The sequence below is a fragment of the Aquarana catesbeiana genome, linkage group LG07 (assembly GCF_042186555.1).
Source record: "Aquarana catesbeiana isolate 2022-GZ linkage group LG07, ASM4218655v1, whole genome shotgun sequence".
Classification (NCBI taxonomy): domain Eukaryota; kingdom Metazoa; phylum Chordata; class Amphibia; order Anura; family Ranidae; genus Aquarana; species Aquarana catesbeiana.
Window position 1 is genome coordinate 105438734 of NC_133330.1, and position 72089 is coordinate 105510822.

Genomic DNA, 72089 nt, shown 5'->3' on the forward strand with positions numbered 1-72089 from the left:
AATTGGAAGTATAAGCAAAGAATTTTTCGTAGAGATGTTATGTTTCAACTCTATTTATCATGTCTGTTACGTTGGGTGCATTAGCATCTTCCAGATTTAAGTAATGGTTAGACGTGCTGCTATGAGGACGTGAGTATATATCGGTGTTGTATGGGTATATCAACGATACCAAGGTTAAGTAGAGCTAGAGCGGTTTTGGAAGGGAGGATAATTCCTGTAACTGTTGCTAACAGGGAGAATACTGAGTTCCAGAAGCTCCTCACAGATTTACATTCCCACATTAAATGAAATAAAGTTCCCTTGGAACCACAGTCCCTCCAATATAGGCTAGAAGCATCCTCAAAAATGTGTGATATTCTTACAGGTGTTAAATAACTCCTGTGTAAGAGTTTCAGGGCTAGGTCCCAATGGTTTGTACAAGGGGAGTGTTTATAGATAGAGAATTGCCTTATTCCATTCAGACAGATCATACGTTTTATTGAGATCCTTTTCCCAATTTGACATACTAGAGGTTTTTGTAGGGCTATAATTATTTTGTAGTTTAAAACCATGAGAGGCCTTTAGGTTTGTGAAATGAAGTGGTCAAGTATTCCCATATGTCTGGTTGTAGAATGCAGTGGGAGTCTGGATTTTTGATATGGTAATGGTGTAGTTGAATTTCTACATAAGAAGAATAGTGGAACGTTTCAATAATACTGTAGCTGTTTATATGTGGTTTCTTTTGTTAAGGATCCTCTATTCACTTTTAAGGAGATAATAAGGTATTCATAAACTCCCAGTGTGAGGTCTTTCCTGTGTAAAGACTTACTTTGGTTAGTTTGTAAAGCTCCCCAAGCAGTTAACGTAGTGTCGATGAAAGGGAACTTAGGGTAGAATAATGGTCTTAGAGTTAATGCTGCTAGTAAACATGAGGGCAGATCTCTTTATGGGACTATTGCTCTTTCTATATGTACCCATAGTTTATCAGTCTCCTGGTCAAACCATGACTTTCCTGATCCAGAATGCTGTATGATAATATTTGCGTAAGCTAGGAAACCCTGCTCCCCCTCTTTGTTTAAGTAATATAGGGTATGAAAGCCTAGCTATTTTACCAGCCCATAAAAATTTCCTGGAACATTTTTTTCGACTGTGGTAAAAGAGGAGTCGAGCAAACATATGGGGATAGTACAGATATAGTGGCAATTCAGAAACAAATAAATCTATTCTTGAATATGATTTGTGAGGAACTGAATAATAAGTGAAATCTTTTTCACCAGAGTTGGCACAACGCCACATATCATATAGGTCAGAATAATGTAGAAAGGGCTGAAGTTCACTCAGTGCAGAACGATGGGGAGAAGAGCAGTCTTGGGGGGGCGCAAACAAACTGAAAAATTCTGAAAAAAACCCCATCAATTGCAGCCTCACTGTACCATCAATTGCAGCCACTGTGCCATCAAACACAGCCACTGTGCCATCAAACGCAGCCACTGTGCTCATCAATTGCCGCCACTGTGCCATCAAACACAGCCACTGTGCCCATCAAACGCAGCCACTGTGCCCATCAAACGCAGCCACTGTGCCATATCAAATGCTGCCACTGTGCCATCAAATGCTGCCACTGTGCCATCAAATACAGCTAATGTGCCCATCTTATGCAGCCACTGTGCCCATCTTATGCAGCCACTGTGCCCTATCAAATGCAGCCACTGTGCAGTATCAAATGCAGCCACTGTGCCCATCATATGCAAACTCACTGTGCCCCATCAAATGCAGCCTCACCATGCCCATCAAATGCAGCCTCACCGTGCCCATCAAATGCAGCCTCACTGTGCCCCATCAAATGCAGCCTCACTGTGCCCCATCAAATGTAGCCTCACTGTGCCCCATCAAATGCATCCTTACTGTGCCCCGTCAAATGCAACCTCACTGTGCCCATCAAATGCAGCCTCACTGAGTCTCATACTTACTTACCTTACAGGCAGCTCTGCTCGGGCCGTGCGTTCCACGGAGCTGCCTGTGTTACTTCCGGTTCATCACTAGCATATGGAAACCGGAAGTGAACTGTTAACTAGAAGAACAAAGCTGTTTGGCACATTAGAATGCGCCACAAAGCAGGTCAAAAGCCTGCAAAAGAAGCGCCTCATCTGCAATCTCATGATTGCATTGACATGGCGCTTCTCATAGTGCACTATGTCTGGCGTCCGAACACAGTGCACTTAAAGAACATTTTTTTCTATTTTTTTTTAAAGGGGCCTTTTTGAAAATATATTTTTTTTGCGACTGCTGGGTGGGGCGGGGCCCGTGCGCCCCCTATGGATGGGACACCACTGTTGGGTACACAGTTGAAGTCTCCGCAGTACAGCAGAAAGCCTTTCCTAAGCTTATCTACTTTTTTTTTTTAGGGAATGTAGAAAAGGTAACTGTCCATAACTGGGAGCATAAAGGTTAACCAAAGTATACATGACATTTTTCAGTTTGCAGAGAAGTATAATGTATCTCCCCGCTTTATCTTTGATAATGTCATGGAGGCGGAAAGGGACAGCGTGACTTATAGCGATTAACACTCCACATTTTTTCGTAGGGCCAGAGGCTGTAAATATCTGAGGGAATAGTTTATTTGTGCACAGGGGCTGCTTGTGCTGTGCAAAATGTGTCTCCTGTATGCACAAAACATCTCCTTTCAAGGATTTTGCCTCTTGCCACATGGCCCTTCTTTTGAATGGGCTGTTAAGACCATGAACACAAATTTAAGTACCATTTTCCAGTGAAAGGGAAATGCTGTGTAGGAGTAGCCTAAAGATTAGTGGTAGGTGTGCGTAAACATGGGTACCTGTAGGTGATGATATGAAGCTCTTAGGGTAGGTGCAAGAGAGTTCACGCAGTAGAGTACAGTGGTGGGTGGACTCCAGAGGGATGTCGTCAAGTCTTCCATCGTAGAATGTAGGTGGTGAAAAATAAAAAAATAAAACATTAACGTCATTAACAAAACAGCATAAGTAACTTAAAAAAGAGAAGAAATAAACCTCAGAGTGCGAATAATTTAGCATAGGAACAATAGGGGGTATAGCTCCAAACATCCAGCTTTAACCCTTGCAGGTGTTAAACAGTGTAGACCTTTATGGGTCATAAAACTTGAAGTTGAGAGCGTGGGCTCAGGTTGCGTCTACTTGTCTCCATTCTGGTGAGATATGCCCAGGATTATTGGTTATCCGGTCGGTCCCTTTGTCTTGTGGGAGTAAGCTCCATTTTTTGGTGAGTTGGAGTCCCTCTTCCAGAGATTTAATAGCATATGTGCAACCATCTTTAATAACAAGCAGCTTGGCGGGAACCCCTATGAATATGCAAGATGGTTGTTTCGCAGCAATTTAGTAAGTGGCACAAATTTTTTGTGCGCCATCATAGTGTATTGGTAAAGGTCAGCATATAAGGCAATTCCTGAATATGGAGTAGGTAGCGGAGAATGTTGTCTCGCAAACCGCATCAGATCGTCTTTCACGTGAAAAAATCTATGTGGGCTATGACGTCTCATGGGATTTTGTCTGGAAGATGTTGTGGCTTAGGCAATCTGTGGGCCTGATCTACGATAATTTCACCAGCCCATGTATAAGGAAGTAAGTCAATTATCAGTTGCTGCATGTATTGCCTAAGATCAGAAGGGGCACAGATTCCGCTACGCCACAGAGTTTGACGTTGTTTCTGCGGGACTTGTCCTCCAGGTTCCGCCATTTTGCTTTTCAGTAACTCCAATTTTTCATCTTTATCACTGTGCCCATCAAGTAGCTCATTGTGGACTGACACAAATTCTGCCATCTTGTTTTCAACATGACTCAATCGGTCCCCCACTTTAGCTATGTCACCTCTTTCATGGTGGTGTCACTAAGGGGTTGCCCAGTAGTGGGGAAATCTTGAATTTGCTCAAAGAATTCAGTTGTGCTATCCTGTGATATATCACCCCCCTTCCTGTCCCCTGCATAGGTGTGAGCTGAGAAGCATTTCGGTGCCGCTTTCTGTGGGCTATGCAGTGGGGTATTACTTAGGGAGGAACGGCTGCTATTGCTGGGGGAAAGGTAGGCAGGTTTGTTTCTGCTCCTTTCATCCCCTCGTGAGCTGCCTTGGGAGCCGTGCTGCTGTGTGGAGGTTGGGGCACCATCTTGGGATCTCGGTGTGCTGGCAGACACAAAAAAGTCAGTTAGTTTGCGGGGGCCGTCTTTGGGCTTTCGCTTACCCATGATGATCGGGTAGTCAGCGGGAGTCTCAGGGACCTGGGTAGGCTGTTAATGTCGCTCTGTTTCGCTGCTGACAGGCTGGGGTAGCATGGAGCTCTCTCCTTACGTGGCCATTTTCCTCGGCAGCCGGCCACGCCCCGCCCGTTGAAAGGATGTTTCACTCTGTGTGCTGGATGGAGAGGTCATTGCTGGGAAGGAAGCAAAGTCTATGAAAGCGGCGCTAAAATAGATGATGTTAAATTAGTGAGTCCGAGGTAAAGGGAGGAATGTTCCAGTCACCATTTAATGTGCATAGATGTAGAAGCACTCGTGGTAAAGTAATCTGCTTACCAGAAGGCAAAAAAAGCTGGGCATGTAATTTAATCCACGGCTCATCCAACATATCGGCCTCCACCATACACCCTCAAGGCTTGGAACAGCAGTGTCCACAATCTCACTCAATAAACTTCTACAGGGACTCACATCAAAATGCAGGCTCTCAGTAAAACGATCGGCAATACTCAATGAAGAAAACATAAGCGACCAATAGTGAAGTCCGTAATGACAATTAAACAGATTTATTGTAGTAACTTACAGTTAAAATTCAGGAATGCATGCATCAAAGGAAAGCAATAAGCTGCAGCGTTCAACGTGCTGGTGTCAACCTGCCTGACATGTTTCATTGCAAACGGAATTGTCATTACGGGCTTCACTATTGGCTTCACATTTATATAGAAAGGTCTCGCATTTATCTATGCAAGGTGAGGGATGAATTGACGGTAAGGTCTCCTCGTACAAATTAGAGGCTTTACTGCCAATTCAGATTCCTGAAGTACCGTTGACATGTCAAAATTGGAAAAGGCCATATTGAGCAAGCCTACCTAATCCCGACCCCTATCTACAGTAAAGAGTAATAGGAGGTTGGGAGCGGGATGTGTAATTTGATGGGTCACATATATACAGTGGGGACGGAAAGTATTCAGACCCCCTTAAATTTTTCACTCTTTGTTATATTGCAGCCATTTGCTAAAATCATTTAAGTTCATTTTTTCCTCATTAATGTACACACAGCACCCCATATTGACAGAAAAACACAAAATTGTTGACATTTTTGCAGATTTATTAAAAAAGAAAAACTGAAATATCACATGGTCCTAAGCATTCAGACCCTTTGCTCAGTATTTAGTAGAAGCACCCTTTTGATCTAATACAGCCATGAGTCATTTTGGGAAAGATGCAACAAGTTTTTCACAACTGGCTTTGGGGATCCTCTGCCATTCCTCCTTGCAGATCCTCTCCAGTTCTGTCAGGTTGGATGGTAAACGTTGGTGGACAGCCATTTTTAGGTCTCTCCAGAGATGCTCGATTGGGTTTAAGTCAGGGCCATTCAAGAACAGTCACGGAGTTGTTGTGAAGCCACTCCTTCGTTATTTTAGCTGTGTGCTTAGTGTCATTGTCTTGTTGGAAGGTAAACCTTCGGCCCAGTCTGAGGTCCTGAGCACTCTGGAGAAGGTTTTTCATTCAGGATATCCCTGTACTTGGCTGCATTCATCTTTCCCTCAATTGCAACCAGTCGTCCTGTCCCTGCAGCTGAAAAACACCCCACAGCATGATGCTGCCACCACCATGCTTCACTGTTGGGACTGTATTGGACAGGTGATAAGCAGTGCCTGGTTTTCCCCACACATACCACTTAAAATTAAGGCCAAAAAGTTCTATCTTGGTCTCATCAGACCAGAGAATCTTATTTCTCACCATCTTGGAGTCCTTCAGGTGTTTTTTAGCAAACTCCATGCAGGCTTTCATGTGTCTTGCACTGAGGAGAGGCTTCCGTCAGGCCACTCTGCCATAAAGCCCTGACTGGTGGAGGGCTACAGTGATGGTTGACTTTCTACAACTTTCTCCCATCTCCCGACTGTATCTCTGGAGCTCAGCCACAGTGATCTTTGGGTTCTTCTTTACCTTTCTCACTAAGGCTCTTCTCCCCCGATAGCTTAGTTTGGTCAGACGGCCAGCTCTAGGAAGCATTCTGGTCGTCCCAAATGTCTTCCATTTAAGGATTATGGAGGCCACGGTGCATTTAGGAACCTTAAGTGCAGCAGAAATTTTTTGTAACCTTGGCCAGATCTGTGCCTTGCCACAATTCTGTCTCTGGTCACTTCAGGCAGTTCCTTTGACCTCATGATTCTCATTTGCTCTGACATGCACTGTGAGCTGTAAGGTCTTATATAGACAGGTGTGTGGCTTTCCTAATCAAGTCCAATCAGTATAATCAAACACAGCTGGACTCAAATGAAGGTGTAGAACCATCTCAAGGATGATCAGAAGAAATGGACAGCACCTGAGTTAAATATATGAGCGCCACAGCAAAGGGTTTGAATACTTAGGACCATGTGATATTTCAGTTTTTCTTTTTTAATAAATCCGCAAAAATGTCAACAATTCTGTGTTTTTCTGTCAATATGGGGTGCAGTGTGTACATTAATTAGGAAAAAAAATGAACTTAAATGATTTTAGCAAATGGCTGCAATATAACAAAGAGTGAAAAATTTAAGGGGGTCTGAATACTTTCCGTCCCTACTGTATATGCATATATTTTGGTAAGGGGTTGATTTGTGTGATGGTATAGTGTGACATATGTGTATTTTAGGTTAGTAATATGGGTAAGGCCCTCCTCGAGGCTCTGTATCTGAAAGCTGGTTAATATGTTGCTCGGAGTGTGTGCTGGTGAATGGTGAGTGAATGGACACCCCTTGCCTGTATTGCACCCCGTCGTGAAGATACCGGAAAGGAGAAGACACAGAATGGTTACATGGAAGCTGTCGCTGAAGAATGATGGTGGTGTTTCACTCAGTGGCAAACCGGCACATGTTGGGAAGCACAACACATTAAGACCGTTATGGACTGTTCCATAGGAGCTGTTTCTGAAGCACATGTTGGCAAGCAGGAGTATGGGAACAAAAGCTTGGCTCTAGACCAACTGGTGTAATAAGATTGAAATCCTTGATTAACACTCAGCAAGCAAGCTTCAAAGATTGATGAAGTTGAGCTACAGAAGATCAAAGAGCCAGCTAACACTGAAGATGACCCAGGTCACATAGCGATGATTCATGGACGAATACTGCACCTGGAGGACAATACAGCAGGATGCCTAGAGGATGGACAGAGAACTGATATATTAAAAGGACTGCCTCTTGGCAATATCCCATTGGACAGGAGGCTAGTGGGGTGTGGTGTATGAGGGGGTCTGAATGCAGTTTAAAAGTGCACACAGAAGGGAATCGCTCTCTTGCTTCTATTAGCCTCATGGCTCTCTCTTGCCATTTTGAGCCCAGATGACGAGACAATATCTAGAGGACGACCTTACGTAACTTATTATTGATGTTTTTGTATTTCATATGCTCTGTAATATTTTCCTTTAGTGTTTTTATGTTAGCATTTCCTATTTTCTTGGGAAATAAATAAGACGTTGTTTTACTAAGCAGTGTGTTTGTTTTCATAGCTAACCTTATATCATTGTACTATCAACGGTAACATTATCAGAGTTTTAATAGACTAGCTAACTATAGGAATAGACAAGTTAATGTGTATATATATTTATTTTTGGGGATTTTATTTCAATATTTATTTCACCCTCTAACCTTTCTGCCTTTCAGGTATGAATCAAACATTTTTGTGGCATAAGCGATTGTCTAAATCATCAATACTATTGGAATTAGACATGTGCAGAACAAAAAAATAGTTTTGTTTAGTTTTGTTTCGATTCTGATATTTAACTATATATACATAAGTTCTGTAACCCTTAAAAAGTCCTTTGTGCTATATGTGGTGAAATATAATGAATAATACCATAATACCAAGGGATCACAACTTTATTTTATATTCATTTGTATTTTCTTTCTTTTTTTTTTTTTTTTTTATCCAAAGAAAAAGTTTAATAAAGGACATATATACATACACCGAAGCTACAAATACATTCCAGTACATATACAAATATCACACGCAATAATTTTGCACGGTCTGCAGATTTATCTAAACATTCCTTGACTACCTGGTCATGCCAAGTGCCATGTTCTATATTAAATTACCAGCACCCACAGATTTGAGCCAATGATCCAGGGTATTCCCCGTTCAGGTGCTAATACCCAGCAATCTGCCCATGACAAGATCCACCAGGGCTAGTCTCGTTACATTCAGCCATGGTCCCTATAGCTTCTCTCTGGGCGGAGCCCCTATGTTGAGAAATTGTTTTCAGAGCATGTCTCCCATTATGTTAATCCACTCCTTAAGAGTAGGAGGATCTTCCGATATCCAGTGAGCCATTATTAGCTTGCGTGCCTGAAATAGGGATCTAATGACTGCTACCCTAGTGCATTCCTCCCAGCCCAATTCATCCAGAACGTTGAGTAGGCAGTGCCTTGGATTTGTAGGCACCGAGACCTGAAACATCCTGTTTATGGTGTCCACCACCCCCTTCCGGTAGGGGTGGATTTTCGGGCACTTCAACAGTAAGTGGATCAGGTCTCCATGATCCCTCTTACATCTGGTGCAGAGTGGGGTAGGTAGCAGGCCCATAATAAACAATCTATGGGGAGTGTAATACACTCTGAGCAATAGATACAACTGTGACAATCTGTGTGATACATTCAAGGAGCATGTGCATACTGCCTGCAGGATCTCTTCCCATTGGTCTCCATCAATCGGGCCCACCTCCCCCTCCCACTTGTCCAACATTCGCAGCGGGTATTTATTAAAAAAGTTTTGTAATAGCATATTATAACATTGTGATATAAAGCCCTTAGTATTAGGCGCTCTTGCTATTAAATTAAACAATGGAGTTGGAGAGGGGACCCATTCCGAGGATCTACTTTAGGCCGTTATAGCATGCTTTAGTTGCATATAGTAAAATCTCATCGATTGCGGTAAACCAAAAAGGTCTTGCAAGTTTTCAAGCGTAAGCATTTTCCCATTGTGAAAGATCTGTCCAAGGTAGACCACCCCATATCTTTTCCATAATGTGCCGTGCTGTAGTTTAGCTAGTTCTGGGTATGAGTCATTAGCCCAGATAGGGCTATAGTCCGTGTACCCCATAACCCCTTGCAGATATCTAGTTTTGTTCCAAATTTTTTGGATAAGGTTATATGTCAGGAATAGTTTATTTGGTTTCCCAAATGCTGTCAACTCCAGGGCTGTTGATACCGAGTCCCTTCTCACTGTGTGTAACATTACTAATTCCGAAGAGTCACCAGTCCCCTTCTCTCTATCTGTGCTCGTGTGGATCATACCTATCAACTGTTGTAGCTGTGCAGCAATGTAGTATAACCAAGGATTTGGGAGGACGAGCCCTCCCTCATCTTTTGGTCTTTGAAGATGTTCAAGTTTAATTCTAGGTGTGTGGTTCTTCCATATAAGTGTACGAAACAAGGAGTTAACAATTCTAAATACCTTCAGAGTCACGACCGTCAGGGCATTGTGGAGTACGTAGAGTAATTGTGGCGTGAGGATCATTTTAATTAAATTCACTCTGCCTGTTACCGACAGGCAGAGCGAGTTACACGTATCGATCCGGTCTCTAAATCTTTGTAACAGCGGGGAGACATCCAGTCTTCAATAGTCACAAATGCTGGGCGTCACCTGAATACCCAAGTATCTAACTGAAGTAGTCAGTGGTACTGTTTTAGAGGTTGGGGGCATCCCCCCTTCGTCAATTAACATCAGAGACGAATTATTCCAGTTTATCTGAAGATCGTAGTACTTGCCGAATCCCCTATGGTAGCCATAGCTTCTGTAAGCGAGCCTTCTACGTCGCCAAGTAAGATCATAGTGTCATCTGTGTATAACATTATTTTCTCCTGTTTGTTCCCATACTTAAAGCCCACAATTCCTGGGATGGCTCTCACCTTTATCGCTAGGGGTTTGATGGCTAACGCGAAAAGCAGGGGTGACAAGGGACACCCCTGGCGCGTACCCCTACCCAATGTGAAAGTGCGTGACATAGCTCCGGTCGCCTGGATGGCTGCTTGAGAGCTGTGGTACAGCAGGCGCACCCAGGAGATATATGATTCTCCAAATCCGAAACGTCTGAGAATTTCCCACAGGTACTCCCATCCGATGCTATCGAAGGCCTTTATAGCGTCCAATGAGAGCAAGGCCCTCTGCCCTACGTTATCCGCCGGGGATTGCATGTTAAGGTATAGCCGTAAGTTCACAGCTGTCGACTTATTAGGCATAAAGCCAGCCTGATCGGGGTGAACGATCCCTGTGATGGCACCGTTTAGCCTCATTGCCAGAATTTTGGCCAAAAGCTTAATGTCGCTCTGTAGCAAAGATATGGGTCTGTATGAGCCCGGGTCTATAAGGTCCTTACCTGGTTTTAATATGAGGACAATGTTTGCCACGGCCATGGAAGAAGGCAAAGCCCGCCACTCCCTAGCCACGTTAAACACCACTAAAAGTTTGGGCAGGAGTATATCTGCATACTGCTTATATACCTATATGGGTTTCCCATCCTCCCCAGGGGCCTTACAATTGGGAAACGCTGCCAGTGCTGTCTGTAGCTCCTCCAAAGTAATAGGGGCATCCAGGGCCCTTCGTTGGTCATTTGTGTGGGAAAGCAATGCTCTGTAAATATTCTGTAAGCTCCGTCTGAGTATACTGTCCGGTCGGAAGATAGAGATTCTCATAGAATCTGGCCAATTCCACCAAGATTAAGTCAGGGGAGTTCACTATCCTGCCCTCTGTCATTTTGATAAAAAAACAAGAAAAAGGTTTAGCCAATGTCCACAGTGAACACTGAGACAAAATCAATTTATTCATTTCAAAATGTTATGTAACTGAGCGGTAACAACAATGATTGTGAGTTACCAGGCATAATAGCCAATGTACACAACACAGATGAACGTAAATATACAAAGATTTATTACAAATGTTATACATCAATGAGCAACAATAAAACTTGAAAATTGCTGGGTCAGTAAGTACACATACAAAATAAGATAAAATGTACATACATGTGGACAGGGAAGTATGTAAACATAATGCAGACATCAATAATACCCAGCATGTACCGGCATAAAATAAGCATCAATAAAGCCTTATGCATTTCGCGAGACCCTGCTCGCTCTTCAGGGGCGGATGCATGAATGTTGTATCTGCAATGTAAGTAATAAGATCAATAAATGTATGTGGTTGGTAAATGGGGGCAGATGGAATGGTTAGCAAGAGAGGCCTGATGCAGAGACCTCATACTTACCGGAGTCTGAGATGAATCGCCAAACGCTGGATATCGAGATGGCAGCAGTGTAATGCATCCAGCTCGGGAGCTGAGGAGGCGGAACAAAACAAGGCCACAATAGGGGAACATCCGGAGGATCAGCACGGACTGGATAGGGGTATTTCTCACTGCGGTCTCCACTTAGCCCCTTAACATTGTGTCTGGAAAATGTCTGCAAGGATGCATATATATCAGAGGGCATCATAACTGCAAAATGAACTTATTGTATAGGGTTCTAAGCTTTAATTTATATATACATAAAGATGTAAGTGAGTGAATTAAGGTTATAAGAGTATCTTGGTATGAACAAGCTAACTGAGATATGGAATATAGTAAATGCATGAATGCATGGTTATAAAGCTGGTATGGGCAGAGAGACTACGGGGCAATGTAGAATGATATAGTATTACATGTGTATAAAAACAATGTAACAAACCCAATGGGTGTCAGGAAAGTAAAAAAGTTGTACCTCAATAGGAGTGAAAAACATCCAATGGTTGTCAGTTTGTTCTTAGAGATGTGACCGCTCTATCCAATCGCCAAGTAATGAATCAGAGTCCCAACCGTGCTCAATGTCCAGATATACCCACAAGACCCCGAAGGCTACACCCCCAGCGTCATGTACTGGCGGTGACGCATGGGCATCCAAAAGACATCCACCATCAAAGGGGGGTGCACAGATGCAGCAACCACCCAACCGTCCGGGATGACCCACACAGCCCACACCTGAGTTACCTCAGGGAGACGTCAGTGTATGGGCGTGGAAAACATGGCGCCGATGTGCAGATGGCCACCCCCGTCACAGACAGGAGAGGACAGCAAGAGATCAAGAACAGAGCTCCCCTATGCACATCGCAGCCCCCGAGCTGGATGAAAACCACTGCCACAAAAGACCACCAGCGAAAGGGGAACAGCTCAGCCCAGCAAGGCCCCCTGGGAGCAGTATGCAAATATAACTGGCCAAAGAGTGATAACACACTAGATGTAATATGGACAAAGGCTAATGGTAACAACAGACCAGTGTGTGGGCTGAATGGGTGTCTTCCACCCGGGTTCAATCAAAAAAAGGAAGATTAAGGTCTGGTGTGACCCCTCTGACACCTCCATCCCTTTTTTTGATTGAACCCGGGTGGAAGACACCCATTCAGCCCACACACTGGTCTGTTGTTACCATTAGCCTTTGTCCATATTACATCTAGTGTGTTATCACTCTTTGGCCAGTTATATTTGCATACTGCTCCCAGGGGGCCTTGCTGGGCTGAGCTGTTCCCCTTTCGCTGGTGGTCTTTTGTGGCAGTGGTTTTCATCCAGCTTGGGGGCTGCGATGTGCATAGGGGAGCTCTGTTCTTGATCTCTTGCTGTCCTCTCCTGTCTGTGACGGGGGTGGCCATCTGCACATCGGCGCCATGTTTTCCACGCCCATACACTGACGTCTCCCTGAGGTAACTCAGGTGTGGGCTGTGTGGGTCATCCCGGACGGTTGGGTGGTTGCTGCATCTGTGCACCCCCCTTTGATGGTGGATGTCTTTTGGATGCCCATGCGGCACCGCCCGTACATGATGCTGGGGGTGTAGCCTTCGGGGTCTTGTGGGTATATCTGGACGTTCAGCACGGTTGGGACTCTGATTCATTACTTGGCGATTGGATAGAGCGGTCACATCTCTAAGAACAAACTGACAACCATTGGATGTTTTTCACTCCTATTGAGGTACAACTTTTTTACTTTCCTGACACCCATTGGGTTTGTTACATTGTTTTTATACACATGTAATACTATATCATTCTACATTGCCCCGTAGTCTCTCTGCCCATACCAGTTTTATAACCATGCATTCATGCATTTACTATATTCCATATCTCAGTTAGCTTGTTCATACCAAGATACTCTCATAACCTTAATTCACTCACTTACATCTTTATGTATATATAAATTAAAGCTTAGAACCCTATACAATAAGTTCATTTTGCAGTTATGATGCCCTCTGATATATATGCATCCTTGCAGACATTTTCCAGACACAATGTTAAGGGGCTAAGTGGAGACCGCAGTGAGAAATACCCCTATCCAGTCCGTGCTGATCCTCCGGATGTTCCCCTATTGTGGCCTTGTTTTGTTCCGCCTCCTCAGCTCCCGAGCTGGATGCATTACACTGCTGCCATCTCGATATCCAGCGTTTGGCGATTCATCTCAGACTCCGGTAAGTATGAGGTCTCTGCATCAGGCCTCTCTTGCTAACCATTCCATCTGCCCCCATTTACCAACCACATACATTTATTGATCTTATTACTTACATTGCAGATACAACATTCATGCATCCGCCCCTGAAGAGCGAGCAGGGTCTCGCGAAATGCATAGGGCTTTATTGATGCTTATTTTATGCCGGTACATGCTGGGTATTATTGATGTCTGCATTATGTTTACATACTTCCCTGTCCACATGTATGTACATTTTATCTTATTTTGTATGTGTACTTACTGACCCAGCAATTTTCAAGTTTTATTGTTGCTCATTGATGTATAACATTTGTAATAAATCTTTGTATATTTACGTTCATCTGTGTTGTGTACATTGGCTATTATGCCTGGTAACTCACAATCATTGTTGTTACCGCTCAGTTACATAACATTTTGAAATGAATAAATTGATTTTGTCTCAGTGTTCACTGTGGACATTGGCTAAACCTCTCTCACCTCATCTAAAGTCCCAGGGCTATTTTTCTTGTTTTTTTGTGCACTATTAGGGATGGAGGTGTCAGAGGGGTCACACCAGACCTTAATCTTCCTTTTTCTGTCATTTTGATAGCCCCGATAGTAGGGGAGTGTTGTTGGGAGTTAGCTATCCTGGCCAACATGCGCCCCATGCTCTCCCCCTTCTCATAGAAAGCTACCTTGGAGAAAAAAAGTTTTTTCTCTGCCGCGGAGGACAAAAGCCACTCAAAGGCTAATTGAGCCGACTGCCATGCCCAGGGCCGTTTTTAAGGCAGGGCAAAAAGGGCAGCTGCCCTGGGCCCTGTCATTGTTGTGGGGCCCAAAGCAGCAGCCTCATACTTGCCAACTATCCTGGTTTAAATTCCCTCCTCCCTTGAGGTTTTAGTCCTGTGCTGTGTCCCAATATCTAAGTGTGAAGTGCTGCTACTAATGTTGCCCAGCTCTGCCCTATTGTTGTGTAAAGATGACTCACCTGCAGACCCTGTGTTTACATGTAAATTACCGGCATTCGTATGTAAATAGTGTTGGGCTCCATATGTAAATAGGGGCGGCCGGCTGCATTGATATGTATATCATGCCCCCCTGAGGTCATATCCACAGTAATCTCTAGCAACCAATCAACAAGCAGAAATCATGTGCTGTAACCTCTAGCAACTAATCAGTGAGCCATAATGTGTGCTGTAACCTCTAGCAACCAGTCAGTGAGTGGTAATGATACTCTGTAACCTCTGGCAACCAATCGCAATAGCTGCCTGATCTGATTCAGTAAACTGATTTTGAGTCTAGCTGCTATTTATTGTACGTCTCAGAGCAGGTGGAGAGCAAAACTGCATGGAGGGGCCCCAAGAAAAGTTTTGCCCAGGGTCCAATCAATATTAAAGACGGCCCTGGCCATGCCTCCCTGGCCGAGTCTGTCAGGGTTTGTACATATGCCTCCTCTAGAGCAGCTACCTGTTTTTCAAGGTCCTCTCTGAGTCCAGAGTAGTTCTTTTTTACCTTATTAATTTCAGAGATAAGTAGCCCCCTCATATATGCCTTAAAAGTGTCCCACATTGTTGCCGGGGAGTCAGTGAAGTCCCATCCATCCAGAAATTCCCCCATGCTCCGCTCCATCTCATCGTGTGTCAGAAATAGTTTCAGCCAGAAGGCATTAAATTTCCACAGTGCTCTGGGGAGTGTGGATGGCGGGGATATAATCAAGTATATCACTACATGTGAGTGATCCGATACACTGCGGGGCTTATACATCACCTCTGATATGGATGGGAGCATGGCAGGGTTAGTACAGCCAGGTCAATTCTGGCCAGCGTCCCATGGGTTTTGGAGAAGCAGGAAAATTGTTTATCAACAGGGTGTTTAAACCTCCATATATCAATCCAACCCACTTTGTTTAGTAGTCTCAGCAATAGAGACTCCCTTGTTGCGGCAGGGACCCCCAAGTTCGGGTGTCTGCCCATGCAGGGACTCAGCCAGCAGTAAAAGTCACCCACTATTAGTAGCGGTAGTTCCGGTTTGCCTAAATACGTCGGAGTCGGAGTACCGCCACCGAAAACGGTGGGGGTATATATACACAAGCCAGAATACAATACACTTTTCCAACTCGGCAATGCAAGAAGATAAATCGACCCTCAGCATCAATACAGACATCAATTTCCTGAAAATCTACTGAGCCATGTATCATCACACTCACACCCCTGGAATAGGAGGTGTGAGTGGAATGGTAGGCCCTACCCACCCATGCATAGTTAAGGCAACATTTTGTTTCATTGGTTAAATGCGTTTCCTGCATACATAAAATCATAGGGTGATATTTCTTCATACTGGTAGATACCATCATGCGCTTAAGTGGGGAGCCTAAACCCCTCACGTTCCAAGAAACTACTGGTAATTCAGCCATCTGGAAGGGGCAGACATATCCTCAAAGAGGAATGTAGTATCAAACCAGTGTCTAGAGAATTGTGTGATAGATCTAAGTCTCCTTGGTCGGGTAGACTCAGGGGTCCCCCGTTCCACACGTGCAGTAAAGATAGTGGCCGCAAATATGGTCTCCAAGTGTGGGGCATAGTGTCAGGGTAGGTGGCAACCATTTCAGAACTGTCAGGAAATGCAGAACCATGCATCCAGAAAGCAGTAGCGTGCAGGTATAGCTTTCGGTATAAGTGAAAGAAATGCAAAAAAACAGAGAACCAGGCTGTCAACAGGACAAACCCGTGAATGTAAACTGAAAACAGAAACCAACTTGGTGATCCAGTTTTACCCCTTAAATAGGGGAAACACATTTTTTCTTGCCTACTTGACAAGATAGCTCACGATTCACATGGTAATATTATGTCTCCCAGCAGCATAAGACAGGGGAATTCCCCTGAAGTGCAAATTATTCTGTCGCTGTAAAAATATGTAAAAGGGGGAATAGGGGCATGTATATACATGAACAAAGGGGGAACCCCAGCAACATCCAAGGGGGAAATAAGTGAGCTGTAAACAACTTCCCTGTAATAATCTTGTGAAGATCTCTGGGGGAGGTCAGTGATGGTTGAGTCAGGCAGGTCTTTCTCCGTCTTCATCCCTAGCTCAGTGGCATAGGGCCTGTTCGTTGCAATCCAGCCACAAGGCCACCTCCTGAGCCGACTCAAAGAAATGGGACTGTCTATTTGCTGTAACTCTGAGTTTGGCTGGGTACAGCATGGCATAAGGTAGCTGCAAAGCTCTCAGGCGCCTCTTTACATCCGAGAATTTGGCTCTGGATTTCTGCACCTCCACCGAGAAGTTGGGGTAGAACGACACTCTGACCCAATTTACCTGTATATTGGCTTTTGCCCGTGCTTTTCTCAATACCACTTCTCTATCTCGATAATGCAGAAGCCAGACCAAAATAGGTCTAGGGGGAGCGCCTGGTTGCGGCGGCCGGCCTGGTGTGCAGTGTGCCTGTTCAACTGTAAAGAAAGGGGAAAAAGCTTCCTTCCCAAATATCTCGGTCAGCCAGGTCTCTACAAAGGTGGTGGTATCTCTCTCTTCCGTTCTGTCGGGCAATCCTACAATGTGGATATTGTTACGATGCAGGCGATTTTCCATATTGTCAGCTCTTTGGTTAGTGTCTTTGGCAAGTTGATAGGCAGCACGGGCCTCTCGAGCAACTGGCGGGAGTCTGTCTTCTACCTCACTCACCCTGCTTTCCACAGCAGTTGTGCGCTCTCTAATTTTTCGCAGGTCTTGCCTTAGCAGGGAGACATCCTCTCTCAGCCCTCCAAACTGCTCCTTAAGGGTGTGGGTGTTCACAGAGGCCGTGCAAGCATGTACAGCCCTAAGTATTTCAGCCAAAGTAGGTTGCACTGATTCATCAGCGTCAGTGTCAGCAAGGGGGAAGGGGGGTTGCTCTGCCCGAGTGTCTGTGTCTCCATATCCTTCAGCGTGCAGTGTGTTCTGCATTAATATCTCATGAGCTGCCACATGTGTCCGCTCAGCAGACGCCCCTGCGCCTTGGTCCTGGTGTCCCCCCAGCTTTTGGGCATAAAACAACATGTCCCTCGGTGTTTCCTTACCCTGGAGCTTCTGTGTCCCCTTGCTGAGCCCTCCTTTGAGCTTGTCACTGCCTTGCAGCGTGTGCTGTGCCAGGGTCGCGGCAGCGCTGTCTTGGAATTCGGAGGTCATGCTTTCCTCCCCTTTCCTTGCCTCCCCCTTGGGTGCAGAGAGCCAGCGGGTGATCCAGGAGGGTGAGGGGGTCGGGAACTAGCAGGGAAGCCGTTTTGTAGCCGTGGATCGCTGCTGGGAGAGGATCAATTACGATGCTGTTGCGGAGCTGTGAGATCCACGTCCTCTCACATGCCGGTTTTATTTTTTTTATGTCATTCAGAGTTCATTTACAGTGTGCACAGCTTGAACACTGAGCATGAGACGAGAAGGTGATAGTGGAAAAGCCATGACCACATTTAAAAAGGTTTGGTGGATTTTATTAAAATTGGCAGGATCCAAAGAATTACAAAGGATGGTGCTTGTTTTATTCAGGGTCATTTATCTGACTGCTTTTAGGTGTCAATGAGGAGACTAAATTTGGGGTTTTGTAGACATAATGCAGCCCCTTGAAGATGTAATACTTTTATTCAGCCCAGTGTTTCATTTGGTCTGCTCTACACCATAATGTTTAGTGCAAAAGTGTCAGGGCTGGGCTCAGCCCTTCCTTCTCTGAGCTGGCCGCTCAGCTGTCGGCTAATTGCCAGTTCCTTTCTCTCCACAGTGACTCAGCTGTTGATGATCTGCTCGTCAGTCCTGGCTACTTAAAGCCGTCCAGCTCACTTCATCTCTGCCTTCGCCTTTGGTCACATCTCAGAGACTTTCTCCTGCGTTCCTGTTGAAGACTTGCTCGGCTAACATCCTTCTGGCTCCTGATCCTTCTTGCTGTACTACTACGTTGATCTCTGGCTCTCTGACATTGGCTGACTACCCGATCTGTTTACTGAACTCTGGCTATGTATTGACTACGCTTACTCTGTTTACCTTTTTATTATTATTAGACAAGTGTGATTAACTATACTTCATGTCTGATTCATGGTTTCTGACAAAAAGGTTGAAAATGGAGGCTTGTGTTCTGTTTTCAGGCTTAATAATTTTGTAGCTATGTAGCTACTAATTGCTGATTCCTACAATATAGCCCACCAACCTGACATTATTCAGGAGAATATTTCATAGCCCTAATTAGGATGACTCCCCCCCCGGTGTACGATCAGCCAGCACAGCTTCTTCAGGGAAGAGGTAGGGGCGCTGACAATGGGTAGGTCACTGAGTCCTCTAAGTGATGTCACCGCTCAAGGCTTTACTAGCTATTCTCGAATGCTGTCCCCGATCCCCTGCTGCCGCCGCTGGCTGACACAGGGATCACGTGATCATACCAGAGCATTCACACATATCCCCTAGGATATGTTAGGTATTTTATGGTTCGGGTCTCAAATTTTGGGATGTTTAAGAGTTCTGGAGCAAACCGAACTGGGGGTGTTCGGCTAGTCTAGTCAGTTCAACTGTTTCCGCCTCTTAGTCCAACTCTAGTCAGGAGCATACCCCGGCATTTAGAGCTAAACATGTCTTTTTTTTTACACTAAAGTGACACTAATCTCTGATTTAGAAAGAGAAACATCTATTAAAGTATGTATTCTTAACTTAAAAAGTACCTTTTAAATCTCAGCCTCCTCCAAATCTCATTTTTTTTTATTTTTGCTGCTGTGATCTGATTTCCTGTTGGAGGGTGGCTACATTCCTTCTTCATGGTCCCACTTGATGTAGGAACAAAGCCATGCTCCCTTGCTTGCTCCTAAGATGGTCTATGGACATTGGACTATGGCAGCCTTTCTTAACTTTTTCAACACAGAGGAACCCTTGAAACATCTTTCCGGTGTCAGGGAACCCCTGGTAAAAATTACTATATCTATACATTAGTGTGATGGTCAGTGAGAAGAATGTTCCTTACACTTGTGGTCATTGGGAATAATTACACCCTTACAGATAGCTAAAAGATCAATGGTATCACTGGGAATGTATCTGAGAGGTAGAAATTTCTCATTGCTGAAGAAACGTCTAGCAATCTCTGGAGGAATCCTAGGGTTCCAAGGAACCCTGGTTGAGAAACCTTGAACTATGGGCTATGGGCTTTGTAATGTGGCTTTGTAGTGTGCATGGAGCAGTGCACATGACTGCAACTGATGTGCACAGCTCTGCACAGCTCAATCTAAACAAATGGAAGTGAGGGGTAAATGGGAAGACTTGGAATCTCAGAAAACATGTTACAAGAAGGCAGAAAAACACAGTAAGAAATAATTTCATGAAAAATAGATTACAGGGCCATTACGTAATGAATGTATATAAATTGTCTTTGGGAAATAAGGATATCGTTTAGCATCACTTTAACCCCATCACCATGGAATGTGTCAAACTAGATGTTGATTGTACATCAACATTTTGTCAGGTTTGAATGTTGCCTTGATTTATCTGGCTATTGTTACAATCAAAAATGAAATGTTGCTCCTTTCAACGCGTTTTGTCACAAGTCTGACGTTGTCCTGGGGCATGGGTGACGTACTGACTCAGCGCAATAAATAACACCAAAGCCCTGCCTCGGTCTGAGCCTCTGGAGGGCGCCGCAACATGCGCCATCTTAGAGAAGTGAACATTGCTAATAACACTGTCACTAACAGCCTCTTTTAAGAGATGTAAATAAAAATGAAAGTACCTGCCTTGACATAATCGAACCAGTGTACAATACAATCTATAGACTTAAGCATCTGGGGTAAAAAATGTAACAATAATGGATTAAAAAACGCAAAAAAAAAAGCAAATAAGCAAGACAAAAATGTAATTGACAAAAATACATAAAGTAGTACCACTATGCAGCAACCCCTAATGGTGACACTAAGAATTGCCTCAACTCCACATGATAAAAAAAAGACCCACCATGGGACCTACTTAAAGTGGGGTTCCACCCAAAAAAAAAACTACATGAAAAATCCTAAAAAAAAATCCAAAAAAACATTTGGATATTTTTTTTTTTACTCCCCTCTAAATGCCTGTTGCTAGGGGGTCCCTCGTAGTCTGCCTCTTTCAGTGCCTGAGCTGGTGACATCACTTCCGTCTCGGCACAGGAAGGGCTCAGCTCTGCTCCCTCCTTCCTGTCAATCATCTGGGACCCATTACAGGTCCCAGGTGACTGAGCGGCCAATCACAGCGCGCGGCGCCGCTTGCGCATGCGCAGTGGGTGCCAGGCTGTGAAGCCACAGCCCGGCGCCCACAGTTGCAATGCCGGCGCCGCTGAACGGAGGGGGAGACGAGCGGGGCTTCGTTCCCCCTGCATCGCTGGACCCTGGGACAGGTAAGTGTCCAATTAAAAGTCAGCAGCTGCAGTATTTGTAGCTGCTGACTTTTATTTTATTTTTTTTTGACTGGCCCTCCTCTTTAACTAGATAGCAAAAATATATAATGTCAAATTATACCAAAGACTCAGATCAAGTTCACAAAGCACTTTGAACACATACAGTATCAATTAGGAATTGTCAATAAATGCGTTGACGTCTACGTCAACGTTCAACCCATGTGCAACATACCATTTAATTCTATAAATCTAAGACATCTCAAGCTTAGAAATACTTCTAGTTAAGGAACTACCTCTTCAATGGGGACTATATTTGTCTATCTCCAAAAATATAGTGTTGGTAGGGTCTCTATTGTGTGCTGTTAAATAATGTTTAGAGACAGAATGTTTGGTGAAGCCCTTTCTAATATTATTAATATGCTCATTGAGCCGAACCTGTAGGGGGCGTTTGGTCCTGCTCACATACTGCAGTCCACAAGGGCACTGCAATAAGTAAACTACCCCCAAGGTAGAGCATATAATAAAGGGCTCTATCTTAAACTCAGCAGAAGAGCTACTGGAAACAAAGGTGTTTGTCCTCCTAATTTTACATTAATGTAGAGAACACACATGACATTTTCTGCACTGATAGTACCCAGTATGGTCATGAAAGAAACTAGGTCTCTTTAGTGGAGGGTTCAAAACATTAGGGGCCAATCTGTCTCTAAGGGAGGGAGCACCTCTAAATACCACCTGGGGTTTGGCAGGTAAAATGGTATTCAAAACCCTATCGTTGCCCAAAATGTGCCAATGTTTATGTATAATATGTTTGATATTTCGATGTTGAGTTGAAAAGCTAGCAATACCTAGTAAAATAAAAGTATTGAATTTTTCTAACAGCCATTTGTGCAAACAATACCCTCCTATATAAAGGACACTCAACATGTTATTAACCTGTTAAGCTGGTAAGCATGCACTTCATGTGGTGGTGGTTTTACACTTTTTTTTTTTGTTTAACCCTTTCATGACTAAGCCTATTTTTGAAATTTGGTGTTTACAAGTTAAAATCCATATTTTTTGCTAGAAAATTACTTAGAACCCCCAAACATTATATATATTTTTTTAGCAAAGAATCTAGAGAATAAAATGACGATTGTTGCAATATTTTTTATCACACGGTATTTGTGCAGCGGTGTTTTAAACGCAAATCTTTGGAAAAGTGACACTTTCATGAATTTTAAAAAATCCAAACAGTAAAGTTACCCCAATTTTTTTGTATAATGTGAAAGATGATGTTACGCCGAGTAAATAGATACCAAACATGTCACCCTTTATAATTGCACGCACTCGTGGAATGGCGACGAACTACGGTACCTTTGAATTTCCATAGGCGACGCTTTAAAAAAATTTTACGGTTACCAGGTTTGAGCTACAGAGGAGGTCTAGGGCTAGAATTATTGCTCTCGCTCTGACGATCGCGGCGATACCTCACATGTGTGGTTTGAACACCGTTTACATATGCGGGCGCGACTTCCGTATGCGTTTTCTTCGCTGCGCGAGCTCGCGGGGACAGGGGCACTTTAAAAAAATTTTTTTTTTTTTTTTTTATTTAATTTATTTATTTTTGTACTTTATAAATTGTGTTTAAATTTTTTTTTTTTTTTTTTTACTTTTATTGCTGTCACAAGCAATGTAAACATCCCTTGTGACAGTAATATGTGGTGACAGGTACTCTTTATGGAGGGATCGGGGGTCTAAAAGACCCCCCATCCCTCCTTTACACTTCAAAGTATTCAGATCGCCGAAAACGGCGATTCTGAATACTGTGTACTTTTTTAAATTCGGCGCCATTGGCAGCCGAGTAAACGGGAAGTGACGTCATGACGTCGCTTCCGCATTTACAAGAAGAAGGCTGGAACGAAGCCGCTCGCAGCTTCGTTCCAGTCCGCCCCCAGCCGCCGAAGGCAGCGGACCGGACACCGGGCCTCCCGATCGCACGGTAGGCCCGGTAACAGCGGCGGGAGGCGGCGGGAGGGGGGGGATGTCCCCTCCCGCTCCTCCGGTATAACAACCGAGCGGCTTTTAGCCGCATCGGTTGTTATATACGGGTAGCCGATCGCCCGCTGAAAACAACGGTACCGGGATGATGCCTGCAGCTGCGGGCATCATCCCGGTATAACCCCGGAAAGCCGAGGACGCATATATGCGTTCGGTCGGCGGGAAGGGGTTAAATCACATAATTTTTATTGAATTTTCTCATGTATAACAAAAACACATTACAACATAAGACATTTCCATCAAATACCCAAATTTAACAAAACAAAACCAAAAAAAAAAAATCAAGATATTTACCCACATTAGATATTTAAGTCGTCAGTCAAATCCCTCCATCACTTCAGAACCGTCAATCTCCTTTCAGCTTGACAGAATTATCAATATTATAAACCTGACCTAAATATTCCATTCAAATGATTACATTTTATCAGTATTTATTTACATTTGCAGTTATCCTCAACAGATATTCTATCTCATTATTAGCTTTCCTTATTATCTCTAATATGCTCAATTTACTGCTCTGACAGATCAGAGACTAGTCACCAATACCTGATTTTCACAATTTTTTGGGGGCATCTCCTATGTTTATATGTCAACTCCTGACATCTTCAATTAAGATTAATTCCTTTAATCCATTAATCTATTATTGGCGGGTGGTTTGATATCCATTTTTGTAGTATGAGTTTACGAGCCATATACATAGTTCTTAGCCACATCACCTGCATTACAGCTGGGAGAGTATCCTCAGGTACAATCCCTAACAATGATATCTTTGGATCAAAATGAACCTGTGTGGAGCATAAGGAATTCAAAGTGTCAAAAACTCCTTGCCAGTAACGATGCAATTTGGGACAACGCCACAACATATGTATGAGTGTACCAACATCAGTAGTACATCTTGGACAATTTAATGTAGTTGCTTTGCCCCAAGAGTGCAACTTCAAAGGATTATAATGAGCTCCATGAATAATAAACAGCTGTGTCAAACACTGAGGACGATAGGGATACCCCAAATAAGTTCTTCAGAGCTTGCTCCCATTCCTCATCACTGAGTGTCTCCAGATCTCTACGCCACCGTCTAGAGCTATCCGCTAGTAAATTTGTTCTAGTTTTCTCTTGTAGAGAAGAATACCATATTTATTGGCGTATAAAACTCACTTTCCCCCCCTTAAAATAGGGGGAAAATCGTGTGTGTCTGTTATACGCCGATATAGGCTGCCACCGAGGGGAAGGAGGGGATGAGCGCTGCCAAAATAGACAGAGCCGGATCTCCTGTGTACTCGGCTCTACTCGCAGTTATGCTCAGTCCTGCCCCCTGGACGGCTCCTAGCATTGACATCCCGGCATTGGACCGGCTTTATATCCATCATAGGATCCAGGCCAAGGGGCAAGACTAGGCGTGACACTGAGCAGAGTACACAGGAGATCCGGCTCTGTCAGCAAGGCTGCAGATGGACACTGATCAGGCTGCAGTGAAGAGCAATGCTGCAGATGGGCGCTGATCAGGCTGCAGTGAGAAGCAATGCTGCAGATGGACACTGATCAGGCTGCAGCGAGGAGCAATGCTGCAGATGGGCACTGATCAGGCTGCAGTTAGGAGAAATGCTGCAGATGGGCACTGATCAGGCTGCAGTGAGGAGCAATGCTGCAGATGGGCACTGATCAGGCTGCAGTGAGGAGCAAGGTTGCAGATATGCACTGATTAGGCTGCAGATGGGCACTGATTAGACTGCAGTGAGGAGCAAGGCTGCAAATGGACACTGATTAGGCTGCAGATGGGCACTGATTAAACTGCAGTGAGGAGCAAGGCTGCAGATGGGCACAGATCGGGCTGCAGATGGGCACAGATCGGGCTGCAGATGGGCACAGATCAGGCTGCAGATGGGCACAGATCAGGCTACATATGGGAACAGATCAGGCTGCACTGAAGCTGCAGATGGGCACAGATTAGCCTGCATTGAGGCTGCACTAATCAGGCTGCATTGATGCTTACTGATCATTATTTTGCTTCAAGTGGTTTATTTAAAAAAAATGTTTTTTTTTCCTGAAACTTCCCTCTTAAATTGGGGTGCATGTTATATGCCAGCGCATGTTATACGCCAATAAATATGGTATATGTTCCTGATGAGTCCCTGTTTAGATTGTCTTATAGTTACTGCCATTGCTAGAGTTGATCAAGGGTTATATTTTAATAAAAAATTATTTGCTTGACTCTGCAGAGCATGTCACAGCTGTAAATATTGAAAAAATGTCTTATTAGGCAAATAATATTTCTCTGCCAGTTTGTCAAATGGTTGCAAAACCTCATTAGCAAAATGTTGACAAAGAAGCAGAATACCTACTCTTTTCCATAAATCTAAATTTTCAAGTTTTGCTACCTCAGACAATCACGGATTATTCCATATGGGCATATATTGAGTATATCCCTCATAATGAGTATCTTGTTGAATAGTAGTCTAGATTTTATGAATTAAATAAAATGTGGGATAGTTACATTTACTATAAAAGTGGCGAGCTACTAATAACTGTACCGGTGGATTTATCGGTAATTGAGAAAATATAATTTGTTGTATGGGCTCCACACAGTCTATAATATTCCAACCATACAGTTGCTGAAATTGAGATGCCAGATAATACAATCTGGAATTAGGAACAGCCAGACCTCCCTCATCCTTAGACAACTGCAGAATTTCCAATCTAATCTGAGGATGTTTATACTTCCAAAATAGATGTTTAAACAAAGTATCTATTTGTTTAAAGAATTTCCAAGGAAGTCACACAGGACAATTATGTAACAAATATAACAATTGTGGCATCCATATAATCTTTATCAAATTAGCTCTACCTATTATCGTTAAAGGCAATTTACTCCAAATTTTCCCCTTTTGTTTAAACCGCTTAAGCAATGGGTCTAAATTTCTCTCCATATATGCATTTACTTGAGAAGTAACTTGTACACCCAAATATTTAAATGTAGATACTACCACTATTTGAGAGGCAGGAATTGGCAGGTTGGTCATTAGGGGGTCCACTGGTAAAAGAACTGACTTATCCCAGTTTATTGCAAAACCTGAGAAAAACCATATGTATTGATTAAAGACATTACTGCTTTTAAAGATGACGAAGTACCTCCCAAAAATAAAAGTGTATCGTCAGCATATAAAGCAATCTTGTCCTCTCCCAGAGATCTACGAAATCCGATAATATTTGATGATTGACGGACAAAAGCAGCCAAGGGTTTAAGGGCTAAAGTAAAAGTAAAGGTGATAGTGGACATCCCTGTCTTGTTCCACGTTGCATTGAAAAAGACTCCGATACATGTCCATTTACCTGTACCCATGCCGCTGGGGCAGCGTAAAGGAGTTGTATCCAACTTATAAAGTATGGACCAAAACCAAATTTTTCTAAGCAATGCCATAAAACATTCCATTCTATACTGTCAAAAGCTTTTGCCATGTCTACTGTCAGTATAGCTCTATTACCCAGATTTTCAGAGGGGACCTGCATATTAAGGAATAAGCGTCTCATATTCACTGCAGTTGATCTATTTGGGATAAAACCAGATTGATCTATATGCAGTATCTTAGATATTACTTTAGTCAATCTGATGGCTAACGCTTGTGCCAATAGCTTCATATCCGATGTAAGTAATGATATAAGGCAATATGATTGAGGATTACTTGGATCTTTATCAGGTTTTAACAAAACTATGGTAATTGCTTCATTCATAAAGGGTGGGAGATGACCACTTTCCAATGCTATATTAAATACCGCTAATAATTCTGGCAATAAATCAGTTCCTTAAACTTTGTAGACTTGTGGTAATAATTGGATCAGAAGAAGAACACCAGACAAGTGCTGGTGTTCTTCTTCTGATCCAATTATTACCACAAGCAGGCAGGTTGAAGTATTTACAGTTAGTGTACTGTGTACCCTGCACAGTTGCACCTATAGCTACCTGAAGACAAATGCTGTTGTTCTTTTTCTGATACTATTGATACCACAGACAGGCAGCTTGAAGTATTTACAGTTAGTGTACTGTGTACCCCTGCACAGTTGCACCTATAGCTACCTGAAGACAAGTGCTGGTGTTCTTCTTCTAATCCTATTAATACCACAGGCAGGCAGCTTGAAGTATTTACAGTTAGTGTACTGTGTACCCTGCACAGTTGCACCTATAGCTACCTGAAGACAAGTGCTGGTGTTCTTCTTCTGATCCTATTAATACCACAGGCAGGCAGCTTGAAGTATTTACAGTTACTGTACTGTGTACCCTGCACAGTTGCACCTATAGCTACCTGAAGACAAGTGCTGTTGTTCTTTTTCTGATCCTATTAATAATACAGGCAGGTAGCTTGAAGTATTTACAGTTAGTGTACTGTGTACCCTGCACAGTTGCACCTATAGCTACTTTAAGACAAGTGCTGTTGTGCTTCTTCTGATCCTATTAATACCACAGGCAGGCAGCTTGAAGTATTTACAGTTAGTGTACTGTGTACCCTGCACAGTTGCACCTATAGCTACCTGAAGACAAGTGCTGGTGTGTTTCTTCTGATCCTATTAATACCATAGGCAGGCATTCTGCTAGCTGCAGTATAATCAGTATATATATATAAATACATCCCAGTTTTGTGCAGCTACATCTCACTGCAGGCCATTAGTATGTCTGGAAGGCCAACAAGGAGAGGCAGACAGTCACAAGCCAATAAAAGAGGGCAAGCAGGCTCTGTGTCTAGAGGCAACAGTGCTGGTCGTGGACACGGTGCATCCCCATCAGCACATGGCCGTGGGACACGCTTGTCCTTTTTTTCGGCAGATGGCCGTGTTGAGCAGCAACATGTGGAAGACTTGGTAGAGTGGATGACCAAGCCGTCCTCATCCTCCTCATCCTCTCTCACCCAGGCTCAGGGTACTTTGTCTGGCAAAGCAGCTGCCAATGTGGCCTCTTCCCTCGGCTCAATGGCATCAGTCACTCCTTCCCTAGCCCCACCATGTCCTCCTGAGGAGTCCCCCGAACTGTTTGACCACAGTGTTGGGTACATGCTCCAGGAGGATGCCCAGCATTTTGAAGGCTCCGATGATGGTAATCAGCTAGAAGAAGGCATTAACGTGAGCCCAGACAGAGGGGGTGCTCAAGAAGGACAGCAATCTGGCAGTCATGTTCCCCCAGCTACAGCATACTGTCAGGTTTGCTCCAGTGATGAGGAGGGAGGGGATGATGTGGTAACTGACTCCACGTGGGTGCCTGATAGGTGAGAGGAGGAGGAGGCACATCACCAACGAGGCAGGATGCCCTCCAGGGGCCAGCTTATGGGCAGCACACTGACTGCATCACACCGCAGAGCTCCGCATGTGCAGGGCGCTGCTGTCTCTGCGTGTTATTCCAAAAGTTCTTTGGTGTGGGCCTTTTGGCCAAAACATCACCCGCTTGGGCACCACATGCTTGACCAGATATATGTTGACCTGCCATGCAGCTCGTTGGCAAGCGTACCTAAAAGACCCACACCAAAGAACAAAGAGGACCTCTCCTTGCTCCTCATCAGCTGGGATCTCCAACCCCACTATACCTTCAGTCCTCTCTGAGACCTGCACTGAGAGGAATGAAGGTGTAGAATTAGGTGTGTCACAACCAAGTACTTGCGGGCAATCTGCTATCGGTACACTGACGTCAGATTGTACCAGGCAAATTTCCCTGCCCCAGCTGCTGCACCTCCAAAAGAAGTTTGCTCCCAGTCATCCTCATGTCCAGTGGCTGAATGCTAGCTTGGCTAAATTGCTAGCACTTCAACTGCTGCCTTTTCAGTTGGTAGACTCTGCCCCCTTCCGTGAGTTTGTGGAATGTGCGGTTCCTCAGTGGCAGGTTCCCAAACGCCACTTTTTCTCCGGCTCTCTACCGGCATGTGGAAGGCAATGTCTTGGCCTCGCTGGGACGACGGGATGGTCAGCGGTAAGGTGCATATTACCGCTGAGTCATGGTCCAGCAGGCATGGACAGGGATGTTACCTATCTTTCATGGCGCATTGGGTGACTCTGCAGGCAGCTGGGAAGGATGCAGGACAAGGTGCAGTAGTGTTGGAGGTTGTTCCGCCACCATGCCTCCAAAATGCTACTACTGGTGATTCTGACACACCTCTCAGCTTCACACGCAGCAGAGGGCCATAAATGAGTACCTGTGCGACTATGGCACCAGGACAGGGTCAGGGAAGCTTGTTTTTTTTCCCCACACCAGTGGGCCATGATCAGGGATGCATGCACTGTCCTGTCACCATTTGAGGAGGCCACAAGGATGGTGAGCAGTGACAGTGCATGCATCAGTGACACTGTCCCCCTTGTCCACCTGTTGGAGCACACGCTGCATGGAATAATGGACAGGGCACTTGAGGCAGAACAGAGGCAGGAATAGGAGGACTTCCTTAGCTCTCAAGGCCCCCTTTATCCAGACAGTATTCCTGCGTGCCCGCCGATCACACAGGAAGAGGACAAGAAGGAGGAGGAGGATTGTGTCAGCATGGAGGTGGAACCTGGCACTCAGCATTAGCAGCAGTCTTTAAGGGATCATTTACAGTCTCAAGAAACCCATGGACTTGTACGTGGCTGGGAGGAGGTGGCTGCGGATCATGTCGTCCTTAGTGACCCCTATACTGATGCTAAGTGACTATCCTGTTGATCCTATCAATGATCATGCTGATAGCTTGTAAGAATATTTCTGGTTCTGGGTACCAGTGGCTAAGGCCCAATTTTTCAGCCCCAGTTTAACAGGGGCGTGCAATTACAATTTTTGATGTAATATTTTGCAAGGAGGGTTCGTTGCTGCGCTCAACTACAGTATCTGTGAGGGGTTGCAGTGTTGTGGCACCAGCACCAGTGCATAAGGCCCAATTTTTCAGCCCGTGTTTAACAGGGGCGTGTAATTACAATTTTTGATGCAATATTTTGCAGGAGGGCTCATTCCTGCGCTCCAACTAGAGTATCTGTGAGGGGTTGCAGTGTTGTGGCACCAGTGACTAAGGCCCAATTTTTCTGCCCCTGTTCAACAGGGACATGTAATTACAATTCTTGATCTAATATTTCACAGCAGGGCCCGTTTCTGCGCCCACCAAGAGTAACTGTGAGGACTTACAGTGTTGTGGCACCAGCACCGCCACCACCAAAGGCCCAATTTTTCTGCCCCTGTTCAACAGGTGCATGTAATTACAATTCTTGATCTAATATTTCACAGCAGGGCCAGTTCCAGCGCTCACCAAAAGTAACTGTGAGGACTTACAGTGTTGTGGCAACACCACCACCACCACCACCAAAGGCCCAATTTTTCTGCCCCTGTTCAACAGGTGCATGTATTTACAATTCTTAATTTAATATTTCACAGCAGGGCCCGTTTCTGCGTCCACCAAGAGTAAATGTGAGGACTTACAGTGTTGTGGCACCAGCACCATCACCACCACCAAAGGCCCAATTTTTCTGCCCCTGTTCAACAGGTGCATGTAATTACAATTCTTGATCTAATATTTCTCAGCAGGACCCATTCCAGCGCCCACCAAGAGTAACTGTGAGGACTTACAGTGTTGTGGCAACACCACCACCGCCACCATCACCAAAGGCCCGTTTTTTCTGCCCCTGTTCAACAGGTGCATGTATTTACAATTCTTGATCTAATATTTCACAGCAGGGCCCGTTTCTGCGCCCACCAAGAGTAACTGTGAGGACTTACAGTGTTGTGGCACCAGCACCATCACCGCCACCAAAGGCCCAATTTTTCTGACCCTGTTCAACAGGGGCATGTAATTACAAGTCTTGATCTAATATTTCACAGCAGGGCCCGTTCCTGCGCCCACCAAGAGTAACTGTGAGGGCTTACAGTGTTGTGGCAACACCAACACCTAAGGCCCCAATTTCTGCAGAGTGTATAGGGCAGGCCCCTACTTTCAAACATCCAACTTACAAAATACTCCTACTTGCAAACGGAAGGAGACAACAGGAAGTGAGATGAAATCTATCCCTAGTAAGGGAAATTCTCTCCTGTAAGAGTTAATATGGGAAAAACGTGTCTCTTCTCCACTGATGTTTTATCATCAATCCTTGTTTCACTAAAAACCCCAAATTTTCAAAAAATATTTGTCATCGGGACAGAAAGTGAGGTGAAATCTTCTGAAGAGTTGCACAGACAGCAAAACAAATGTCACAGGGGTGATAACCCTTCCCTATGTTTTTCAAAAAGCTTAAAATAGATTTTTTGGCTGGAGCTACACTTTAAAAATGTACCCGTTCAAAATTGCAAACAGATTCTATTTAACAACAAACCTACAGTCCCTGTCTTGTTTGCACCGCCTGTATACTGCTGTTCAGAGTATATAGGGCCTGGGGGCCCCACGCCTTTCCTTTTTTCAATTTGGGTGCGGGGTTCCCCTTAATATCCATACAAGACCCAAAGGGCCTGGTAATGGACTGGGGGGATAACCATGCCATTTGTCTCACTGATTTTCATCCATATTGCCGGGACCCGACATTACATTAAAGCCGCAAGCAGTTTTAAATTACTTTTATTCCTTTAAAAATGTAATGTTGTGCAGGGACTGTTCTAAGTATGGGAATCATGCGTCACTTTACAGGCATACTATAGACACCCCCCAGGTACGATATTTAAAGGAATATTTCATTTTTTTTTCACTTTAAGCATCATTAACCACCTGACATCCGGCCATAGCCGAATGACGGCTACAGCGCGGATCTCAATTCCCGGGAGGCCGTCATATGACGGCCTCCCCTTTCCTCGCTCCCCGTGCACGCTCACGAGCGCGCATCGGGGAAATTCTGTGTTGGTCATGTCCCTTGGACACAGCCAATCACAGATCGCTGTAAATGGCCAATCACAGCAGCCATTAACAGCGCGATCGCCATGGGCCAATGAGCGATGATCTCAAATGTAAACATTTGAGATCATCGCTCATTGCCGGTTCTCTCTCCTCACACAGAGACAGCGTTTGAGGAGAGAGAAACTGTCAGCGATCTGTGAGTGTTAGAAAAACGTTTTTCAGTGCCTACAGTGCCCCATCAGTACAGTGCCCCATCAGTACAGTGCCCACCTGTGCCAATCGGTGCCCGCCTGTCTGCCCAGCGGTGATCAGTGTCCATCTGCACAATCAGTGCCCACCTGTGCCACCTCATCAGTGCCCACCTGTGCCACCTCATTAGTGCCCACCTGTGCCAATCGGTGCCCATCTGTGCTGCCTCAGTGCACATCAGTGCAATCAGTGCCCATCTGTGCCACCTCATCAGTGCCCATCTGTGCCGCTCCATCTGTGCCGCCCCATCTGTGCCACCCCATCTGTGCCGCCTCATCAGTGCCCAGCTGTGTCACCTCATCAGTGCACATCTGTGCTACCTCATCAGTGCACATCTGTGCCATCTCAGTGCACATCTGTTCCACCTCATCAGTGCCCACCTGTGCCGCCTCATCAGTGCCCACCTGTGCCACCTCATCAGTGCCCACCTGTGCCACCTCATCAGTACCCATCTGTGCTGCCTAAGTGCACATCTGTGCAATTAATCAGTGCACATCTGTGCCGCCTAATCAGTGCCCATCTGTGCCACCTCATCAGTGCCCATCTGTGCTGCTCCATCTGTGCCGCCCCATCTGTGCCGCCTCATCAGTGCCCAGCTGTGTCACCTCATCAGTGCACATCTGTGCCACCTCATCAGTGCACATCTGTGCCGCCTCATCAGTGCCCACCTGTGCCGCCTCATCAGTGCCCACCTGTGCCGCCTCATCAGTGCCCACCTGTGCCTCCTCATCAGTGCCCACCTGTGCCACCTCATCAGTGCACATCAGTGCACATCTGTTCCACCTCATCAGTGCACATCTGTTCCACCTCATCAGTGCCCCTCTGTGCCACCTCAGTGCCCATCTGTGCTCATCAGTGCCGCCTCATCAGTGCCCATCAGTGCAGGCTTAGCAACCATGTCCAAAAGAAGCTTTTCCGCCAAGGAGGCGTACCAAATACTGTCCCAGGCCGACGAGAGCAACGGGGAGCTCTCTTTTTCGGATTCCTTTTCCGATTCTGATTCGGACATAAATTATGAGCCAGTCCTCAGTAGTGGAACACTGAGTGACTCAGAGGAGGAAGATATTCGGCCCGCCAAACGAAGGCGTTCTGGTGAGGAGGCAGTGGCATCTACCAGCACTGCAGTGCCATCCACCAGCGCCGCAGTGCCATCCACCAGCACTGCAGTGCCATCCACCAGCACCGCAGTGCCATCCACCAGTCCTGCAGTGCCTCGGCAAGATGCCAGCCTCCCCTATGCCCTGCAGAACCCCTTGTGGCTTCCTCCTAATTCAGGAGAAGCCAATATTCCCCCTTTCACTGCCCAGCCAGGAGTCCAGGTGGACACGGAGAATTTTTCCCCAGCAGATTTTTTTAATTTAATTTTTACCGAGGACATGCTATCAAATATTGTGGCCCAGTGCAACCTTTATTCACAGCAATTTATTTTGAATAATCCAACGTCCTACTATGCACGTCCCTATGAGTGGAGAGACCTAACGGTGGAGGAGTTAAAGGTTTTTTTAGGGCTCACATTTAATATGGGACTCACAAAAAAAACACTTTGATGTCCTATTGGTCAACCCACCCCCTCCACCACATGCCAATATTCTCCAAGGTAATGCCCAGAAACAGATACCTCATGATAATGAGGTTTCTTCATTTCAACGACAATACCCAGTGCCCTCCCCGAAATGACCCAAATTATGACAGGCTTTTCAAAATTCGGCCACTTTTAAATTATTTTTCTGCAGTATTCCCCCAGCTGTTTACCCCGGACCAAAACATATGTGTGGATGAGTCCCTTGTTAAGTTTAGTGGCAGGCTTAAAATAAAACAATATATTCCCAGTAAAAGGGCCCGCTATGGGGTGAAGGTATACAAATTATGTGACCGAGTCACAGGTTACATGTATGCCTTCAAAGTGTACGAAGGGAAGGACACCCAGCTGCAACCCCCTAATTGCCCAGACTACTTGGGATCAAGCGGGAAAATTGGGACCTCATATACCCCCTACTGGAGAAAGGCTACCACCTGAATGTAGACAACTTCTACACATCTCTGCCCCTGTTCCACAACCTTCACCGGAAGAAGACGCCTCCATGTGGTGCCGTAAAAAAGAACCGGAAGGGCTTTCTTCAAAGTCTGGTCGATAATAAATTGAGAAAAGGAGAAACGGAAAGTCTACGAAACAACGAGATTTTGGCAGTGAAGTGGAGGGACAAAAGAGATGTCTACATGTTGTCTTCAATCCACAATGATACCTTCATGGAAATCCCCAGAAGAAATGGCCCCATACAAAAACCTAAATGCATCTATGATTATAATTTGTTTATGGGGGGAGTCGACTTGAATGACCAGATGCTGGAACCGTACCTTGCAACAAGACGGACATACCATTGGTATAAAAAAGTCGCAATTTATTTTTTTCATTTGGCCATCTACAATTCATATGTAATTTATCGTAACTCCACCCAAAACCCCAAACGCTTCCTTGGCTACCAGGAGGAAGTTTTCACTGCCCTTACATTCCCGAACGGCCCACCAGAAAATATCTGATCAGATGTTCTAAGTCGACTCTCCGAACGCCACTTTCCCGATAAAATCCCTCCCAAACCAACAGGCCAACGATGGCAAAAAAAATGTAAGGTGTGTACTAGAGCAGGATTCAGAAGAGACACATCTTTTTTTGTGCACAATGTCCTTCTGAACCAGGCCTCTGCATAGGTGATTGTTTTCGCCGTTACCATACTTCAGTAAATTATTAGTGAAGTATGGTAAATGTAAGCCTCCGTTCCTGCAATTTACCCTCACACCCCTTATGCCACTGCCTGCTCTGTAACTGACCCTGGCTTGTTATTTGACCACGCTTCTGCCTAACGATTCTGTACATACATCTGCCTGATCTGGAACTGACCTTGGACTGTTTGACCATGATATCTGCCTGCCTCTTGGACTGATCTTGTACACTGCTACTGGACTAGTGGGATTCAACACAGGGGTCTCACATATGTGAGGGGCTCCAGAATTGTTTTTCTGGATGAAGAAAACTATTTTTTTTTGTTTTCTCAATCCTAGATTAGGGTCTGGAGACTCGGAGGCTTCAAAGAGATTTGGGTGGGAGAAGCCTCTACCCCTGTCCCCATTCTGTCCTGAACGAGGCCCTACTTCTGCCTGTAGGACTTACTGCCATCATGCCTCTGCCTGTCACACTGACCACACCACATGGACCTGTCTACTACCAGGACCAATATTTTTGTCACTGCTGACAATATCTCTGCCTGCACTGACCCTGGACTTTATATGGACAGTAACCCTGCCTGATGCCTGGACAATTGTGTTCACCGCTGCTTACCAAGTCCCTGCCTGCTGCCTGGACCAGTGCTATCCTCCTGTGTATAACTGCGATACTACAACCACAGGTAATCTTTTGTTTACGCTTTGCTCAGCATAATGTATTTTGGAGTGTAATTCTTGGTATGTGCATGCTATATGTCCCTGGAACACCTGACGGTGTTCCTTGCATGTTGGATCTCTGTATGTGGCCAGGCTGTGTAGAAGTCTCACACACTTTTTTTGTGGGTGTTTCCATTGTCCCGGTGCTCCAGGGCCTTCAAAAGTGTAAAAGGTGGTTGAGAAATGTGATGTGTAATTTATGCTCCTAGAACACCTGATGGTGCTCCCTGCATGTTGGGCCTCTGTATGTGGCCAGGCAGTGAAAAAGCCCACACATGTGGTATTGTAATACTCAGGAGGAGTAGCAGAATGTATTTTGGGGTGTCATTTTTGCTATCTAAATGCTATGTGTTGGAAATATCTTATAAATGGACAACTTTGTGTAAAAAAATGCGTTTTCATTTTTTTCCACATTTTCCAAAAACTTCTGGAAACAAATAAACCATTCAAAAGACTAATTATGCCTCCTAGATTATACGTTGGGGTGTTAGCTTTCCAAAATGGGGTCATTTTGTGGGTGATTCCATTGTCCCGGTGCTCCAGGGCCTTCAAAAGTGTAATAGGTGGTTGAGAAATGTGATCTGTAATTTATGCTCCTAGAACACCTGATGGTGCTCCATGCATGTTGGGCCTCTGTATGTGGCCAGGCAGTGAAAAAGTTCCACACATGTGGTATCGTAATACTCAGGAGGAGTAGCAGAATGTATTTTGGGGTGTCATTTTTGCTATCTAAATGCTATGTGTTGGAAATATCTTATAAACTGACAACTTTGTGTAAAAAAAATGCGTTTTCATTTTTTTCCACATTTTCCAAAAACTTCTGGAAACAAATGAACCTTTCAAAAGACTCATTATGCCTCATAGATTATACGTTGGGGTGTAAGCTTTCCAAAATGGGGTCATTTATGGGTGTTTCCATTGTCCTGGTGCTCCAGGGCCTTCAAAAGTGTAACAGGTGGGTGAGAAATGAGATGTGTAATTTATGCTCCTAGAACACCTGATGGTGCTCCCTGCATGTTGGGCCTCTGTATGTGGCCAGGCAGGGAAAAAGTCACACACGTGGTATTGTAATACTCAGGAGGAGTAGCAGAATGTATTTTGGGGTGTCATTTGTGGTATACACATGCCATGTGAGAGAAATAAGCTATTACAATCTCAATTTTGCAAAGAATTGTGGGAGAAAAATACAACTTCAAATAACTCACCATGCCTCTAACTAAATACTTCGAAATGTCTTCTTTCCAAAAAGGGGTTATTTAGGGGGGCATTTGTACTTTCCTGGCTTGTTAGGGTCTCAGGAAATGAGATAGGCCACCAGTACATCAGATGTGATAATTTTTTTATGATTTGCACCATAGCTTGTAGACTCTAAAACTTTCACGCAGAGCAAATCATTAGCACAAATTTTTGGTTATTTTTACCAAAGATATGTAGCAGTATAAATTGTGGCCAAAATTTATGAAGAAAAATTACTCATTTGCAAAATTTTATCACAGAAATTGAGAAAAATTCGTTGTTTTTTTCAAAATTTTCGGTCTTTTTTCATTTATAGCGCAAAAAAAATAAAAAACCCAGAGGTGATAAAATACCACCAAAATAAAGCTCTATTAGTATGAAAAAAAGGACAAAAAAATCATTTAGGTACAGTGTTGCATGACTGAGTAATTGTCATTCAAAGTGTGAGAGCACTGAAAGCTGAAAATTGGTCTGGATAGGAGGGGGGTTTAAGTGCCTAGTAAGCAAGTGGTTAAAATCACTGCTCCCAAAAAACGGCCATTTTTAAAACTTTGTTTTGCATTGATACAAGTCCTCTGGGGCAGGACCCGGGTCCCCAAGCCCTTTTTAGGACAATATCATGCAAATTAGCCTTTAAAATTAGCACTTTTGATTTCGAACATTGGAATCCCATAGACTTCAATGGGGTTCTAAAGTTCGCTCGAATTTTTGGTCTGTTCGCAGGTTCTGGTGCGAACCGAACCGGGGGGTGTTCGGCTCATCCCTAGTAATTGGTTTCTGAGCTTTCGCTATTGTTGCCAAAAGATAACCCGTATTTTCTCCATCCTTAAAATAAGGTTTCTGAAGAAAAAAATGTTTCTGCTCTGCTTTTTTTACGAGAAATATCAACATATATCTATTGTTTTTCTATCCACTTCTGTTGTGTTTCTATAGTAGGATTTGCTATGTAAAGAAGTTCTGCCTTTAAAACATCTTCAGTCACTAAACGTTCCCAGGCCCTAGATCTTTTTTTTTATCCTTAGAATTTAAGAGATAAACAAACCTCTCATATAGACTTTTAAAGAGTCCCAATATATCTGCAAAGATACAGAGGGTTTGTTTACGTGATGTACTGTTCATCAGCACTATTCTTGTAGGATTCAGCTGTCCAAGTTCATATCATAGTTACATAGTTACATAGTAGGTGAGGTTGAAAAAAGACACAAGGGAGGGCAGGAGGCGGAGCCTAACAGAGCAGACATGCATTGTTAGAGCTCCACTCCGCTGAGGAGAGAAGAGAAGGACAAAGCGGAGCCTGCAGGCTCAAAAGGTATCCATTTGAACCTTTTTGCCCCAGGGAACAAACTGTGAAAGTTTGGGCAGGAAATATGGTACTGGGAGGAAGCCTTGGCAGAAATAAAAATCACCTCACAAAGAGCTCACAGACACTCACTGCAGCTGAAGCAGCTCCAGTCACCTCACAAGATACAGCATCAGGGCACTCTCACAGACAGAAAATGTCACAGCAAGACTCTCCATTTGAGTCAGATACAGAACAAATCCTCTCACAAACTTCTCCACAAGTCTCCTCAGTATCCCCAGTAATATTACAATTTGAAAAGATGCTTCATAAGGCTTTAAAACAAACCTCAGACCAAATAACAAAAAGCCTAACCAAAGAAATAAGAGAACTGGGAAACCGCACCGCAGCCTTAGAAATAAAAATGGATGAAATTGAAATTACAACCCAAGAAAATATAACAGAATTGGAACAATTAAAAAAAGAGAATTTAATACTTCAAACTAAGCTTGAAGATTACGAAAATAGAGCCAGACGTTCAAACTTGCGCATAAGGGGAATACCTGAAACTGTGACAGACCTACAATCTACTATTACTGCTCTATTACAAGAACTAAAGCCAGATATCCCTATTGAACGTTTAGAACTGGACAGAGTACACAGAGCCCTCACAGCCAAAAAGAAAGATGGACCCCCACGTGATATAATCACAAAATTTCATTATTACAGAACGAAAGAATAAATACTAATTGCTGTAAGAGAAAAAACGGAACTTAATTTTCAAGGACACAATTATCAAATTTTTGCTGACCTATCCCAACTTACTATTACTAAAAGACGATCCATGAAACCCCAACTAATGGAACTGCAACGCCACAACATTATGTATCAATGGGGCTTCCCCTTTTCAGTCAGATTTAACTACCAAGGTACAATTTACAGAAGCAGATCAGTAGATGAACTACAACAAACCCTTTTAAAATTAAATCTGACAGAACCCACAAGCAGCAACTCTCCCACACGCAGAAGAATGGCGTCATCTTCACCTTCAGGCAGCACCCAGAAAATTTCAGAACAAAATGGGAATCATCATTCTCACAAAAGAGGCCGTTATGCCACATCATCCATGGACCAAGAAGATTCAATGGACTGACATCCTAATTCCTGATATCTCTTCATTTATTATACTAAGAGATGGTTCTCTATAAAAAACCTATATTTATAACTGAATGTAACTGCATTCTGATAGTCACACACTGTGTGGGATCATGTTACATTCCAGTTATATTTCATATTACTTCTGATTCATATAGCCTTAGAATATATAAGTGAAATAAGGAAATTCTTGTTCAGTTATATATTATCAGGTAATAACAATAGATTTATTACTTTTTAGGACAAATATGTTCAATAATCCAGAAGTAATGGAAGCTTTTTCTTTCTTTTCTTAAAACAAATATATTATTACCTAACTAGTTCCTAGAATTATGTTTTTGTTTATTCTAATCTGAAGCAATACAACCTCAATTTTATGAGTTAACATATCTAAACAGTTACATATGAATAAAGTATGTAATTGTTTACTCTAAAAGGGTTAAAATCCCAAAATAATTCAAACTATCTTCATCAATACCAAAGTTATTAACAGTACCTTTCAAACTGAATTATTTAGCCTAGGGCAACACTAACCATATACAACCACGCTGGAATAAATAATTTCAACAAAAACTATATTCTGCACTCCAATTAATGAAACATCATTTTGATGTCTTTTGACATAGCACTTCTCTCCTGTAAGCGGAAGATCCCTGTACCCCCATTAGCCCTCCTCATTCTCCCAACCATATTATGTGGGAGTGTGACGAAGGCACTTATTCCCCTGAGAGAGATATTTATTCTCTTTCACGGGTAAATTGTGATTACTTGCAAAAAATAATTTATACAATGTATCATCTAATCTCATATGTTTTTTGTTTACTCTTTACTCCAGAATTCACTGGTTTCTTTTCTATCTATTCATCTCTTCAGTCCACACAGGTTGATCTGCGCAGTCAGCTCTGCAAAACAAAAAGTAAGTCAAAACTATTTGATCTATTGCCATGGCACCACTGAATATACTTTCCCTGAATGTTCAGGGAATAAATGTCCCTCAAAAAAGGACCAAAGCCTTCCGTACTTTCCATAACAAGAAGGCTCACATAGTATGCCTCCAAGAAACACACTTCACCAAAGATTCTACTCCAAAATATATTTCTCCTTTTTATCAACAAATTTACACGGCTTCTGCCTGTACCAAGCAAAGGGGAACTCTAATTGCATTTCACCTATCCACACCATTCACCTTATCATCAGAAATTAAAGACCCAGAAGGTAGATACCTGATACTCATGGATTATATAATGGATACAGCAATCACGGTGATTTCCTACTACGCTCCTAACAAACAACCTACACCATTCCTCTCACATATATTACAAGTGATTAATACACACAAAATAGGAACAGTGATAATGTGTGGGGATTCGAACCAGGTCCTCCTCCCATTTCTAGATAAATCACCTTTTACACCATCCAAAATAACCTCTAGATTACCTTTTTCTCAACTTCTTTCCAAATACAATCTGGTAGATTCGTGGAGAGAAAGTAACCCAATGAAAAAGAAATTCACTTATTTCTCGCACCCTCATCAAACCTTCACCAGAATAGATCATATTTTTCTAACAATAGGAATGATACCAGAAATTATTGCATCAGATATAATTCCGATTCCGTGGTCTGACCATAATGCAGTATACACTACTATAGCCTCAGCCATACCAAAAGCGCAGGACCCAACGTGGTACTTACCGGACATAATGCTCAAACACCCACGACATCAGATGGCCATTGAACAAGCTTTAAAGGAATACATATCAATTAATAATACAACAGACATCTCCCCAATAACACTGTGGGAAGCTCATAAGCCTGTCTTGCGTGGTACAATACAAAGACAAATGGCACTATTTAAACGGGAACGCAAACATTTAGCAAAAAAACTAGAACTCAATTTTAATGCAGCCTACATATCATTTCAAGATAATCCATCTCAGAGTACAAAATCTCATCTGGAAAAATCTAGATTGGAATACGATCTATTTCTCACTGAGTCAGTTGATAAATCCCTCAAACGCTCCAAACACAATTTCTACATGAATACAAACAAACCAGGTACATATTTGGCTCGGGCATTAAATTCAACTAACAAATCTTTCAAACCAATATGTTTGAAATTATCAAAAAATGTTTACACTTGTAATCCAGTTAAAATAGTCCATAAATTTCACTCACATCTCTCAACTTTATACAAGACAAACAATGAATTTAATCCTACAGAAGCTGAATCCTTCTTCTCAAAAATAACCTTACCTGAGTTATCTCAGAATCAAAAAAGCAGTTTGGATGAGCCTATAACTATAGATGAAGTTGCTAACGCCATAAAAGACCTAAAACTTAACAAAAGACCAGGCCCAGACGGCTACTCGGCTTTATACTATAAAACATTCTCAGAAATACTCTCTCCCATTCTCACTGAAACTTTTAACAAACTTCTAGATGGACATTCTTTTCGGCAAGAAACACTAATGGCAATTGTTTGTATGATCCCAAAACCCCTTTCTGATGATACTTCCTGTGTGAATTATCGGCCTATCTCTCTGTTAAACCTCGATATTAAATTATTAGCAAAAATAATAGCAAAACGCCTCAATAGCATTATAGGAAAATTAATACATAGAGATCAAGTAGGCTTCATGCCAAATAGACAGGCAGGCGATAATATACGCAGGGCAGTGTTATTGGCACATATTGCTAAAAAACGGAAAATCCCTTTATGTTTTCTATCTCTCGATATTAAGAGGGCATTTGACACAGTATCCTGGCAATATATGCAATATTCATTACAAAAATGGGGTTTTGGACCCCACTTTTTAACATGGATCAAGGCATTATATAATAAACCCAAAGCCTATATAAAATATGCTGGATACAAATCTGAAGCCTTTAATATCGAAAGAGGTACCCGACAGGGTTGCCCATTATCTCCCTTATTATTTGCCCTTATACTCGAACCCATGGCCCAATACATCAGAACAAACCAAACTATAACTGGCATTGAAGTAGGAGGTATTACACACAAATTATGTATATTTGCAGACGATATATTACTTTTTCTATCATCACCACAGGTCTCTGGTCCTAACTTAATACCAGCTCTTGATGGATTTGCAGCCCTATCCGGCCTTATGATTAATCCTAAGAAATGCCTAGTGCTTAATATTTCACTCACAAACATGGAATTGATCCCGGCTAGGGCTGCACTCCCATTCACATGGGCAGAAAAATCAATCCCATATCTTGGAATTCATTTAACAGCATCTCATTCTGACTTATTCTCAACCAATTATCCTCCTGTATTAAGACAGATCACAAATCTAATAAAACAATGGTCGCAACTTCCTTTATCCTGGATAGGGAAGATTAATGCAATCAGAATGACTATTCTACCCAAATTGCTTTATCTATTCAGAGTCCTCCCTATTCCAATTCCTTCCTATTTTTTGAGAATAGTACAAAAAAGAGCAACTTCGTTTTATATGGGGCTCTTCTAAACCACGTATACCTATACACACACTACATCTTCCCAAAAATAAAGGAGGCCTGGGATACCCTAATTTTACTAACTACTACAGAGCAGCACATTTGGCCAGTCTGTCCAAATACCATGCAAAACAGGAAATCCCATTATGGGTATTTATAGAGGCTTCAGAAAATGATCCTCTATTAATATCAAATTTATTATGGCTTGATCCTAAAGACCGCTTTAAAATTCATAATCCCATAACTAAACACTTCTTATCTCTCTGGGATAAACTAAAAACCAAATATCAGTTACAATCTCCACACAATCCTCTCCTTTCTTTTATCAGAAATCCGGCCTTTTATCCGGCATGGATCTACCCAAATTCTTTTAAAGCTTGGACAACATCAGGCATTCAGACACTAAATGACTTCATAGCATCTAAATCATTCCTTTCATTCCCATCGCTTAGAGAAAAATATGATCTACCAAACTCTGAGATATTTAGATATCTCCAAATCAAAAATTTCTATACACCATTCCTAAAGGGGGATACACCATTATCCCAATTATCCATTTTTGAATCAATCTGTACAAAAGATCCATTTGCTAAAGGTATAATTTCATCACTTTATAATCAATTATATGGAGTAGCAAATCTTAATAGACCCTCTTACGTTCAGAGGTGGGAGGAGGACCTGGGACGAACTTTAGAAGACACGGACTGGTCTAACATATGGCTCACATCTAAGTCATCTTCACCCAACATCTTAGCACTGGAGACAAATTATAAAGTCCTAACTCGTTGGTACCTTGTACCCGCTAGAGTGGCAAAATATTCACCTAATACCTCAACTCTTTGTTTTCGAGGATGCCCAGAAATAGGCACATATTTACACATATGGTGGACGTGCCCAGTAATCCAAACCTTCTGGAAGGAAGTCTTCGTGATTGCATCTAAAATATTTAAAAAAATAATACAACCAGATCCATATTTAACTTTACTTAATCTAAAACCTGAATGGTTAACACTCTCTCAATTCAAACTTATGATCCAACTAATAACGGCTGCAAAACAAACAGTGGCCAAGGCATGGAAATCTCCTACATTGGTACTAGCAGAAACAATTCACAGAATGAATAATACAATGTCCCATGCTAAGATGGTAGCCATCGATCAAAATCAAATTCCAAAATTTGAAAAACTTTGGCATCCTTGGATAAAACAACAGTTCCTGTCAAACTTCAATGACTCTGTCCTGTTGCCATGGTAACAGATTAAATGACTTACAGAGACACCCATTCTAAGGCTTCAAAGAGAACTAAAAAGAATAATAAACTGACGAGCGGGACAACCTTGTGGACCATACCTCTACCTTTCAACCCTTTTTCTTCTTTCTCTTTCCTTTTCTCCACCTTACGATTAAAGCTCATTATCAGAATTTATTTGACCTATATACACTCTACTTGTAAACAATATGTATAGTAGGTATAAATCATTTAAATACCTACAAAAGTAACTAAGGAAATGATATATATCTTTAATTTAGGTTTACGTGAACCCAATGTTTAATATTTGAAATTTCATGATATTTACCTATATAAACCCTACTGTAAAACAATGAGCTTACTTTATAGATCCTTGTAAACTTACTTTATGTATCTTTATAACATTGTATACTCAATAAACTTCTTTTGACAAGGAAAAAAGACACAAGTACATCAAGTCCAACATATGTGTGATTATATGTCAGTGTTACATTATATATCCCTGTATGTTGCAGTCGTTCAGGTGCTTATCTAATAGTTTTTTTAAACTATCGATGCTCCACACTGAGACCACCGCCTGTGGAAGGGAAATCCACATTCTTGCCGCTCTAATGCCGCGTACACACGGTCGGATTTTCCGATGGAAAATGTTCGATGGGAGTTTGTTGGAAAAAACAAAATTTGAGATCTGAATGTCAAATTTTCTGACAACAAAATCCGTTCTCGTAAATTCCGAGCATGTATACACAATTCCGACGCACAAATTTCCACGCCTGCTCTGAATCAATTACGAGACGGTCTGGTAAAACTAGCGTTCGTAATGGAGATAGCACATTTGTCACGCTGCAAATTTTTAAATCTTTTAATGCATCGCATTCTCTTCTTCTTTATAATGCTAGAATAATGAAGTTGTTTTGCTGCTGATATTCACACAGAGTTCTGAAAAACTTCTTTATTATTTCTCGTGATGTCCTGAATAATATTAGTTATTTTTTTCGTCAGATCTCCATAATAATGTTTTGCATTTATTTTTATAGTGAATTTTTTTTTTTTTATCAAGATCTCCTGTTTTTTTTTTTTTTCTAGTGATCTCCATAATTTTATTTTTCGTTCTGTGTGTCAAGTTACCACAACAGCATTATTATCTTGTTTTTTTTTTTTGTATAATCTTTATTCAATTTTGTAAAGAGACATATAACAGGACATGTCCAACATTTTGCATAGGGTGAAATTATTGACCCAACAGGGTCTTACATGTGTTAACAGTATGGATGAACAAGATGGACAGAGAAACATGTACAACAACAAAAGCAATGTTTATGGGTATTGCGTGAGAAGATCTTGAGGCCTACTCCGATTAGTAGGTTATGGAAGGTGTCTTGGAGGTGGTAATATGAAAGCTGTGGAGGTGTGAAGGGTAGGTGGGGTATATCAGCCTTCCTGAATGACAACCCTTCCCCTGGAGATGAGCCGGGGGGGGGGGCTGTCCATAACAATGTAGTGAAAGCATGGTCCCATGACCTGCAGCCAGGGCAGAGGGGAAGGCCCAGCAGCCTCCATCAAATCACCCTCTACCCCCTCCATGCACCAAAAAGCACCTGTATACGCACAGACAAGACGCCCAGTGCCCCCCATAAATCAGGGACCCTGTCAGGAAAGGTATTCTCCGTTGGTAATATCGATCATTTGCATGCAGTATTGAGGTCCACCAGCAGGTGTCTCCTGGCAGTTCGGAGCTGCTCTTTCCTGCAAGTATTCTGTCACCTTTGGTCCGCAGTACTGGCGTCCACCAGCGGAGGAATCCTGGCAGTATGGAGCAGGTATTCCCCTCTGCAGACAGGTATCACCTGATCTTAATTAGCAGAGCTGCAGTATAAATACCCAGCAATTGCAGACTTATGTTGCCCTTGTATTGTCCTTGAGCCCTGACCTGTATCCTGTTACCCTGATTCCTGATCCTGTAGCCTGAACCTGAAGCCTGATTCCTGGAACCTGTTGATCCTGTTTCCTGTCTGTTACCTGAACCCCGGACTCTGGACCCTGAGCCTTGTACCTGACCCGTCCCTCCTGTGATCCATCCTCTCTCATCCTGTTTATCTCCCTTCCCAGCTACTAATTCCCTGTTTATGACCCCGGCCTGGCTTGACTATGATTCTGGTACTCCCTCTTGCTACATATGCTGGTTGCTTTTATATCACTAATTGTTTGGTTGTTCACTCTGTATTGGTGGTGTGTTCACATATGCATTTTCCTTAATAAACTTACTTTCACCTATTTATGTCTGGTTCACTCTGTCGCAGTCACACAGTTCTGGTCCTATCTGGTTTATGACAGACCCGTCTCGTGAGCGTAAAGGCTCTATGCAATTATGTCCACCAGCAGTATGTCGTTTAGACATTTAACCTGCATCCATATAGTAAAAGAAGCGTATAACCTTCAAGGCGTACAGAAAAAAGAAGAAAAGGGGGGGAAAAGAGAAGGGAAAAGGGGAAGGAGGGGGAGGGAGCGATCCGAGCGTACCTGCATTCTTGTAGGAAGCCTTATCCATGGCCACACTGAGCACACCACCTCCGAACAGGGCCATCGGTTTAGATAAATTCTAGTAGCTGTTGTCCGTCAGGGGGTTGGATCCCCTTCTTCTAAGTTTTTGACTGCCTGTAGGTTTTAAGGGATGGTTCTGCCAGCTCCAGCAAAGCTGTGTCTAGGCTAGAGGGTACGTATCTAGAGTCTGTGAAATATTCCGTCCAGGGTGCCCAGATACCGACAAACCAGTCCCAGGAGCCCCGGAAGGTTGCTATCCAGTCCTCTGCCTCTTGGACTGCACTCACTTTGCTGATCCACTCCTCCCTAGTAGGGACTCTAGGCTGTTTCCAATAAATTGGAAGTAAGCGTCTTGCTGCATTCAGCAGGTGGGGCAGCACGCTTTTTTTGTATTGGCTGAGTGAGGTCAGAGTGATGTGCAGGAGGAAGTGCACTGGAGAGAAGGGGACGTCTATCCCCGTTATATTTTTTATTTGGTCCTTAACGTCTTCCCAGAAGGGTATGATTAGGGGGCATTCCCACATATGTGAATTAATGTACCTCTGTGCCCACAACCGCGCCAGCATAGTTCTGACTCGGAAGGATATATACGTGCCATGTCCGCCAGTACGCGGTACCAGTGGGACATAACCCTTTAGTTTGTTTCCTGGGTTTTGGAGTCTATAGAGGATGAGTGGGTAAGGCGGTATAAGTGGGTTAGTTGTGTGTCTGTGAACTCTTGCCCTAATGCCCCGTACACATGGTCGGACTTTGTTCGGACATTCCGACAACAAAATCCTAGGATTTTTTCTGACGGATGTTGGCTCAAACTTGTTTTGCATACACACGGTCGCACAAAGTTGTCGGAATTTCCGATCGCCAACAACCCGGTGACATCAACCACGTACGACGAGACTAGAAAAGGCCAGTTCAGAACTAAGCACGGCACCCTTTGAGCTCATTTTGCTAATCTCGTGTTAGTAAAAGTTTGAGAGACGATTCGCGCTTTTTCAGACTCGTGGTTTTCAGATCGTTTTCTGCTGTTCAGTTTGTGCTTGTGGGTTTATATCTGCTCTTCAGTGCGTGCAAGCAAGCTACGCTTCACTTGTCATTGTGTTCTTGTTCGTTCGTTACTGTTTTTCAGGTCGCTCTTCACAGGCCTTGCAGTTCTTCAGTGTGTTCTGTTACTTCGTTCTGCTAGTCGCTACCCTGTGGTACTTGGCGACAGGGAGAAGCCTGCAGGACTTGAAGTTCTCGACAGGCATCTCCCCCCAGGCTCTGGGGATCATTATCCCAGAGACCTGTTCTGCCATCATCCAGGTCCTGCAGAAGGAGTATATGAGGGTAAGATTTTTATCCTTTAATATCACATTTTATTGTATTGAATGTTTGCTAATATAATGTATTTCTTTCCTCATTCCCTAATTACCATGATTGTAATATGCTGTGAATGTCCCCTTTTGTTCTCATGCATGCTGGATTTTTATGTAATTATTTTTTTAGTCCTTCATACAGATTAGCCTTCAATAACCTCCCCAGCATGCTTTCCTGCCCTATATTCATCTCATGTAGTCACTTAACAATGTATTTTATCAGCTCCATAGTAGTGCTTTACCCCAAACACCCCCTAAAATGTTTAGAAATGTGATTTGTGCTTTAAATTCTGGCAGAGTGGCAGAGGCTTTTTTTTTTGTGGTGTCCCCAAATCATTTTTAGTAACCCTCCCTCCCCCAACTGCTAAGTCAGCTGATCCCAATTCTCTATCTATCCTCAATCATCTATCTGCTGACTTTGCCAAACCCATACACACTATACTCACCTCTTTAGTGCTCAGATGTATGGATGAATTCCCCAAAGCATGTAGTGCAAGGGCCTGCCTGTATACTTTCATATGGTACTGTTTAAAGTTTTTGTATCCTATTATTATCTTGATAGGTAATAGCAGAATGTCCAAATGTGCTCAAATGTGTACAGTGTGTATTTATATCTTTGTATTATGACACTTCTTACCTGTCCAGTGGGCTGCCAATAGTGTAACTAAGGAGGGGCTGTTCCAAGTCATACCCTGTATTTAGGCATTCATCTCTCAATGAAGTGGAGAGGGTTACCTGTCCAAGATTCACCCCCCTATAATGTTAGAAATGGCCCATGAGAGGGGGGGAGGGGGAATATGATAGGTGTACCTTATACTTTGGCGTTGTTCAATTCCCCTTAGCAAATGCTATCTGGAGGTTGGCCAAGAATGTTTGTGTCTAATCTGTTTGCCATGTTTATGTGCAAAAATACTAATTTATTTTTGTTTTCCTCAACAGTTTCCTTCCACGCCACAGGGATGGCAGACTGTGGCCTCCCACTTTGCCCAGCGGTGGGACTTTCCTAACTGCGGAGGGGCAATTGATGGGAAACACATGCACATCGTCCCACCACCCAACTCAGGGTCGTACTATTTCAACTATAAGGGGTTCAATAGTATTGTAAAGTTGGCGGTGGTGTCGGCTAATTACGACTTCTTGTATGTGGACGTGGGGAAGAATGGCCAGATGTCCGATGGTGGAGTCATCACCCAGATGGAGTTCTACAGGCGTCTCCAGAATGGCAGCTTGGACTTGCCACCTCCAGAGGACAATGTGGAAGGACTCTCATTCGTCTTCGTTGCGGATGAAGCATTTGCGCTGGGGGACCATCTCATGCGGCCATTCCCGATGAGGACCCTCACCCCGGAACAGAGGGTTTTTAATTACCGGCTGGCCAGAGCCAGAAGAGTGGTGGAGAACACATTTGGAATCATGGCCAGCCGGTTCCGCCTATTTCTGACACCCATCCATATGGCGGAGTATAAACTGAATCATATAATCCTGGCGTGCTGTGTTCTACATAACTTTTTACGCCAACATTCTGCCAACTATGCTGGCTCAGTTGGGCCTGAGGCCGGAATTCTACATGATACAACCCTGACGGTGCTTGAAAGTGGCCGTCCTGGCTTGCCCTCCCTGAGTGCCCGTGATGTCCGGTTATGATACCTTGAGTTCTTTGCGGGTAGGGGGGCCATCAATATGCCAGACAATTTGTGAAGCATTTATCAAAAAAACAAAAAAAACAAGCTAATCTTTGGTGACATTTACTGCTTGTGTTTGTTTTAGCTGACCCTGAAGCAATGTGGGGAGTCCTGAAAATGGCGTGATTGTGTAACCTTTTATACAAAAGCACTGTTGGGTGTTATTTAAAAGGTGTAGACACTTTGCACTACCAGTGCACTTGAAACTGCACTGAAACTGCACTTGTAGTGCAAAGAGGTTTTGCCCTTAGGAAATAACCCCCATTTTCACAGAAAACAGCAATTACATCACCACAAAAGTGTTGTAGCGTTGAAACAATAATCCACACATTCTTGATTAACAAACTTTTTAATACCTGCACAATCACATGTGCATTTAGAAAAGGCTTTTAAAACAAACCAACATGTTTGTATAACAATTTTTGGGGTGGCATTATCAAAAATAGAAATGTCAATTTACGATAAAACAGGCATGTGTAAAACCAACAAGAAAGACAAAAAAATTGAACTTACAAAGTGTATGTACACATGTGCTAGCTGCCATCACGGGGGATCAAGGGACGTGTTTTGGGGGAGCAACCCCTTCCTCACCGCTACTTTATTATTGAGGAAGGGGTTGCACCCCCAAAACGTGTCCATTGATCTCCCGTGATGGCAGATAGCACATGTTGGCACACTGTGTGCATCCTCCAAATTTGGCTTTTCGAAACATCGCTAAAAAATTTTTCAGATTGTAGCACACAAAAAAAGAAAGTGATTTTGTGGGGTTTTAAATTCGCCCCAAAACATCAATTATGTTATTATTTTTGAGGTTTTCCAATTCTAAATTACACCCCATGATCTCCCCGATCAGGATCTGGGCACTTTCTGATGTGAAAGGATCTCGACCAACAACATCACGATCACCTAAAAAGAGAGAAACCAAACAAAAACAGGTATCAAAAATCTGCCGGCATCCATCTCTTACTTGAGCCTGTGGTCGCAGACACTCACCTGTTGTGGTGACTAGTTCAACCACGTCTTCTTCCTCCTCCTGCTCAGCTTGTGTTGGGGGTATTTCCCCTTCTTCCAGAGGTGGGGGTCTCTGGTCTCCTCGGATGAAGGGTGTCCTCAGAGTCTTTTCTCCCCTATGTAAAACAAAAATGGTATAATTAGCACACAGATATTTGATAGCCGAAATATAAAGATGAAACATTGCTTGGAAGTGGGGTACAATTGTCTATTTGGACAGAGTTCCAAGATGTAGCATTATAATTGTCCTTTGTCAAGCTGCAATACTTTACCTGTCTTGTACAAGCTTCACAGATGGAGACACCCCTATAGTATACATTGGAGCACCTGTGTGGGCCCCCTAATAAAAAGGGTGTTCTTGTGTCCCACACTAGTGCTCCAGCGTCCAGATGTGTAAACACATGCTGAATGTCCTCTCCTTACACAGAATTTAGTTTGCATTTCATTCTAGTAACAAACCCATCTACACAACCAAATATTTTTCATACAAGTAGGCCCTAAAAAATGTAGGAATATGCATATGGCCTAAACAATGGTGTTTTAGAGGCCGAAAGAAAAATGTTTGATACGAACGAATAATGGGCCCATGAACATTAAAGTTGCCATTTTAAACTGTACAACAATTCCGAAAAGCTTATGGAGCAGCACAAACGTACTAAAGACATAAAGAATAGGAACACAGCACAACTACTTACTTTTTTGCAGCACTCTCTGGATCTTTCGGCACTGTTTGGGCTCTCTTAATTTCAGGTCCGACTACCGCTTCCTGAGCTGATCTTTCGATCGTCGTACCCCGAAATTCCAGTGCAGACTTTTGACCACTTTCGCAATGATCTTGGCCTTTCTGATATTGGGGTTGGGGTAAGGTCCATACTTTCCATCATAGTCGGCCTTCTTCAGGATGTCCACCATCTCCAACATCTCCCCAAAGGACATATTTGTGGCCTTAAATCTCCTTCTGGATCGGGACGTGTCCGGATCCGGGCTTTCCTCCTCCTCGTTCCTGTAATTAGCATGCACCTGCTGTGTATCCGCCATGTGCTCTTCCCCCACTGTGCAGATTGAAAAGGGCTGGGAATAGACTAGAAAGAACGTCAGGGGCGGGTGGAGTTACACGCATGCGCAGTGTGTATAAAACGTACCACACGTGTGTATTACGTACGATCTGTGAGCGGAGGAAGGAGCATTGGAGGCGCCGATCGTAAGAACGAAGGTAAGAGACATGCTTGTGCCTATACTGCTTCTACATTGAGGCCTATATTGTAACAAGATTAGGAGAGTTTGGCCTGACATTAGGGTTTGTCTTGTGTTGTGTCTTGCAGTGAAAATGGATATCTTTCAAGATAGTGACTTCATGGCAATATTCATTGACATGTTCAGGGAGCTGCCTTGTCTGTGGGAGATCAACCACCCACATTATAGGAACCAAACAAAGAGGAAGGCAGCGCTGGATCAATTGTTGGAAATTGTGAAGCAGGTGATCCCCACGGCAGACATCACATATTTGAAGATCCTAATTGGTGGCCTGAGGAGCACAAGGGAGCGCCAGAAAGTCCAGGATTCGCAGAGACTTGGAGCAGCAGATGACATCTATGTCCCCAGGATGTGGTACTATGACAGGCTGCATTTTCTGGCAGGTCAGACTGAACCCGGGTCATAACTCTCCAGTCTTCCTTCTACGCTTCCTTCCCCTCCAGCTGAGGCTTCTGATGCCCAACCTGCCTTCCAGGCAGCAACATGTGGAGGAGCCCAGCTTGAGCCAGGTATAGCATTCCTCTAAATATTTCTGCTTGTCCAATCAATGATGTTAACTAGATGTTAGTTTGGAGTACTAATTTAGGATTGTTATTGATGATGCAAAAACTAAAACCATGTCCCTTTTTCATACACAGGGAAGTCTCAGCCAGGAGGTGGCCGGGCCGAGCAGGCTGGCTGATCTGCAGGTCCCTCCCCTACACCTGGAACGAGAAAGTGGCAGGAGGAGGAGTGCCCTAGAGGAGGCTGCCATAGGCCTCTTTTGGAAGGCTACAGAGGCCCTGGGAGCACCACACACCATGGAGGATGACTTCGCTGCCATCATTGCCTATAAAATGCAGAGGATGGAGGAGGGACAACAACTCATGTGTGAGTCCTTAATGTTGGAGGCTCTTAATAAGGGGTTGAGGGCCCAAATAACATCTGATACACACCTTTGTGAACTCACACATGGTCCTCCTTCTCCTCCAGGTCCTCCTAGTCATCCTCCTCCTCCAGGTCCTACTCCTCCTCCTGCCACATCTCCAACAGCAGAGCCACAGCCATGAAGGAAGCGTGGAAGGAAGACCAGAAAGTGATGACCCTGGATCCAGTCTGGTCTGGCAAAAGATGCAGCCTCTTGTGGTATCACAGCCTGGGGACACAGATGTCATCTGCTGCTTTCCGGATCTCTGGGACTTCTGGACCAGACTGCACTTCCTTACATATGGACTCCTCAGGCCACCAATTTTGATGTTCAAGAATTGATGTCTGCCCTGGGGGTCCAAGGCTTCGCTAATTTCTGCTGTTTGCCTCCCTCTTTGTTTGGTTCTGAGCCCTTAATAAAGGAATTTTGGTTTGAATTATACTTGCCTATGTGTGTTTTACTTCAAAAAGGACAGTTTGTTGGTGAGGATTCAGGTACATTTCAAAAATACAATGTGAGGGGGCGTGGCCGGATGTGATCAAGGCAACAAGCGTTTCTTAGAGGCTCCGCTTATCCTGAGAAAATCCGTCTATTTGGAGCATTCCTTTTGCTAATCCAACCTGATTATCGGGTGGGGGAAGCAGGCAGGAGCAAAAAGATGCCTTCCGCGTCCGCAAAGAAGCAGCAGAAAGCCGAATATGATCAACGCCATACCCGCTCTAAGAAGGACGGAACGAAAGACCCCGCCCCCGCCATCTTGCCAGCACGGACCTCGGCAAAGCGCGCCACGCTGACTTCAGGAAAGATGGCGTCGGAAAGAGAAGCTGCGGAGATGGAACTCACTGAGGACCAAACGGAGGAGTCTCAGGGGGCTGTGGACACAGATGCCATAATCCGGCCGATCCTAGAAGCCATAAACACCAGTAAGTCGGAACTTATGGGAAGGATAGACCACCTATCCTCTGAATGTACCTTAATAAGGCATGATCTAGACAAGATCCGGGGGCGGCTCACCGCGGTGGAAACGAGGGTCTCTGATGTGGAAGATGTCACACACTCTCAGGGGGCAAACATAGCTGAACTGAAGGATATGGTGCTCTCCTTGCAGCGTAGAGCCATAGATGCAGAAGACCGGCAGAGGAGGAATAATATTAGAGTGGTAGGCCTACCTGAAGGGGCAGAAGGAGACAAGCCTGTTCTATTTGCTGAAAGTTTTTTCAAACAACTCCTGTCACTGAGAGATTTACCCCCCACCTATGTGGTTGAGAGAGCACATAGAGTACCAACAGGACGCAGACCGCCGGGAGCATACCCTAGACCCCTGTTGGTTCGGTTTCTGAACTATAGAGACCGGGATATGATTTTAGCCAAGTCCAGACAAGTTCCAGAGCTGAAATATGAAAATGCAAGAGTGATGTTCTTTCCGGATTTTTCGGCGGCCACACAGCAACAACGCAGATCTTTCAATGACATACGCAAAAGATTGAGAGACAAAGAGATCCAATACAGTATGTTATACCCGAGCAAGCTCAGGATCCAACATAAGGGAAGCGTGAAATTCTTTGAAGATCCTGGAGAGGCCAGTGACTGGCTAGACAAGGAACTCTCCTAATCATACAGAGAACTGAATTCAATCTTACCTGAACTGCAAGTTGCACCTGTTGTGCGTTATTTTGTGGCACGAGTTATCACCCTAACTATCCAGCAAACTGGGTAATACAGAGCAAGATGAATCACAAACATCCCGGCATATATGATGACAGATCCCAAAGGTATATTTTCTTACCCTGGAGTCCCTCTAAGGTGAGCCTAGATCCAGCCTGATAAAAGACCTGTGGGACAAAACATCACGAGGTGAACAAGGACCGAATGCTGGTGTGACGGAGAAATCTGGGGAAACAGCCTATGTTAACCGCCATTATTCACTGAAGGAAGATGATACCAAGGAAGATCTCTACATTGCTGTAAGGAAGGAAGGCTCAGTCCCCACCTTATGCTGAGGTACTTTATTTTTTTTTGTATGCTAAAGTTATTTTTCTATTTTTATTTTGCTTTTTTGGATGCTCCAAAATTCTCTTGAAAGGGAGCGAAGAGGAAACAGGAAGATCAGTCACAGAGTTGCAGAACTGTCGATCGCAACGACCAGATTCCACAAGAAGTTTTTCTGTTGTTTTTTTGGGATGAAGCTACACACCAGAACTGTTTTTGAGTTCAGATGGGGACTTTTTTCTGGTATAATAGCAGGGGGGGAAGGTTTTTCTGTCACAGCCCAAGGGTATGAGTTGTCAAAATGGTATAGAGAGCTCTTGATGTTTACGAGTATGAAAGCACCGTTGGGGGGAGAAGTTTGGGTCCCCTGATGTTCCCCAAGATTAGATCTGTGCAGAGAGAAAAATATGACAGATAAAATTAATATTGTGTCCTGGAACGTCAGGGGACTCAACAACAAGTTCAAGAGGGCCTCAGTCTTTCAGTACTTGAAACATCACAGACCTCACATAGTGGTTCTACAAGAAACCCACCTAGAGGGTAGTAAAGTGTTGGCCTTACGCAAAAGGTGGATCCAAAGAGCGGTTCACTCCACATATTCCACGTTTGCGAGAGGGGTGTCAATTCTCATTAGCAGATCTATTTCTTGTACCATTCACCATATAGTTACTGATCCAGGGGGCAGGTACGCAGCAGTGATTATAGACATTTTCAACAGTCAAATGTTGTTGATAGCGGTATATGTACCTCCACCCTTCCAGGTTCAAATTCTCTATGACATGGTAACAAGACTGGCACAATTTTTACACCTGCCCATGGTGGTGTTGGGGGATTTCAATGCTGTGCTAGATGCGGCCTTGGACTCCTCCAACCCAAGCAGGGCAAGCTCGGGGGACCTAAAGAGTTGGGCCTCCACAGTCGGAGTGGAGGAGTTGTGGCGATGGAAACATCCAGCAGATAGATGTTTTTCCCACATATCAACAGCACATGGTTCCTCAGCGAGAATAGACTTGGCTTTTGGTAACAACATCATGTTACAGTATGTGTCTAGTATAGAATACCTGGCTGGGGGCCTGTCGGATCACAACCCCCTCCTTCTCACCATGACCGTTAAGCGGGGGGGAGGAGGGGGGTCCTGGCGCCTATCTCCCGAGTGGTTGCAAAACGAACAGGTCGCGGCTCAGCTGGAGGAGGTGACAAAAAACTATTGGCAATCCAATGTTGATACGGCAGAGCCTCCAGTGGTTTGGGATGCCTTTAAGGCGGTAGTCAGGGGGGAATCCATATCGGCTATTAAGACGGCCAGGGTAAACGAAAATGAGGAATATAATAATATACAACAGGAAGAGAATGACAGGGCCAGGGCTTATGCGGAAACCCCTTCAAAAGAATTGTATGAATCCCTACTAGAGGTCAGAAGACGTCTGTCATTGCAGGTTAAAGGTCAGACAAAAATAGAGGAAACTCAAAGGGCACATAAAATTTTTGCAGAGGGAGACAAAAATGGCAAGCTCCTGGCCATGCTAGTGGCGGATTACTCTCCGCTGGCTCACATTCCGGTTATTAAAGATAGGAATGGGATATTGGTCGGTGATCCGGTACTTATTATGCAGGAGTTTGTGGATTTTTTTTCATCGCTGTATTCTCCCACTCCTCCATATGACAGAGAGGAGTTGGACAATGTAATGCGAAACCTACCGATACCCAGTTTATCGGAGGAGGACTGCAATATATTGGAGGCCAAAATAACAATAAAGGAAATAGAGGCTGCAATGTGTGCATTCCCTCCCAATAAGGCACCGGGACCGGATGGTATACCCGCAGACTTCTATAGGGCGAACATTGAACAACTAGCCAATAGGTTCAATTGGTTATTGGAACATTGTCTAGAGCACTCCTCCTTACCTGACTCTATGATGGAAGCATATATGATTCTCCTGCCAAAACCTGGGAAAGACTTGACAGAATGCGCATCGTACCGCCCTATCGCCCTACTAAATACCGACTTAAAAATTTTAACCAAAGTCCTAGCAACGAGATTGGCCCAGGTTATACAGACTATAGTTAATATAGATCAAACTGGCTTCATGCCAGGAAAATCGACAGACACAAATCTTAGAAGACTGTTTACTCATTTACAACTCCCCCCCACAGACTCTGAATCTAAAATAATAGTATCCCTTGATATAGCTAAGGCCTTCGATTCGGTAGATTGGCACTTTATGAGTAAGGTATTGGAGGTCATGGGATTTGGACCGCAATTTAGGAAGTGGGTCTCACTGCTCTATAGTAACCCCAAGGTGGCGATCCGCATGGGCGGGAGAGTGTCTCCGTTTTTTGAGATAGGAAGGGGCACAAGGCAGGGGTGCCCTCTGTCCCCCTTCCTTTTTGCCCTAGTAATAGAACCATTGGCCATTGCCTTGAGGGTATCCGGGAGGGTACAGGATATCAAAGTAGGCACTATCCACGAAACAGTTGCACTTTACGCGGATGATATGCTCTTGTTTCTATCAGACCCGAAAAATTCATTACCAGTAGTATTGGAAATCTTGGACGATTTTGCCAGGTTTTCCGGGCTACAAGTGAACTGGAACAAGTCTTCAATACTCCCTTTAGATGATAGAGCAAGGAATGGGGTTGACCCGGATCTGCCACTACAATGGGTAACTACTATGAAATATCTGGGGGTAAAGATCACAGCAAAAATAGATGATTACATCTCCCTTAATATTCTCCCACTGATAGCATTTCTCAAACAAAAGACACAGGCATGGTCCAGACTTCCACTGTCCTTGATAGGCAGGATCAGCCTACTCAAAATGAAGGTCCTGCCTGTGATTTTATATTTTTTGAGACATGCTCCAGTGTGGATCCCAAAATCCCTTTTTCGTCAACTGGACGGTATTGTGAGCTCCTTTTTATGGGCTCCAAAGCCACCCAGGATTGGGATTAAGGTACTCCAGGAACCAGGAGACGGGGGGGGTCTGGCTCTGCCGGATTGGCACAAGTACTATCTGGCAGGGCAGATGGTTTTTGCTCGTAGATGGCTGACCATGGATGAAGGGGATGCAGCTACGGTGTTGGAAGCTGCACACCTTGGGGCTTACGAAAGCCTGCGTATGGCACTATTTAGGGGGCTTAAGTCTGAGTTGCCACTGACTACAACCATGAAGGCCACGATAAAAGCTTGGGAGATGGCGGTTCATTTGGCATCCCCGAGCTTTCTGGGCCATTCACCCACAACTCCGCTGTGGATGAATCCTATGCTACAGCACTTCTATAATTTACCTGATCCCATGATATGGGCAATTAAAGGGATTAAGACACTAGGTGACATAACAGCCCTCGGCGATCTTCTGACATTTCCCCAGCTAAAGGCAAGACACAACTTGGAAAATGCCTATCTATTCCGTTACTTACAACTTCGGCATGCTTATCAGTCACAATTCAAGGTCCGTAAAGTAGAATCTTTTCCGTCCACTCTTGAGTCAATGTTATCGGAGGAGGCTCTGGACAAACCCCTCTCCAAATCTTATAAAGAATTTTTCAAAACTACACCAAAAGCTGTAGCAAAGACCAGAAGTAAATGGGAAATGGAAGTCCCTGAGCTTCAGGGAGAGGACTGGGAGGAAGTATGGGATCAACCGTTTAAACATCTGGTGTCAGCCAGGGATAGGTTGATTCAATTCAAATTCCTTCACAGGAGTTACTATACTCCGGCAAGATTAAGAAAGATTTTTGGGCAGGCATCGGATGAGTGCTGGAGATGCACCTTCTCCCCGGCTGATGCTAGCCACATTTTCTGGGACTGTCCACTAATAAAAAGATATTGGGGGGAGGTCCTTTCATGTATTTCGGACCTTCTCGCAATACCTATTCCATTAAACATCAAGGTGTGTCTGTTGGGTTTAGTACAGGAGGTGGTACAGACCAGAGCATTAAGAACATTGCTTACTATCCTGCTCTTCTACGCAAAAAAGGCCATCCTACTAAAATGGAAAGATTCTCAAGCACCAAATGTCGCTTTTTGGAAGAAGTTGGTAAATAATATGATGCCCTTTTACAAATATACATATCAAGCTAGAGGATGTAAAAATAAATTTGTCAAGGTATGGCAGGCATGGTATGGAGATGAGAGTACAATAGGGTGAACGTATGATTATACTGTCTAAATGAGGGCTGGCTGATGGTAAATTATCGTTAAGAGGAAACATTATTCAAAGCAGGAATAAGTGAAAATAAATAGAAGATGATGGACTGGGGGAAATATAATGTGTAAACCACTCTGACTCGGCGGTGTAATAACTTCATGCCATAAGAGACTTAGGAATACTTGATTACCATTAATAGAATTGGGCTGTGACAGGGGGGGGGGGGGGAGGTACTCAGGGAGGGAGGGGGGGGAGGGAGTTAAGGGTAAGAGGTATTGCTGGGCCCTGCGTGGTCAAATCTGGGCCCTGCCATGTTGGCGGCCCAGTAGTTACTGTATAAATGAAAATTTCAATAAAAAGAATTTAAAAAAAAAAAAAAAATACAATGTGAAATTAACAAGGGACACCAACACCAAACAATCTCCTTGAGATTAAATAATACAAGATATCAATGGTGTTGTGGTAACTTGAGACACAAAACACACACAAAAATATTCTGGAGTAAAACTAAAAATAACATTAAACAAAGATCCGCCTTTGAAAAAATACAAACATAAAATAGAAAAAAAAAATGGCTTTAAATAAAAAAAAAAAAAAAAAACTTAGTTATGTCAGATGTGACAAATAACAAGATATTCAGGTAATCCCAATAAAAAAAAAAGAAAGAAGTTTGTGAGAAGTGTGTGTGAATATGAGCAGCAAAACTACTTAATTCTTCTCACATTATAAAGAAGAAGAGAGTGCACTGTATTAAACCATTTTTAACATTGCAGCGTGACGAAAGTGCTGTATCCATTGCGAACGCTAATTTTACCAGACCGAGCTGTTCCGTGTCGGAATTTCTTCTGAGCATGCGTGGCACTTTGTGCGTGGGAACAGGCCATACACGTTCGGAATTGACACGATCGGATTTTGTTGTCGGAAAATTTTATAGCCTGCTCTCAAACTTTGTGTGTCAGAAAATCCGATGGAAAATGTCCAATGGGGCCCACACACGGGAAAATCCGACCGTGTGTACGGGGCATAAGTCTTTTTCCCACCTCCGGATATAAGCAGGTTTAGTTAGATGGGTAGCCGAGCTTAGGAGTTGGTACAATTCCGACACCATGTTGGGGGTAAGGTCTTCATTTATGAAGAGGCGCTCAAATGGGGTGGGAGAAGAAGGGTCTCTGATTGAGCGGCCGTTTTTCTTGAAGAAGTGGTGTAGTTGTCTGTATCTCCAGAAATTCATTCGTGAACCCTGATGTCCAGCTTGTAGGGCATCAAATCTCAGGAGCTTACCATCTTTCATGAGTTCGCCGCAGCTGGCGTTTCCGTCATCCACCCAGGACCCAAAAAAGGTCATCTGCTCACCTGGGGGGAACCACAGGAAACCACCTAATGGGGCCAGCGGGGACATAGCTATTTTTAACACCGAGTTGGTCCGGTCCCAAACCAAGAGCACCTGAGCTTTCAGAGGGGAGGTCGTCACAGATAGCCCCCTATGCTCCCGGGGCAACCATGGTGCATAGGACAAATTCCTGCCCATCAGAGACTTCTCTAGGGGAACTCAGGGTTTCGAGTGGGTATAGAAGCGACAGTCAAGTATCTTTTGGAGGGCTATGGCTCGGTAATACCATCTTATGTCTGGGATACACAAGCCACCCTCGTGTTTCAAGCGCCTTAGTACTTTTAGAGCTATTCTGGGTTTGCATGCTTTCCATATAAACCCAGACAGCATACTGGACAGGCAGTCAAAGAAAAGTCTTGGTAGAGGGATCGGTAGCATTTGTAAGTAGAAGAGTATTCGTGGTAGTATGTTCATTTTTATGATGTTTACCCATCCCAGCCATGTGAAGGCAGTCTGTGTCCATTGTGAGAGATCTTTTTGGACCGCAGCAAGCAGTGGGGGATAGTTAGCTGTGTACAAGGTGTCGAAGCAATCTGTAAGTTGCACAACCAAGTATCTCAGGGACGATGTGGCCCTGGTGAAGGGGAAGGCAGCCTTAAGACTCAATCTTGTATTTTTTAACCTCAAGGAGGTTGTTTGGTGTTGGTGTCCCTTGTTAATTTGACATTGTATTTTGGAAATGTACCTGCCTACTCACAAACAAACTGTCCTTTTTGAAGTAAAACACATAGGAAAGTATTTGTGAAAAAAAAATAGCCATTTATTATGGGTCATAAGAAAATAAAGAGGAAGGCAACGCTGGAGAAACTGGTGAAATTGGTGAAGCCTTTGTGCCCCAGGGCACACATCAGGTATTTTCCAGCAAAAATTCGTAGCCTGAGGAGTCCGTATAATAGTGAGCACAATCCGGTCCATGAGTCCAAGAGATCAGGAACAGCAGCAGATGACATATATGTCCCCAGGCTGTGGTCATACAGCCTGCGTCTTTTGTCAGACCAGACTGAACCCAGGCCATCACACTCCTGTCTTCCTTCCACACTTCCTTATAGGCTTGCTTCCAAGCTGTGGCTGTGGTGTTGGAGATGTGGCAGGAGGTGGAGGAGGAGGAGGAGTAGTATGGTCCAACTTACACCGGTGGGTTTTGGGTGTGAGTTGGCCCCTCAACCCCTTATTTAGTGTGAGATAAATAATTTCCTCACAGAAGAGGCGTTGGCCCTCCTCCATTTGCTGCATTTTGCATGCAGCCATGCAGGCAAAGGCCTCTTGAAGATTGGGGGTGGTTCTGAGGGCCACATTAGCCTCCCTAATCAGCCCAAGCGCTGCCTCCTCCACATTAATCCCCTTCCTGGCCCTTTTGGTTGGAAGGCAGATGGGAGGGACCTGGGATTGTGTCAGTCTACTGGGTCCAGCCACCTCCTTGCTGTCACTTACCCCCCAAATGTGAGAAAGGCCAAGATCATGACTAAAGTTGTGAGAAGTCTGCACAGGAATTTTGGGGTACGACGATTCAAGGAACAATTGGTGAAATGCTGGTCAGACCTGAAATTGAGGGAGCAGGATCAGTACAGAAAGATTGGGAAACTGCTGCTAAAATGTATTTGTCCTGTGTTCCTATTATTATTATTATTACTAGCATGCTGCTCCATGTGCTTTTCTTTACTGTTGTACAGTTTAAAAATGGCAACTTTCGGGTTCGTGGGCAAAGTAATCGTTCGTAGTAACCATAGTTCGTTCGATTACTAATACAATGTTTTTGGCAGATGCCGGTTAACTACATTTGTTCTGGCTTATTTGTATTAAAAGAAGTTTATGATATTGTTGTCTAGATGGGTTTGTACTAGAATGAAATGTAAACTTGATTCAGTGTAAGGAGAGGACACTCAGCAGCTGTTTACACATTTGGACACAGGAGCACTAGTGTGGGACACCAGACCAAACTTTTTGGGTGTCTGTCAGGCTCCTACTTACCAGACCGGTGAGTCCGCTTGGGCAGAAGGTAGGCTCCCTTACGCGTCCGACTCGCGGCCCCTGGTAAAGCAAACAGGAGGCACAGGAGTACGGAATGGTATGAGAGCCTATATGCAACAGTCCAGATACTGCAGGTTTAACAGGTGAGATGGCTGGAGCTGGCTGAAGCACAGGCAACAAGGCTGAGCAGGATTGTCAGGAAGCAGGCTGGGTTCGTTAACAGACAGGCAGCAGAGATACAATGGAGCAGGCAAACGGATGGTCAGGAGGCAGGCCGGGTTCGGTAACAGACAGGTAGCAGAGGTACAGTGGAGCAGGCAAACGGATGGTCAAACAGGCAGATGTCAGGTACAGGCAGCACTGATCACAGAGGGACGCCGGCTTAAATGGACCGTTTGGCGCCAAACGACGTGCACGCGCGCGCACCAGCACACACAGGCGCGCGCACCCGCCAACGCCCGCGCGCGCCCTCGCACACCGGCGTGCACAGCAGGCCGACCCCGGACACACACACCAGCACTGCGAGGAACGCGCACAGCGAGGTCCACAGGAACGCGCGCGCCAACGCGCGCCAACGCACACCGCCGCGAGCACCCTGCCCACCGAGGTATGCTCTCTGACAGTGCCCCCTCCTCAAGGGCAGCCTCCGGATGCCCAGCTGGGCCAACCTGGTTGCGTGAGAATCCTTGAAGGCTTGTAGCAATTCATCAGCATGGAGATTACTTTCAGGCTCCCAAGAGTTGTCCTCGGGTCCATACCCTTTCCATTTAATGAGGTACTGGATCTGATTCCGCCTCTTTCTACAATCCAGGATTGCCTCGATTTCAAATTCCTCCTCATTGTTGATCATAATAGACTCAGGTGGCTTGGCATTGCGGTCAGAGAAGGAATCAGGAACAACTGGTTTCAGAAGGGAGACATGAAAAACCGGGTGTATTCTAAAAGACTTCGGCAGGTTAAGTTCATACGCAACATCATTTACTTTTCTTTTCACCTGGAAAGGACCCATAAACTTAGGTCCCAATTTCTTGGAAGGACAAGCCATTTTTAAGTTACTTGTGGATAGCCATACTTGGTTACCAGGCTCAAGGATAAGTTCCCCACGTCTTTTCTTATCAAACATCCTCTTAAAAGATGCCTGGGACTGGGCCATGGTCTCCTGCAGGATCTTACAGTTAGTGGAGAAGAACTCCATTGTTTCAGTCACTGCTGGAAGGGCACATTCCGGAACAGAGCTGGGAAGAAAAGAGGGATTGAATCCATAGTTGGCAAAGAATGGCGTCTGGTTGATGGCTGAATGCAGAGAATTATTGTAAGAAAATTCAGCGACTGGTAACAGACACCCAGTCATCTTGCGAAAATGCAGAAAAGCAACGGAGGTATTGCTCCAGCGTCTGGTTAGTTCTCTCTGTCTGGCCGTTTGTCTGAGGATGATAGGCCGAAGAAAATGCCAGCTCAATTTCAAGAGCACCACACAGTGCCTTCCAGAACCGGGAGGTGAACTGGACACCACGATCTGACACAATATTAGCGGGTACCCCATGTAGTCTCACTATTTCCTTAACAAAGATCTTCGCCGTTTCTACGGCCGTGGGTGTACCCCTCATGGGGAGAAAGTGTGCCATTTTGGACAGTCTATCAATCACAACAAAGATAGTCGAGAAACCTTCAGATGGGGGTAGTTCTACGATGAAATCCATCGAAATCATTCTCCAGGGCCTGTCAGGAATCGGTAAGGGTTTCAACAAACCCCAGGCCCTTGTGCGATTACTCTTGCTCCGGGCACAAGTGTGGCAAGAGCTTCCATATTTCTTACAATCCTCCATTAATTGTGGCCACCAAAAGGTGCGTAGCACCAGTTCAATTGTCTTCCGGGCCCCGAAATGACCAGCCAGTTTGTGGTCGTGGCACAATTCCAGTACCGGCACCCTAAGTTTCTCAGGAACCAGGATCTTGCCTTCGTGCCAGAGCAACCCATCGCTTAAGCTAGTCCCAGTAGGTTGGGGAATTTCTGAGGAGGCTTGCATTATTCTGGAAATTAGATCTCCCTGAAGAAGTAAGAAATTTCCCGCCGGCAGGATAGTGTCTGGAGGAGCGTTTTCTTTGGAATCATGAAACATTCGTGACAATGCATCTGGTTTCACATTTTTGGAGCCTGGTCTGTAAGTGATGTGAAATGAGAAGCGAGAGAAGAAGAGTGCCCATCTAGCCTGTCGTGGTTTAAGTCTCTTGGCAGATCTTAGGTATTCCAAGTTCTTGTGATCAGTATAGATGAGAACAGGATGTACAGCACCCTCCAGAAGATAGCGCCACTCCTCCAGAGCCGCCTTGATGGCCAAGAGTTCCCGATCTCCTACATCGTAATTCCTTTCAGACAAAGAGAGTTTGCGAGAAAAGAACGCTATTGGGAACAGAAGAGCCTTGGGGCCCTGGCGCTGAGAGAGTACTGCCCCTACTGCGATCTCCGAAGCATCAACTTCCAGCACAAACGGTAAGGCAGGGTCAGGGTGCTTGAGGATAGAGGCAGATGTGAACAGACCTTTTAATTTTTCGAAGGCCGATTGTGCCCTGGACGTCCAACAGAATCGGGTTCCCTGTTTTGTAAGTTCCGTAATGGGGGCAATGATTTTAGAAAAGTCTTTAATTAACTTCCTATAAAAATTAGAAAATCCAACGAAGCGTTGGACCCCTTTCTTGTCAGTAGGTGCAGGCCAATCCAAGATGGCGGATACCTTCTGTGGGTCCATCTTAATACCTTCTACAGAGATAATGAGTCCCAGAAATTGGATACTTTGAAGTTCGAATTCACATTTGTCAAGTTTAGCGTATAGACCATGTTGCCTGAGCCGAGCAAGAACATTCCGAACGTGCCTGCGATGATCAGCCAAGGAAGAGGAAAAGATGAGAATGTCATCCAGGTAAACAATGACGTAGAGGTCCAAGAACTCCCTAAAGATGTCGTTCACAAAGTGTTGGAAAGTGGCTGGGGCATTACAAAGACCGAAGGGCATAACAAGATACTCGAAATGCCCGAAACGAGTGCGAAAAGCGGTCTTCCACTCATCTCCCTCTCGGATGCGGATTAGGTTATAGGCACCGCGAAGATCCAATTTTGTGAAAATTCTGGCGGTTCCCAGCCTTTGGAATAACTCAGGTACCAGGGGAAGCGGGTAGTGGTTCTTAATCGTTATCTTGTTTAATTCTCGATAATCGATGCATGGTCGAAGGGAATGGTCCTTCTTCTCTACAAAGAATAAACCAGCACCGGCCGGGGAAGTGGACGGGCGGATAAACTTTTTCTTCAAATTTTCATCTAAGTACTGCTTCAGGGTGCCCAGCTCCTGCTCAGTCAGTGGAAAGATCCGGCCGAAGGGTACCTCGGTTCCAGGTAGCAACTCTATAGGACAATCGTAGGGCCTGTGTGGAGGTAATATCTCTGCACCTTTCTTGCTGAATACATACGCAAAATCTTGGTAGGGCTCGGGAATAGCTTGGAGCAGGTTAGCATCAGGATGTAAACAGAGAAGTTGGGAAACCTCACGGTCAGCCCTTTGCAGACAATGTAGTTGACAGTACTCAGAGAGGAACTCAATACTTCCAGCAGCTCAGTTGACTTGGGGGTTGTGAACCTGCAGCCATGGCATTCCTAAGATGACTGGGAAAAGAGGTGAGGAGATAGCATCCAAACAGAGATATTCCCGGTGCTGAGGGCCCATAATAGCTTCTAAGGGGACGGTTTCCTGAGTGACCGGGCCGGAACGGAGGGCGGAACAGTCTGCAAGATGAACTGCCAGGCTTTGAGTTTTGGGTCGGAGAGGTATGTCATGTTGAGTAGCAAAGGTCAGGTCGATAAAACAACTGCAGCCTCCTGAGTCAATGATGACTGGAACTTGGATTGCCTTTCCGGGAAGCTGTAAAGTGACAGAGATAGTTAGATGTGTACCAGGAGTGGGTAAAATAGTGGCACAGGTACGAACAGCGGAACGACACTTACGCGTCTTGTTGGGGCAAATGCTGGCGTAGTGCCCAGGTTCTCCACAGTAGAGACAAAGGTTATGAGCCCGTCTGCGTAATTTCTCTTCAGGGGTCAAGGAGGGACGAAGCAGACCTAGCTGCATGGGTTCAGGTGCATCACTGGCCGGAACTGGTGGTGGAGCAGGAGGCCTACTGGAAGGATTGGGAACTTGGGGAAGCATCCAGGTGGGACGATAGGTACTGGTGGATCTTTCGGTGCGTCGTTCTCTCAACCTACGATCAATTTGAATGGACAGGTTGATTAGTTCTTCCAGGGTCTGAGGTACCCCAACCCGTGCTAGCTCATCCTTGAGAGGATCTGACAAACCCATCCTAAACTGATGGCGCAGAGCAGCGTCGTTCCACGCCGTATCAGAGCTCCAGCGTCTGAACTCAACAGCATAATCCTCTGCCGCTCGACGGCCTTGACGAAGGGAGTGTAAGGTGGGTTCTGCAGTGGCAGTTAACTGGGGATCCTCGTAAAGTTGAGACATTGCCCCAAAGAAAGCATCCAGACTTTCCAAGACGACAGATTTTTGCTCCAAAAGTCGGTGGGCCCAAGTTTGTGATTCGCCAGATAACAAGGAGATAACGAAGCCCACCTTAGTTGCTTCTAAAGAGAAGGTGCGTGGCTGAAGGGCAAAGTATAGATTACATGCATTCCGGAAAGCACGATATCTACTTCGGTCTCCAAAAAACCTTTCTGGTACTGGTACTTTTGGCTCTGGAGGTAACATGACTACGGAGGGTGCTGAGGTTGCGGCTGCGGTCCCCTGTGGGCCGGAGGGTGCAGATAGGGCCTGTACACGCTCTTCCAGTCTTGAATATCCCTCTTGTAAGCTTTTTACCGCTTGGGTTAGACCCGCCAGATGTCTGCAGAGCTCATCCATGGGGGAAGCCCCCTGCCCGGACTCGGTCATGGCTGCCTGATACTGTCAGGCTCCTACTTACCAGACCGGTGAGTCCGCTTGGGCAGAAGGTAGGCTCCCTTACGCGTCCGACTCGCGGCCCCTGGTAAAGCAAACAGGAGGCACAGGAGTACGGAATGGTATGAGAGCCTATATGCAACAGTCCAGATACTGCAGGTTTAACGGGTGAGATGGCTGGAGCTGGCTGAAGCACAGGCAACAAGGCTGAGCAGGATTGTCAGGAAGCAGGCTGGGTTCGTTAACAGACAGGCAGCAGAGATACAATGGAGCAGGCAAATGGATGGTCAGTAGGCAAGCCGGGTTCGGTAACAGACAGGTAGCAGAGGTACAGTGGAGCAGGCAAACGGATGGTCAAACAGGCAGATGTCAGGTACAGGCAGAGTTCGGGGGGAGGTCCAGGAGACAAGGCCGGGTCGTCAGGTAATCAGGAACAGTTCAGATACAAGGTCAGGCACTAGGACGGTAAGCTGTTGATCAGGCAGCACTGATCACAGAGGGACGCCGGCCTAAATGGACCGTTTGGCACCAAACGACGTGCACGCGCGCGCACCACACACAGGCGCGTGCACCCGCCAACGCCCGCGCGCGCGCCCTCGCACACCGGCGTGCACAGCAGGCCGACCCCGGACACACACACCAGCACCGCGAGGAACGCGCACAGCGAGGTCCACAGGAACGCGCGCGCCGACGCGCACCGACGCACACCGCCGCGAGCACCCTGCCCGCCGAGGTATGCTCTCTGACAGTGTCCCACACAGGTGCTCCAGTGGATACTAGGGGTGTCTCCATTTGTGAAATTTGTACAAAACAGGTAACTATTTCAGCTTTAAAAATTGTAAAAAATATGTCTTCAGCTTGGAACTCTGCCAAAACAGACAATTGTATGACACTTCCAAGCAATGTTGCAGATTCCTATTTCTACTCTCAAATATCTGTGTGCTAAGTATACCTTTGTTTATTCACATAGGGGAGAAAAGACTGGGGACATCAGAGGACACCAGGGACCCCCCACCTCCTAAAGAAAAGGAAATCCCCACATCACAATCGATATTGACAAAGGAGAGGTTTATGAAGTGGGTGAAATAGTGACCACAACAGGTGAGTGTCTGAGACCACAGCTTCAGGTAAGAGATGTACGCCTGCATATTTATAATACATGGTGTGTTTTTAAATTTTAGGTGATGTGGATGTTGTGGAAGAAGAAACTCACTTCACAAGTGCAAGTGCAGACGTCCTAATCGGGGAGATCATGGTGTGCAATCGTGATTTACAGAAGATCAAGGAAGACATCAATGATGTGGAAAAAAGACTCAAAAACATCATTGATGTTTTAGGCAGAATCTAAAACACACACAAATTCTTCAAGTTTTTTATATTTTAAAGATTTTTCTAACTTTTTTGAAGTATATTGAAAGCCAAATTTTGAAGATGCACAGTGTGTCAACATGTGCTATCTGCCATCACGAGATATCAATGTACGCATTTTGTGGGTGCAACCCCTTCCTCGCAACTCAAGTAGCTGAGAGAAAGGGGTTGCACCCCCGAAACACATTCATTGATCCTCCATGATCAGAGTTAGCACATGTTGACATTAGGCATGGAATCAGAAGGGAAATCCCCATTTTGACTCTCAAATTGTATGCATCGTCACAATTTGGCTTTCACAGGGGTGACATCATCCCATCTGATGAAGGCAAGATCAAAACAGTTTGGGCATACTAATGTTTGATATTGCCTTCAATTTCTCAAAGTTGAACTTTGTAAGTTCCTGAGTTGTGTATTGTTTTATGCCTTTAAACATGCCTGTTTACCACAAAAAAGGCTATTTTGCACTTTCAAACGCATAAATATTATTTTAAAAATATGTTGGTTAGTTCAAAAACCCGTTTCTTAATGCACATGTGATTGCGCACAGAGTAAAAATTTTGAAAATCAACAATGTGTGGCTTCTTCTTTCAATGCTCTATAGCAGTTTTGGTACTAAGTTGATGTTTACAGTGACAATGGGTGTTATTTACTAAAGGCAAATCCACTTTGCACTACAAGTGCACTTTCATTGTTTTGCAGTGCACTTGGAGTGCAAAGTGGATTTTCCTTTAGTAAATAACTCCCACAGTGCTTTATAATTTGTCACAATCACTCCATTTTCGTGACTCCAAAAAATTAATTTTCATGGTGCTGAAAATTATGAATATTTTTATCAGTAATTAGGGATGAGCTTCGAGTTCGAGTCGAACTCATGTTCGACTCGAACATTGGCTGTTCGCAAGTTCACCGAACAGCGAACAATTTGGGGTGTTCGCGGCAAATTCGAATGCCGCGGAACACCCTTTAAAAGTCTATGGGAGAAATCAAAAGTGCTAATTTTAAAGGCTAATATGCAAGTTATTGTCATAAAAAGTGTTTGGGGACCTGGGTCCTGCCCCAGGGGACATGGATCAATGCAAAAAAAAGTTTTAAAAACGGCCGTTTTTTCAGGAGCAGTGATTTTAATAATGCTTAAAGTCAATCAATAAAAGTGTAATATCCCTTTAAATTTCGTACCTGGGGGGTGTCTATAGTGTGCCTGTAAAGGGGCGCATGTTTCCTGTGTTTAGAACAGTCTGACAGCAAAATGACATTTTGAAGGAAAAAACTCATTTAAAACTACTCGCGGCTATTGCATTGCCGACAATACACATAGAAGTTCATTGATAAAAACGGCATGGGAATTCCCCAAAGGGGAACCCCGAACCAAAATTAAAAAAAAAAAATGACGTGGGAGTCCCCCTAAATTCCATACCAGGCCCTTCAGGTCTGGTATGGATATTAAGGGGAACCCCGGCCAAAATTAAAAAAAAAAAATGACGTGGGGTTCCCCCTAAATTCCATACCAGGCCCTTCAGGTCTGGTATGGATTTTAAGGGGAACCCCGCGCCAAAAAAAAAAAAAAAAACGGCGTGGGGTCCCCCCAAAAATCCATACCAGACCCTTATCCGAGCACGCAACCTGGCAGGCCGCAGGAAAAGAGGGGGGGACGAGAGTGCGGCCCCCCCTCCCTCCTGAACCATACCAGGCCACATGCCCTCAACATTGGGAGGGTGCTTTGGGGTAGCCCCCCAAAACACCTTGTCCCCATGTTGATGAGGACAAGGGCCTCATCCCCACAACCCTGGCCGGTGGTTGTGGGGGTCTGCGGGCGGAGGGCTTATCGGAATCTGGAAGCCCCCTTTAACAAGGTGACCCCCAGATCCCGGCCCCCCCCTGTGTGAAATGGTAAGGGGGTACATAAGTACCCCTACCATTTCACGAAGAAAGTGTCAAAAATGTTAAAAATGACAAGAGACAGTTTTTGACAATTCCTTTATTTAAATGCTTCTTCTTTCTTCTATCTTCCTTCATCTTCTGGTTCTTCTGGTTCTTCTGGCTCTTCTGGTTCTTCCTCCGGCGTTCTCGTCCAGCATCTCCTCCGTGGCGTCTTCTATCTTCTTCTCCTCGGGCCGCTCCGCACCCATGGCATGGGGGGGAGGCTCCCGCTCTTCTCTTCTTCTTTTCTTCTCTTCTTCTCTTCTTCTTTTCTTCTTTTCCTCTCCGGGCCGCTCCGCAATCCATGCTGGCATGGAGGGAGGCTCCCGCTGTGTGACGGCGCTCCTCGTCTGACAGTTCTTAAATAACGGGGGGGGCGGGGCCACCCGGTGACCCCGCCCCCCTCTGACGCACGGTGACTTGACGGGACTTCCCTGTGACGTCACGGGGAATGCCACAGGGAAGTCCCGTCAAGTCACCGTGCGTCAGAGGGGGGCGGGGTCACCGGGTGGCCCCGCCCCCCCTTATTTAAGAACTGTCAGACGAGGAGCGCCGTCACACAGCGGGAGCCTCCCTCCATGCCAGCATGGATTGCGGAGCGGCCCGGAGAAGAAAAGAAGAAAAGAAGAAGAGAAGAAGAGAAGAAAAGAAGAAGAGCGGGAGCCTCCCCCCCATGCCATGGGTGCGGAGCGGCCCGAGGAGAAGAAGACAGAAGACGCCGCGGAGGAGATGCTGGACGAGAACGCCGGAGGAAGAACCAGAAGAGCCAGAAGAACCAGAAGAACCAGAAGATGAAGGAAGATAGAAGAAAGAAGAAGCATTTAAATAAAGGAATTGTCAAAAACTGTCTCTTGTCATTTTTAACATTTTTGACACTTTCTTCGTGAAATGGTAGGGGTACTTATGTACCCCCTTACCATTTCACACAGGGGGGGGGCGGGATCTGGGGGTCACCTTGTTAAAGGGGGCTTCCAGATTCCGATAAGCCCCCCGCCCGCAGACCCCCACAACCACCGGCCAGGGTTGTGGGGATGAGGCCCTTGTCCTCATCAACATGGGGACAAGGTGTTTTGGGGGGCTACCCCAAAGCACCCTCCCAATGTTGAGGGCATGTGGCCTGGTACGGTTCAGGAGGGAGGGGGGGCCGCACTCTCGTCCCCCCCTCTTTTCCTGCGGCCTGCCAGGTTGCGTGCTCGGATAAGGGTCTGGTATGGATTTTTGGGGGGACCCCACGCCGTTTTTTTTTTTTTTTTTGGCGCGGGGTTCCCCTTAAAATCCATACCAGACCCTGGAATTTAGGGGGAACCCCACGTCATTTTTTTTTTTTAATTTTGGCCGGGGTTCCCCTTAATATCCATACCAGACCTGAAGGGCCTGGTATGGAATTTAGGAGGACTCCCACGTCATTTTTTTTTTTTAATTTTGGTTCGGGGTTCCCCTTTGGGGAATTCCCATGCCGTTTTTATCAATGAACTTCTATGTGTATTGTCGGCAATGCAATAGCCGCGAGTAGTTTTAAATGAGTTTTTTCCTTCAAAATGTCATTTTGCTGTCAGACTGTTCTAAACACAGGAAACATGCGCCCCTTTACAGGCATACTATAGACACCCCCCAGGTACGAAATTTAAAGGGATATTACACTTTTATTGTTTGACTTTAAGCATTA